General features: G+C 40.5%; 2 protein-coding genes and 1 pseudogene across 4 annotated transcripts; 1 reads left to right on the top strand and 2 right to left on the bottom strand.

The window, feature by feature from the left end:
• Positions 1-38,745: 38,745 nt before the first annotated feature.
• LOC107773235 (premnaspirodiene oxygenase-like) lies at positions 38,746-40,555 on the top strand (annotated as a pseudogene).
• A 30-nt stretch (positions 40,556-40,585) lies between these two features.
• LOC107826657 (plastidal glycolate/glycerate translocator 1, chloroplastic) lies at positions 40,586-49,013 on the bottom strand. The gene is made up of 8 exons (XM_075252570.1): positions 48,600-49,013; positions 48,192-48,507; positions 47,558-47,819; positions 47,353-47,468; positions 42,016-42,125; positions 41,477-41,654; positions 41,242-41,371; positions 40,586-41,136 (listed from the first exon to the last, which is right to left on the bottom strand). Exons 1-8 carry the CDS (start codon positions 48,948-48,950, stop codon positions 40,986-40,988), a joined length of 1,614 nt encoding a protein of 537 aa, XP_075108671.1. The 5' UTR covers positions 48,951-49,013; the 3' UTR covers positions 40,586-40,985.
• Positions 49,014-51,580: 2,567 nt separating this feature from the next.
• On the bottom strand, positions 51,581-58,817 carry LOC107826655 (4-coumarate--CoA ligase-like 6). Of its 3 annotated transcripts, none has more exons than XM_016653658.2 (7): positions 57,499-58,817; positions 56,911-57,100; positions 53,916-54,061; positions 53,596-53,663; positions 52,667-52,769; positions 52,433-52,485; positions 51,581-52,066 (listed from the first exon to the last, which is right to left on the bottom strand). In XM_016653658.2, the coding sequence occupies exons 1-7, from the start codon at positions 58,573-58,575 to the stop codon at positions 52,063-52,065; spliced, it is 1,641 nt and encodes a 546-aa protein (XP_016509144.2). In that variant the 5' UTR covers positions 58,576-58,817; the 3' UTR covers positions 51,581-52,062. The 3 variants fall into 3 exon arrangements, with proteins under 3 accessions (XP_016509144.2, XP_016509145.2, XP_016509143.2); XM_016653659.2 differs by lacking the exon at positions 51,581-52,066 and having other exon boundaries at positions 52,142-52,485; positions 57,499-58,376; positions 58,464-58,817; XM_016653657.2 differs by lacking the exon at positions 51,581-52,066 and having other exon boundaries at positions 52,142-52,485; positions 57,499-58,816.
• Positions 58,818-72,089: the final 13,272 nt, after the last annotated feature.

The following is a 72,089-nucleotide window of genomic DNA, read 5'->3' as shown; positions in this document are numbered from 1 at the left end:
GGGTCGTGCTTGATTTTTGCTTGGAGTATCGGGTTACTTTGGCACAGATACACCCGTAGTTTTGGAGAGTGGTGCTGTTGATGAGGTTCTTTACGGAGAAGACTGGGCTTGAATTCACGCTTAACCACCTCGTTAGGCTATACGACCCTTTCATCACCAAGGCCTGCTAACCCCAAGATTTCATTCGTCCACGCCCTTCGTTGTCGATGACGAAGAAGACGGAGATCGAGAGTGGGACAGTTGGTTTGTCCGGGTCCGATTGGCCGACATTATCCCTGTGGAGCTTTTGCCATTTCTAGAGGGATGGAATTATGCACGTGAGTGGAGCGTCTGGTGCTTTTTCAGATTTTGCCTATAGCGAAAATCAGTTGAGTAATCGTGTTTTTTCCCTTTTCGCAGTAACTTCATGTATGCCGGGCAAAGTTCTTGACCTGCTCGGCTAGGTTTGGAGGCTGGTGACCCATTCGACCTGCGATGAGCATCGGTGGCGAGCTATATTCCGTATCAGATGGGGAGCGAAATACCAAGGTATGCGCGCACGCTGCCTTTGCCTTGGCCTTCGTATATTTGAGGGAACATTTCCCTCCTTTATTTTGTACTGGCTTTGCCATTTGCAGGTATCGGGCGGTTTTTTGGGATGAGGCAGTGCTCTTTCGAAGGGGAGAAGGAGGCATCGACCTTGGAGCTGAGGGACGACGGTGATAAACGGGATTGGCACCCGCAATGTGACGGAGCTTTTAGTGGCACTGAATGGGCCCGCCTCTTTGAGAAGAGGGCATTATCCAAGCCTGTTGTTCCCGGAGTATCTGATTCCCGGACGGCGGTTCCTTCGAGTGAATACGCTTCACCCGAGGTTGGTTCTCCTGGGTCCGAAGAGGCAGGATCAACAGGAGTGTGCTCTGACTTCGAGGATGTCCGCCGGTTTCACTTCATGGTGAGTTTAGGCGCAGTTTTTCTCTATTGTGCATCCTCTTATCTTAATTGAGTTTTCCTTTTGCAGGCCTGTGATGGGCTCAGGTTTGAGCTGCTTGTCAAGGAGCCAGGCTTTGGAATGTTCTGGATGAGGGCGAGTCCCTTAGGCTCCTTAGCGAGGAGAAGGAGGTTGAGTTGCTGCATTGGCGATATGAGGCGTACCGAAGCTCAAATTATGAGAGCTATTTGATGGAGTAGGTAACCTTTTGTAGCACGCACCTCGCTTCATGTGGACATTAAGGTTAACCCCTTTTTGTTATACTAGCTGCAGAAAAAGACGGAGGCCTTGGAGTACCTTAAGGGCGACATCGACCGTGTCAGAAATGCTTACGGTGAGCTAAGGGCTTAGGTGCAAGCTCAAGCTTTAGAGGAGACAGGCGCTTTGACCAAGGTCCCTGCCTTCGAAGCCAAACTCTGCTTGGCTCATGACAATGCCAAAGTTCAAGCGGATATGATCGGGAGACTTGAATCTGATCTCTCAAAGTTCAGGGCTGAGATAATTGATGCCCGGGTTGAAGCAACATTAACCCGAACCAAGGCTGATCAGGATATGGCGATTTGTATGAAGGATGCTGCTGATGCCCAAGCCGAACCGAAGCGAGCCCTCGACCGGGAGAAGAGGATCGAGGAATATGTTCATTGCAGATCCCGAAGAGACCACTCGAGGAGATCGGTGCAAAAGGCTTCGTTCTCTCGGAGTAATTGGCTCGAGCAAGGTCGGACGAGCGTGTTGCGCGGTTCTTTCTTGCTGACGTTGTGGAAAGCAAATCTGGCAAGCTGTAGCCATTTGGAGCGGAGTGTCGATTTTGCCATTTTTCCACGTTGTATTTGATACTTGTGGAGCATGTTTGTAGATGGAGAGTGCACCTTTTTTGCATATGTAAGATAAGAGGAAACTTGAAGTTTTATCTCTTCTGCATCTCTTTCTGTATTGCTTTTGACCAAGCAGGCTGGTTTTGGTGTTTGGCGGGAACCTCATGGGTCCGAAATTGATCAGGCAGGCCCGACGGCTTTTAAGTACGATCCTTGATGTGAGCAGGCGTTGGGGCCTCTACGTTTTGCCCAGCTGTTTAGGCTTAGTCTTCGAGTCAGGCCTTTACTCGAGCTTGCCCGACCTTCAATCTTTTGTGCCCGTGCAGGCAGATAGTGATTGTTCTTATTTTTTGCCCTTGGGCATTTGCCATATCAACTATTTTGGGTCCAGTCTCCGAGTCGCATTGCGATTCGAGCTTTAATTGACCCTCAAGTTCTTTCCTGCTTGCATGGGCAGACGATGATGGCCTTTTGTGCTTTAGGTCAAAGTAACCTTACAGGCGCGTGGCCCGGAGGCTCACTCAGCTGGCGATAGTGGAATTTATGACGTGCCCTTAGGCATATTGTAGTTTAACTATTTTGGGTCCAGACTCCGAGTCGCGTTGCGACTCAAGCTTTAATTGACCCTTAAGTACTTTCAATTTTTAGACTGGTGATAGTGCCTCTTACGCTGTTTTGGTCGTTGAGACCTTTTAATATGTGGCTCGGAAGCTTGCATAGTTAACTATTTTGGATTCGGTCTCCGAATCAGGTTACGATTTGAGCTCATTTTAATCCTCAAGTTGTCAATTGTCAAGCTGGCGACAATGGTTTTTACATTGTTTGGTCGTAGAAACCTTTTAGTGTGCGGCCCGGAGGCTCGTTTGACTGGCGACAATGGCTCTTATGCTGTTTTGCCTGTGAGCTTTTTGTAGGCTTTGTTTTCCGCTCGTTAAGGTCTTTTGAAATAATTTTGCCTGACCCGTCATCGGTTCTGGAAGAACCTCGATTTCAAGTCGTTATTAGCAATATTTGAGCACCTCAGAAGGTTCATAGCTCGTAGGTTGAGTAGGTCGAAGCCTTGTGATTTGGAGCTGACATGGTCGAAGCTCATTTTTGCCTGTTGAGGGAAGCCTGTTTTAACAGGTTCTTTCCGAAGTTTATTCGAAGTAGTGGCATGCGATTTTTGTTTAGCAACGGTCGGGCGTCCCCGAGTCGTATTAATTTGGCTGTATTAGCCATTTTGATCATAGTCATATATGTTTGGCCGGAGTTATTTTTGATCCCGAGTAATAGTTTAGGCGTCTCCACAGAGGGTATGCCCTTTTGGGATTCTTACAAATGTGACGTATAGCTTAAACCTCGAGATTTTCATGCTTGTTGAGGTCTTACAGTTTGTCATGCATGTTAAGGTCTTACAGTTTGTCATGCCTGTTGAGGTCTTATAGTTTTTGTTGTAGTGTAGAATAGATCTGGTTACACCGAGTCTATCTGCTAGGGGTATTATAGTTTCGGGTTTCCCAGTGCATGGCGATTGGCGACAATCTCCGAGTTATTGAGTTTTCTTGGGCTAGAAGGCCGCTGTTTGTGAGCTCGGAGCTACCTTGTTGGGGCTTCATGATCCCGGAGTTCCAAACCTAGGGTCGTGTGGGTGTCAAATTGTTGACACTAAGTCCCGGAGTATTTCGGGATGCATTCGGTGGAAGGGTTCCTACCGAGAATACACTGCGATTTCCTTATTTGGAGAATAAGATGTTGAAAAGATATCCTTTTATTGCTTGGTGTAAACACTCATTGTTTCATTGTCATGAGCTCGGCCCATGCGGGCGCGGCTTCTTGGACCATTCGATCCGGTACATAATACACTATTGAAACTTAGTCTGGCGTTTCCCGATCCTTCCAAGGGGATGGTTCCCTTAAAAGAAGATCATTGCTCGTCATTTGTCTGCAAGAGAATGCCTGTGATCTTATCGGATCCTCCTCTGGAGGTACGTTGCTCCACTAATAATCTTGTTGGCGAGACCCTCTTTGGGGCGGAAGTCCGATTGAGGAAAAAAATGCGGCAGGCCCTGTTAAGGTTTTGGGATCTCCGGGTGGAGTTAGAACCTCCGAATGTCCCGGACAGTTGTCTGCATACAGGTTAGTGAACAAATAACAAAGGAGTGAAGCAGTTCTTTCTCACCGCAGGATGTGTAGGCGACGTTTCGGGATTTGGTACGTTTCTGCCCTCTCGAGGTGTGAGCCCTAATGCAGCCCTCCGTTGTGTTTAATCAGTCTTGGCCGAAGATGTGATTGGTTTACACTTTGATCCTTCCGAGGGTGGAGGCATTGATGCCGACGATGCGCCATATGGTGGGGAATTTCCCCTCGTCGCGTATTGTTCCCCGTAGACAGTTTTGATCCCGTCTTTTGTCGGGAATTTTATCACCTGGTGGAGGGTGGATGGTACTGCTCTCATGCAGTGTATTCATGGCCGCCCAAATAAGGCGTTATACCTCATATATCCCTCGATGGCATGGAATTTGGTGCCTTGGGTTGTGCCGGCCACAGTAACCGGGAGGACGATTTCTCCTTTCGTTGTTTTGCTTGCCATGTTGAATCCATTGAGGACCCGAGTGGTGGGCACGATTTGTTCGAGCAGTCCGAGCTGTTCCATCACCCTCGACCTGATAATATTGGTCGAGCTACCTGGATCCATGAGTACACGCTTTATCTGAAAAGAATTTACAAGAAATGAGATTACCAAGGCATAGTTGTGGGGTTGAGATAGGGCCTCGGTGTCCTCTTCGCTGAACTTGATGGCGTCTTCGGGGATATATCCCCGAGTCCATTTTTCTTTTGTGATGGATATGTTTGTTCTTCTCATTATGGGTTTCTGCGGGGCATCGGCGCCCCCCATGATCATGTGGATGACGTGTTGCGGCTCGTTTGCCTTGTTTTTCTTGGTTGCCTCCCTTTCTCGGAATTGATTTTTGGCCTGATTGCTAAGGAATTCCCGAAGGTGTCCTTTGTTGAGCAGTCAAGCCACTTTTTCTCGTAGTTGATGGCAATCCTTGGTCCTGTAGTTGATGTCTTACACATCGATGCTAAAGTTGTATTCCGATAAGTGGGGCACGTTTGTTGGCACTATGTTTCGATCGAACTTGGTTCTGTTGACTAGTCCTCGAGGGTCCTGTCCTCGATTTATCCTCCGATCATTGCGAGGTAGGTTGCGCCTTGGGGCATTCCTTCTGTCTTTGAGGTACGGCTAGTACCTTTCTTTATTTGGTTTTGATTCTTTTGCCAGGAGTCTGTTTGGGTACACTAAGCCCGAATGGGCTCCCAGCTGGTCATCCTCGGCCCTGATCTTTAACTGGTATCGGTTGTGGACGTCTGACCAGGTCACGGCCGGATATTCAATTAGGTTCTGCTTCAACTGTTTCGAAGCCACCGAGCTTCATTCATTCAGGCCTTGGTTGAAGACCTGCACTGCCTAGTCATCGGAGACTGGCGGTAGCTCCATCCGTTCCATCTGGAAGTAGGACACGAATTCCTGCAGTATCTCGTTCTCTCTTTGCTTGATTTTGAAAACGTTAGACTTTCTCACTGCTACCTTGATGGCTCTAGCATGTGCTTTTACGAAGGAGTCTGCTAGTGTGATGAATGAATCTATGGAGTTGGGAGCCAAGTTGTGATACCACATCATGGCCCCCTTTGAAAGCGGTTCTCCGAATATTTTCAGCAATACGGACTCGATCTCGTCATTCTTTATATCATTGCCTTTTACGGTGCAGGTGTCGGCAGTAACGTGTTTGTTGGGGTCGGTGGTATCGTTGTACTTAGGGAGTTCCAGCATTCTAAACTTTTTTGGAATGGGTTTCGGAGCCGCTTCCTCTGGGAACGGCCGTTGCACGAACTTTCTCGAATCTACACCTTTCAGGACCGGGGGTGCTCCCAGGATCTGATCCACCCTAGAGTTGTAGGTCTCGACCTTTTTATCATTGGCTGCAATCATTTTCTCACCTGTTTCAATCCTTTTGGTGAGGTCTTCGAGCATCTTCACTATGGCAGGGTCGGTCACTGACCCGTTATTGCTTGACCTTTCAGGTACTTGCTCAGCGGGGGGAGTTGTCTCTGGTGCTGCTGTGCTGGGAGTCTTCGGATGGCTTTGCAACTGAGCAATGGCCAGTTGTTGTGCCTGCAACATTTCAAAAATAACATGAAGACTAACTTCCTGTTCTTCTCGGGCCGGGGTTTTTTGAGCTTCCTGTCGGTCGCTGCGCCGTATGCTCCTGTCGGTGTGAGAAGTTTCGTCGACTTGTTGTGGGTCCTGCGAATCCGTGTCCGCTAGAATTGGTCTGGGTGCGTTATCAAGATTTTGTGGTGATGCTCCAGCGGCCGGGGCAGCCACGCCATTTTCCCCATGGTTTTCGAGGTTGTCGTTCTCGACTCTGTTTACCGAGCCAGACATTTTGACCTGAAATCAAAGGATCTTGGATAAGAAAAAGTGTGAAAGATAATGTGTGTTTGTGCAATGAAACCAACAAGAAAATAATCACTTTTATTTTTAGCCCCACGGTGGGCGCCAAACTATTTACTGTGAAAATGGTAACAATAATTAAATTTGTAAATGGGATTCTAAAAATACGTGATCTATTCTCGAGCTAGTTTTTAGAGTAGTTGATGCTAAGAATGTAAAGTTTAACGATGAAATGCAAGCTAAAATGAGGCAGTAATCAAACCGAGAGGCCTGTTACTCGGATGCAGGACTGATCGATGGGGGACCTCGGGGTCAATGTTCGGGTCGAGCTCGAGCTATCGGGGACGATCGCGAATGGGATAACAATTAAGATATGATTAAATAAAGCTCTTTATGGCCAATACCGAGCGATAAGATGAAGAACAAGTAAGAGAACGATGAATATTGAAGTGGCCTCGAGCCAGTGAGAACGAGCAAATTAGAATGAAAAGAGAGAGAGAGAGAGAGAGAGAGAGAGAGAGAGAGAGAGAGATTATTGATATTGTGGAGAAATGGAGCAACATCCGCCTCCTATAAGGTAGTGTGAGTTCCCTTTATATAGGAGGGGAACCCAGCTACTAGTACATGGGCATTAATTATAAAGTATAAGATGGGACGGCTTGACGCGACGCCTCAACATAGGCTCTGGATAGGCCCACCCTATCAGACTTAGCCGTGTGCCTTGGAAGCTTCCCCTCTGTCCTGGCTTCGATCTCCATTTTCCCTGAGTCGGGCCTCGACGGCCCCGAGGGAGGGGATTCGGTCATGGCTCCACGCCCTTGGGGTCTCGAGGCATTCTTCCGAAATGTCTTGATAGCCAGAAATTAAGTCCTCTGATTTTTGCCGCACACATATACAACAAAAGGACTCAATGTGTTGAAGAGAGTATACATGTGATCTTTGATGAATCTTACCTCTCCTGTGAGAAGGACAGACGTGTTGACCAAGATGGAGAACTTTTATCTGTATGTGAAGTTATTGACATGGCAAATGGAAAGGCAGACAAGATGAGTCATGTCAAGGAATCCACTGAAGATGATGCAAATACATCTCCATCCATTGGAGAGGAACCTGGTCCCACGATCACAACAATTGAAGCTGAAAATAGAGTTATTGATGTAGTCCAAGGTACTCCACTTGCTAAAACAGGAAGAGGGCAAGAACCTCAGTCAGGCATACCTGGGTCTTCTACTAATGAGATTCAGGTACCAAATTGGAAACACAAAAGTTCACACCCCCTTGACAACATAATCACTCCTCTCGACTCAGGAATTCAAACCAGGTCAAAAGCTAGAAACTCACTTGCCTTCTCAGCCTTTGTTTCTCAAATAGAGCCCAAAAACATCAAAGATGCTTTGAAAGATGCAGACTGGATCAATCCCATGCAAGAAGAGCTGCATCACTTTGAAAGGAAGAAAGTATGGCACCTGGTTCCTCAACCTGCAGATCAAACTGTTATAGGAACCAGGTGGGTATTCAGGAACAAACTTGATGTGTTTGGAAACACAACAAGAAATAATACAAGGCTAGTAGTTCAAGGCTACAATAAGGAAGAAGGGATTGACTATGATGAAACTTTTGCACCAGTTGCTCGAGTGGAAGCTATCAGAATCCTTATTTCCTTTGCATCACATATGGAATTCACACTGTTCCAAATGGATGTCAAAAGTGCATTTCTGAATGGCTTCCTAAAAGAAGAAGTTTATGTCAATCAACCTCCTGGATTTGAGAGTGACGAGCATTCTGAGCATGTGTTCAAACTGGACAAGGTACTATCTGGCCTAAAGCAGGCTCCCCGAGCTTAGTATGAAAGATTATCAAAGTTCCTTCTAGAAAATGGCTTTACAAGAGGGAAAATTGACAACACACTTTTTCTGAAGAAACGAGGGAGGAACCTGCTCATCGTTCAAGTATATGTTGATGATATCATTTTTGGAGTCACAACTGACTCTCTTTGTGAAGAGTTTGGAAAACTCATGGGAAGTGAGTTCGAGAAGAGTATGATGGGAGAATTAAATTTCTTCTTGGGACTTCAAGTGAAGCAATCTCAAAAGGGAACATTGATAAGTCAACAGAAATACATCAAGGAGCTGCTGAAAAGGTTTGACATGGAGGCATCAAAATTTATTGACACTCCTATTGCCACAGCTACTCGTCTAGACATGGATGAACCCAGTTCCCTTGTAAATCAGACTATGTATAGAGGGATCATAGGGTAACTCTTGTATCTCACTGCAAGCAAACCATCCATTGTGATTAGCGTGGATCTTTGTGCAAGGTTTCAATCTAATCTAAAGGAATCTCATTTGAAGGCTGCTAAGAGAATATTAAGATATCTCAAAGGAACGCAGGACCTGGTTCTCTATTGTCCCTTAGGTGACAGCTTTGATCTTATTGGGTATGTTGATGCTAATTATGCAGGATATCTGGTGGATAGGAAAAGCACGTCTGGAATGGCACATTTCCTGGGTTCTTTTCTAATCTCATGGGGCACAAGGAAGCAAAACTCGGTGGCACTCTCAACTGCAAAAACAGAATATGTAGCAGTTGTTTCTTGTTGTACTCAATTGTTGTGGATCAAATAGTAGTTGGAAGACTTTGGAGTGTTCTTTGACTGTGTACCCCCCTGTGCAACTGTACAAGTGCACTCAATATGGCCAAAAATCTAGTCCAACATAAGAGAACCAAGCACATTGATGTGCGTCACCACTTCCTCAAAGACAATATTGAAAAGGGGCTCATCTGCATGAAATTCTACAGCACAGAAGATCAAATTGCAGACATATTTACCAAGGCCTTGAGCAGAGAACATTTTGAAAGAAATCTCCTAGCACTAGGTTTGATAAAACCCAACTAAGAATCTAGTCCCTTGATGATTGGCTATGAAAGAAATGTTTAGGTAAAATTAACTAAAAAGTGTTTTCTGGCAAAGTCTAACTCATCTCTATACCATTAAAGGTAGTCACGCATGATCATTACAGAGCTAATAGGCAGCTGATGTAGTGCACGCTAGTAAAAATGGCAAAGCTTACAGATGCAGGATTAGTCAGGAACCTGCTTCTCCTAACACAGGTTAGTAGCTTCTGTGTTCTCTCATGTATAATTTTGAACTGTTAAAATAAGTGCCATGTCATCACTGTATCCACTGTATCATTTTCTTTTCTTGGCGTTTTTCGAACCCAAACGTCTCACCCGTTAATAATCGACCTGACTCCCAAAACTGTTGCCCTTTCTTAACTGGTCCCTTATCCATCTTAAACACATCCATCACTGTCACAACTCTTCACATCAAACTTCAAACTCTGCCTTCTTCTTTCTCTCTTCAAACTACCCATCCCTTTTCTTCAACTGATCACTTCTCATTATAGATAAAAATCATGAAAACTCGAGTGTTCCAAGTAACACCCCAAATAAGTCCTCATCGGTTAAAACATCAATGTTAGACTCCTCTCTCCTCACTACTACTAGCTAAAACCCTAGGGCAGAGTCACCCCCACACTCAGTCTCCTCTCCTACCCAATCAAGTTCTGGTTCTAATCGAAGTCGCAAAATCTCAACTCCTAAAAGGTTTGTGGATACGATCTCTCCTCTTGCCTCGCCGGAAAATCTGGGTAAACACGGCACAATTGGCGAAAAGGAAAATCGGGAAATCTCTAGTCTTCCTTTGGATGAAGGGTCAAATGCAAACCAAACTGTTGGTTTTGAAAATGCTTCAGTTCCTAATCTTGAGCCCAAAGGTACAACTCCTTCTTCTTCTGTGTTTTCCATGGAGTTACAAGAGAAAGAAGCAATAGAAAACATGTTATCTATAGCTAATAAAGGGGTTATTATCGAAGGAAGTGAGGATGGGTCTGAGTCTCAAGGGGAAGAGTCTAAGACTTTGGTAGAGGGTAGAGAGATTGTGCTTGTTGAACAATTGGCACATGACAATACTACTGGGGTACCAAATAAGGGACTTGATCCCTCTTTGAAGAATCCAACTCAGGGATCCTCTCAAGAGCCCCAAGTCAGTATTGACCATGCTCCCTCTCCTCATTTTGATGTTGAGCCTTTGTTTGTGGTTGTGCCTGAGATGAGATCTGAAACTGAGAAGAACTTGGGGAAAATGAAGAGGATTCTGATGATATGCCAATTGCTAGCTTGACTAGGCGTAGACTAATGGTTTCTCAAGAGTTTACTCCTAAGCGACCAACTACAAGGTTTCAAAAGAAGGAGGCTCTTGAGTCTGCTCTTAAGAACAGCCAAGCTAAGTTAAGGAGAAGAAAATTGGTGAAAGATGGGAAAGATGTGAGTAAGAAGACAATGCCTGTTGTGAATGTGGATGATGAAGTAGACGAGGAACCTGGTTCCTTGACTAGAAATCTCTTACAGAAGCATGGTCTTCCCAAGCCTAAAAGGGGATCTTCTGTGACTGCTGAAAATCTGAACAAGTCTGATGATGTTGTCTCTAGTGAAATATAGTGAAAGAATCTGGTGATAAGTTGGTGGAAGAGTTTGCTGCCAAGGTGATGGAAGAATTGGGTGAAAAGTCTGTGAAGTCTGATGAAAATGGAAAGAATGTTCACAAGTCTGCTAAAAGAAAAGCTAATACTGATGAGGAACCTGGTTCCTCAAAGAAGGCCAAAAGTGGTGATCCAAGGAGTGCTAGGAAAGAGAAATTGAGGAATCAAAAAGTGCTATAGGGCCGCATATTTGCCCCTGACATTTTGGAGAAGGCTGGAATAAGACAGTTGGTTGAAATTTGTGAGTTTCATCAGTGGACACATTTATTCACAAGTGATGCTCCAAAAGTGTATGAGGAGCAAGTACAAAGTTTCTAGGCCGACTTCTTCAAAGTTGAGGATGATCACATTTGGGTACTGGTGAATGGAGTTGATATGGTATGGATTCTGCTTTGTTGGGGTCTATTATTGGTGTGCTTGCTAAAGGGCTGTCTACTGTTCAGGGAACTTGTTCTTAAAATTTTAGAAACGCTATCCTCAAGGACATAGCAGTTCAACAAGGGGAACGGGTATAGAAGAAGGCCCTCCTTCCAGTGTACCAATTGTTATTTGAGATCGTGAACAAGGTCTTGCTTCCTCGTACTGAGAGAAGATCTATCACTTCTTGTGCAAACTTGTTCCTCATGGAAGCACTGGACAGCTTCACTATCATCAACCTACCTGGGATCATGATAAAGCACATTCAGAAAGTGGCAGAGTTTAAAGATGGTAATCATGGGCTGCCTTATGGGTTCCTTGGCACCAAGGTCATTGAGTACTTCAAGGTTCCTCTGGGACAAACTAAAGTGGGCACTAAGAAGCAAACCTTCTCCAAGGCCACTCTAGAAGAATGTGAGTGCATTGATAGGCCTAGAGGAGTTGGAAGCACTTCTACCATTTCTCAGTTGATCAACGCTCAAAATAGTGCTATTGCTGAGATAAGGCAGTTGAAAGCAATGAATGCTATTCTTGAGAGTCAGTTAAGTTAGCTTCATGAGGCACCTGGTTCCAGTATCTTTCAAAGTGAAGAGGTTGCCCATTTGACCAAGGAGAATGTTGATCTCAAGAAACAGGTGGAGGACCTGAAAGAGAAACTGCTCAATGAGCAAATGTCGGCAAATGCTCGAATGGATCTCGTCCTCCAAACCCTTGCCTCTCCTTCTAAGCCCTCTCATTCCAGTGCTCCCTAGATAGGGTCCCCTCAGTGTCAAGTCTTAAGTGTTGGTTTCTTATGATCAGTATCTGATGATGTTTGTGGTATTTGTTTTTTTTTTGTTCTGAATTGTAGATGGTTGTGAGTAACATTGAATCTCCTCCCTGTTTTAAAAATCTAAATTGTTTAATGGAAGCTTTTCCCTTTTTGTTGTATATGCCTTGTCTTTGTGCTCTATTTTTAGTCATGTTGTGTTCAAACAAGTGGCATGATTTAACTCAAGCTAGACTTTTTTTTGCTAAAAACCTGTTACTAGTCTTTTTATGATGCCAAAAGGGGGAAAAATTTAGGGGAACAGGATGGGAAACCGATTCAGGGGGGAATACAGGAAATGTTGGTTCTTAGGGGGAACTTGAATTATAAGTTTGTCATCATCAAAAAAGGGAAAATTGATATGTTATAGGTGTATCCATGTTATATTTTGATGATCTAACAAACTTACTATCAAGAACCAGATAAGGAACCTATTACAAATTCCCAAAATCTTAAGATCAAAAGGTTCCAGCTTGGGATATGGTTCAACTTTTCAGAGTCAAAGGAACAACAGAGGGAACATATAGCTACTGTTTCCTGAGGAAACTGCACAAGTCAATTGCCCCAGTTGTACAGTTGTTTCCTGCACATGCTACAATGCAGAAACAGTGCAGCAGTCAACTTTATGGGGAGTGTCTTTTACCTATCTTGCTTACATCATTCCAAGTGATGTCACAAATGCATTATTAACATCAAGGAATGCAAAACAAATCACTTGAAAACTTAGAAAGTTTACTCAAGCACACTCACTGTGATTGATCCTCAAGAAAACGATTCTCAAGTGCATCAAGAACAAAGAACAACACTGCTATGGACCAGTTCTACCTATCAAGTTATTGTATATCCTTAGTTGAGTTTGTAACTTTGTAATAGTTCTTTACTTGTAATTCCTACTTAGCTTAGTTAGAAGCATTGTGTAGGAAATCATTTGTATATTATAAACCCTTGTGTTTGTGTCTTGGCTAGAGTTAGTCGAGTTGTAAAGTCTTTTTAATAGAGTTATTACAAAGTGTCTTGTAATAGAGTGTTACAAGTTAGTGAGGGATTAAGAGGTTAGTTCCTAGGTTACATAGTTGTAATCTAAAAGTTGCTCAGTAGTAAAGTTGAAATCCTACAGGGTAGATCATGGTTTTTAATCTTATTGAGCTCGAAATTTTTCATGTAAAATTTCTCTTGTCATTATACTACAGTGTGCATGATTTCTATGGTAACTAATAGAAAACCTGGTTCTCTATATAGTTTGGTGGACCCTTAAATTCTATCATCTCCTAAACTCATTATCGAAAGAAATAGCACAAAGTGGTACCTACTCAAAGAAAACCAAATATTTATTGACAAAGCTTGAAGATAGGTTTGGTTAATGTAATGGGACCCAACTTTATCAATTGCAGAAAGAACTAAGTAATCTAGGACAAGGCTCATCAGATGTGGCTGAATACTACACTAAAGTCAAACGCATACGAGATGAACTTGACACCCTGACCACTTGTGTTCATCGCACTTGCAGTGTTCTTGTGCAGGAAAGTCCAAAACATTGAAGCTCCATAATATGTGAGACTCATTCAGTTCCTTATAAGATGGAATGAAGCCTACTCAAGTGTCAAGAGAAACATCTATCACCACTACCCATTCAGCTAGACATTCTCCTTTTTCATAAAAGATAAAAAAATAAAGGGAAATCTATGTGATATAGTATGCTGCAGAGTCTGCTTTCCTAGCAATAAACAAGTTTGAAGGTCGGAAACAAGAAATTCTGATTTCAAATCGAAAGGAGCTTTATGAAGAAAAAAAACCTACCAAGTGTACAACTACTGCAGGGAAGCAGGACATGTTGCAAAAAGCTACATGATTGTGGGTATTACTGTAAATTTTAAGTTCACAAAATCCAAAAAATATCAGGGAGGAGAACACAACAATGTAGTATACACAGCAATAGAAAATGCAATAGAAACAATCAATGTCCTTGGGGAAAATGACAGTAATAGATCTATCACTCAAGATCAGTTTAATCAACTTTTTACTTTACTTCAACAGGTCAAGATTGAATAACATGAGCAAAATGTTGATGTTGTAGTAAATGCCAAATGTGCTAGTAAAGCATTGCCTAACCTCAATTCTTCTCCTTCTGTTTCTTTAGTTAACTCTCACTCCTACATATTAGATAACAGGAGCCTAGAATATGTGACAGTTGATAGGTCTATTTTTTATGATCTAAGGTCATAATTAAACATATGTATGTTACACTACCAAACTCCTTTAAGGTCAAAGTCACTCATTTAGGAAATTTGAAATATTTTTTCCAAATTTTATTCTGAACAATGTTCTTTATATTCTAAGTTTCAAATTGACCTTCTTTCTGTCTAGAAATTATGCAAATAATTTAGTTGTCTTCTAATCTTTTCTTCTCTTGGTGATGTAATGCATGACCTCTCAGTGAAGAGCCCACTAGTAATTAGTGAAGTCAGGAATAGAATATATGTCATACAATTCAGTCATTTTAGCTCTAGGCCTATGAGTGCATATCAACTTATTTCCTAGTTAGAAATCAATATACACAACCAATTATAGCTAAAGTTTGTAATTTTTGTTTCCAGTTTTCCTAGAGTTTCTAGCGATGTATGTATGACACAACCTTTTGTGGCATATGCCTTTCTAATATGAATAAAATTTCAGTTATTCCATCTTCTTCTATATCACAATTGCATCATTCTTGTGAAGTTAGTAAGTTGGCCTGGCAAACCAAATTGCCTTTTCAAATCAGTTCTATTTCTTCCCCTTGTATTATTGAATTGATCATATAGACACTTGTGGCCCATACAAATAAGCACCCATGATGGTTATAAGTATTTCTTAACCATAGTTGATGACTACAATAGAAGGACTTATACATATCTACTTAGCACCAAAAGCAATGGTTTCAATGTTCTAAAATGTTTCTTAGCCATGGTTCAAAGACAGTTTGATACTAAGGTTAAGATGATAAGGCTCTGATTATGCTTTAGAGCTAGGTTCTAGTACTGTTACTTCTGATTATTCACTTCTCAAGGTATAGTTCACCAAACTATAGGTGTGGCTAACCCTAAACAAAAAAGTATTATGGAGAGGATCACAAGCATCTTCTTGAAACCTGTACGGCCCTGCTATTTTAGTCCCAATTACCTATTTCCTATTGGGGAGATTGTCTCCTTACAACCACTTTTTTCATTAATAGATACCCTTCAAATGTCCTATATTTCAAAACTTCTTATGAAAAACTATTTGGGAGACAACCTGATTACAATGTTTAAAGAACTTTTGGGTGTTTGCGCGTTGCCTCTACTTTGTCCAAAAATAGATCTAAACTTTATCATACGTCTGTCCCTTGCGTTTTTCTTAGTTACTCCTTTGGGAAGAAGGGATATAAGTTACTAAACTTACAATCTATGAAGTGCTTTGTTTCTAGAAATGTAGTTTTTATGAGAATTTTTCCTTTGTACCTCAACAACAACAAGAAAAATACACCTATTTTTCTAGTAACTCAAATCACTCCTAATACAGGTGTTTTTACACCTAATATGTCAACTCATCTTGCTTCACAGTCCCCCTACAAACCTAATTCTTATAAAGGTTTCATATCTTCTGATTCTCGTGATCAAATTGTGAGAGATTCATCACTAGTTTTATCACCTTCTATCTCTTCCTCTCATTCTGCTTCTCCCTCTTGTCTTGTAATTCCTTTTTCACGATGATCTGTTCCATGTATTAGATTTTAACTCAGTCCAATTGGACAAGGATTTGACTTATGAGGAAGAGCCGGTGGCTATTCTAGCCCGGCAGGTCCAGAAGTTGAGGTTTAAGAGTTATCCTTCTATGAGAGTGCAGTGGAGAGGTCAGCCGATCGAGGTAGCTATGTGAGAGTCCAAGTCCGATATGCGGAGTAGATACCCATACTTTTTCACCAGTCCAGGTACTTTTCTATGTCCGTTCGAGGATGAACGTTTCTTTAGAGGTGGAGAATGTGACGATCCGATAGGTCGTTTTGAGTACTATACCTTATTTTGGTATTTCGGGACCTCTATTAGCTTCAATTAATATTTCTCGATTTGCATGCGCAATTCGTGTCTTTTTTCGGAAAGATTTTATGTGAAAATTTGAAGAAAACATGATTTTTGGCTTTAAAAATAACTTGAGTTGACTACAGTTAATATTTTGTGTAAATGATCCCGGATCGGTATTTTGACGATCCCATTGGGTCCGTATCATGATTTTTGACTTGGACATATGCCCGAAATTGAATTCAGAAGTCCCTAACTTGATTTGACTTGTTTTGCCAAAAGCTAGTAATTTGAAGGTTTTAAAATTTTCTAGGTTTGACCGTAGGTTGACTTTGTGGCTACTGGGTTCGGATTTCGATTTCGGGACTTGGTCTAGGTCCATCTTGATATTTGAAACTTGTCTGCAAATTTTGGTGCAAAACAAAGTTGGTTTGGTACGATTTGGACGCTCGGTTGTGATTTTAGAAGTTCTTGAGTTTTCTTTGACATATCATGCATTTTGATGTCTGATTCGTAGTTTTAGTTATTATTTTTTTGTTCAAATCGTGCGAGCTAGTTCGTATGATATTATTACACTTGTGTGCATGTTTGGTTTAAGCCCGAGGGGCTCGGGTGAGTTTCTGATAGGCTACGAACCATTTCGGACTTAAGAAAATGCTGGTTTCAAATGTTTTACGGTGTTTGGTGTGATGTGCTTCGCGATCGCAAAGCTTCTCTAGCGATCACGAAGGGGAACATGGGCTGGGGCAGATTTCGTCTTCGCGAACGGGGGAACTGGTCGCAAACACAAAGAAGTGGAGGGCTTACCCTTTGTGAACGCGACCTTCCTCACACGAATGCAAAGAGTTTTGGGATACTGGGGGAAGGCAGCTAGTTACTCTACGCGAATGCGGGAGTTGGCTTGCAAACACGCTTGCAAGGGGAGCAAGCCTACACGAATGCGAAGGTGATGGGTTTTCAATGTCTTGGCATTATACTTCTTATGTTTTGATGATCTAACAAACTTGTCATGAAGAACGAGATAGAGAACCTGGCCCACAGGGTATACATTTTATGTGACCCGATCAAAGTCTGAAAATCAGCAAATGGATGAACGACCACAAGGAGGAACATAACAGGGACCTGGTGACCTGGTCCCTTAGGGTTCTCCGACACAAGCACAAGTCAGTGATTGTTCGAAATCAATATAAAGTTCTCTGACAGAAGTACAAGTTAAATACATAGCTGGAACGTAGCAGAAGAAAGTGACCATCTAGCAACTGTCACAGAAGAGGAACACAACTAGGACCTGGTCCGCTGGTGTGTCCTGACAGAAGTAGAGAGTTCACTATCTAGCTGGAACGCAACTGCCCAGAAGTGGTTGTGCAGACAATACTACAGTCATTTCTCATTGGGAAGAAGCGTACATCAAGAGTTGACATCATTATCCATTGTGCTAACTTTTGTGATAAAACAACCTGGTGCAAGACACACCATTCTTTGTGCATTCAGTGATATTCTCTCAAGAAATAAGAAATATTCATCCGGTATTGAAGTCACTGGTGTGTCAAGAACAATAAGACAACTCCACTAAGGATCAGTTTCTAAATGAGTTTATGTACATCCGTAGTTGAGTTGTAATCTTGTTATTTGTTCGTCATTGTAATTCCTAGTTTGCTTTCTTAGAAGCGTTGTCTTAGGAACAAACCAAAATTCGTAAACTTCTGAGTTTATGTTGTGACTAGGGATAGTCATAAGTTTAAAACCGTTGTAACTAGGATAGTTATAGAGTGGCTTGTGGCGGTTGCATCACAAGTTAGTTTGATGTCTTTGGAATAGGGTTTTTGCAAAGTGGCTTGTAATATGGAGATTGCAAGTTAGTAGAGTTAAAAGCCTACAAGAGTAGGTCGTGGTTTTTTTATTCCTTTATGTGGGATTTTTCCACGTAGAAAATCTCTTGCCTTCTTTACTTTCAGTCTTTACTGCATTCTAAGCATCATCTCATAGAAGACCAGGTACTCTATAGTTTGGTGAACTCATATAAACTAACAATTGGTATCAGAGCGGGTTTCTCCTATCAGGCAAGCACCTAGGAAAGATCCTCAATGGCTGTTCCACCAAACTTTGAAGAAGGACAATCAACCCATAGACCTCCCAGATTCAATGGTCAATACTATGGCTAGTGGAAGACCCGGATGCATGATTTTATGATGGCAGAAGATTCAGAACTGTGGTACATCATTTGTGATAGTCCACATGTTCCCATGAAGAAGCTTCAAGAAACAGGACCAATGGTGCCCAAAAGGAGAAAAGAGTACAACGACATTGACAGAAAAGCTATAGAAAAGAACTATCGTGCCAAGAAAATCTTGATGTGTGCCATAAGACCTGATGAGTACAACAAAGTATCAACTTGTGATACTGCCAAAGAAATATGGGAAGCTTTACAAACCTCACACAAAGGAACTACTCAGGTCAAACAATCCAAGATCGACATGCTCACCACTGAATATGAGCTCTTCGAGATGAAGGATGATGAATCCATACAAGATATGCACACCAGATTCACCTCCATCATAAATGAGCTTCACTCACTTGGAGATGTCATTCCCAGAAATAAGCTTGTAAGGAAAATCCTCAGTGTTCTACCTGGGTCTTGGGAAAGTAAGGTAAATGCCATCACTGAAGCTAAAGATCTATAGACTCTGACTATGGACGAGTTGATTGGTAATCTGAAGACATACGCGATGAAAAGAAAGAAAGAAAATTAAAGAAGAGAGCCCAAGAAGGAAAAGAACCTAGTGCTTAAGGCTGAAAGTAGTGATTCAAGTGATAAAGATAGTGACATGGCCTATCTTACTAAGAGATTTCAAAAGACGGTTCGAAGAAATGGTGGTATACCAAAGTAGGGCAGTTCAAGTAAAACAAGGAACAACGATCTCTGTCACAGATGAGGAAAGTTAGGGCATTTTATCAAAGACTGTCCACTCGCGAAACAGGAGCAATACAAGCAAAATCCTAACAAAGTAGGAAAAAGGAACTTGGTTCCAGATAAAAGATTCAATCATAAAAGTGTTGTAGACAATATTGTTAAGCAGGCTCTTGCTACTTGGGGAGACTCCTTGAGTGAATCCGAAAAGGAATCAGATGCAGAAAACAGTTCCATGATGGCAGTGGAAACTGAAGCAACGAAGTTTGATTCACTGTTTGCGCTGATGGCTTAGTCAGATGATGATGATGAAGAAGATGAAGATGATGAGATAAACTTCAGGGATGTTCAGAGAAATCTTAAATCCTATTCTTCTAAGAAGCTAAGGTCTTTATCTAATGTCCTAGTTGATGCCTATTATAGCCTTATAAACGATAAGGAGATCCTGACCATAGAACTAGGAGAGGCAGAGCAATCTAAAGATGTTCTAGTGGTCTGTGTAGTAGACTTAAATGAGACCATAGCTAATCTTGAAAAAGAAAAGGAAACCTTGAATGAAAGAATAACTAGTGTGGAAAATGAGAGAGACGATCTGATGGTAGTAGTTGTTCATCTAAAAGAAACAATAGAAGGCCTTAACAATGAGAAGCACACCTTAGAAGAAAAAGTTACATCTACTAAAGAAGAAAGGGATGACCTATTAGTAATATGCACTGATCTAGAGGAAACCATTGAGGGACTCAATAGAGAACATAGGAATGTAAGTCTTGGGAAAGGAAAGGAAGTAGCGAGTGAGACGCACATCATGCTTGAAAAGGAGTTAACTATTGTGAAAACCAGTCTCTGCAGTGAACTCGAGAGAAATCAGCAACTTCAAGCTGAATTGGAGAAAGTAAGAAACGATCTTGAGAAATATCTGAGGTGGACCTAGTCCTCAGATGCTGTCACTACCATGTATCTCAAAAATAGTGGGAACAAGCAGGGCATCGGGTTCCAAAAGGAGAAAACTCCCTACAACCCACACAACAAGTATTTCACTATACCTGATAACTGGCTATGTACCCACTGTGAGAACAATAGGCATTTTAAAGAAAATTGCTAGGCCAGGGCTCAGTCTGCTCAGAAAAATAAAGTGTTTACTGATGAAGTGACTACTAACAAAGGACCAGGTATCACTCGCAAAAAGTGGATGTTGCCTGCATGGAATAGGAAAGCCCTCATTCATCCTTTCTATCATAAGAAGGGACCCAAGCTAGTTTGGGTTCCTAAATCTAACCCTTGATTTGCATGAGCAAGGAACAGTGAGAGGAAGCGGACTGCAATGGACTATGGATCGTGTATGCTTAAAAGCTCGCAGCTGAAAATATCATGAATCTCGTCTCACTGAAAGCCCTGCAGGAAGGGAATATATCCTTAAGAAGGAAGTAAAGGGTACATTCTCAGTGAATGAAAAAGTGGAAAGGCTCTGTTGGCACTCAAGTGGGAATGTTTACTATGTGAATGACCTGAAAAGTACAGTCATCAATCTGATAACTGGCCAAGTGGTCTCGGTGGACAAATGAAACAAGAACATCCACTCCAAATTAATTATGAATCTCCACAAGCTGGTGGAATGAGATGAGTGAAGTTTGAACCTTGGCATGAAGGATTGGTATATGCAAGTTTCTCACCTCCGAATAAATTAACTCAGTAGGACCTGGTCTGTAATCTGCCAAACTCAAGTGTCACCTGAACATGAGTTCACAATACAAATGAGGAGGGGGAAGAAGGGATCACACACAGGTTCTCGACAATCAAGGACTCCACAGCAAAATGGTAGTGCTGAAAGAAAGAATGGAATTGGAAAATGCCGCATGGACAATGCTCATCGACTATGGAATCACCAAGAAATTCTGGGCAAAATCAATAAATACTGCTTTCTACTTGGAGAACAGGTGTTGGATCAGGTCCCTCCTAAATTAAAACCCACTAGGAGCTGCAAAATAGAGGAAAAGGCCATATTCTCGACAACATGAAGGATCAGCTTGGGAAGCTCAATGCAAAAAGGACGAGCGAAGGAATCCTTCTGGGGTACAATCCACAAAACAAGGCCTCAAAGTCTCCAACAAAGGGCACACAAAATGGTAGGAGGTGATCATGGGGTACTCAACTAGACATCGTCTCTTGCCAAGAAAGAAACGGTGATGATCAATATGATGAACCAACTCTGGTCTTTGGGAAATATTAGAGGCTTCAAATAGGGAGGATGATAAAATGAGCAAGATGAAGGAGACTGGCAAAAGACAACGCAACATCATCCTCCACGTCCCACAAAGAACCTGGTACATCACCTACTACCATTGAAGCTGAAGGAAGAGTAGAGATGCAGCTCATGGCACTCCACAAGCAGCAGAAAACAAAATGGGGAAAATCAAATTAACCTCCAAATCTCCCTTTTCAATCAAACTTCTGTCTCAAATTGGAAAACTAAAGGCTCCCATCTACGTGACAAGTCAATCACTCTTTTTTATTTTAGAGTTAGATAAGCGTGTAATTGTTTTCTTTTTCTTCTATATCTCCACTCCAGAATAGAATCCAAAGTGTAAGTTCGTAGGAATCCTACTTGAAGACTGCCCACAAAAGGTTTGAATTACCTTAAAGGAACTCAGGACCTAGTCTTGTGTTACCCCTCAGGTGACAGTGCTTTTAATCCTGTGGGGTATTATGATGTTAACTATGTAGGTTTTTCTATGGAAAGGAAAAGCACTTCTGGAACGGTTCACTTGTCATGATTCATGCCTCATCCTTTGGGAGACAAGGAAGAAAAACTCAATGGCCTTATCAACAACTGAAGAAGAATTTCAAAAACAAGAGGATCAAGCCATTTAATAGTGAGATCATCTTCTGAGGATCAATCAAGGTGAAGATGGGGTCATAAGAATCTAATCAAGAACCTGATTCTCCATTAGTTAGCTATGTAAGACACCGTTAGGTAAAGGAAGCTAAAGTGTTTTCTGACCAAGCCTAACTCACATCAATACCGATGTATGTAAACACACATGATGATCATAGAAGCTAAAGGTACAGTTATGAACTGCAAAGAAAGGAGTTGCTAAAACCTTTTCAAAAAATTGATCTGGCATCAAGTTCTTGTACCTCAGGTTAGTAGTAATGTTCTTATTCTGCATGCCCTCTCAGAATAAAAAAGGGGAATTGTGCTTAACAAAATTAACTCAGCTACCACATCATCCGACTATTCAAAGTCTGCATGTCATGTCTTGTATTTCAATCCTTTCATCCCCTCTGCACGGTAACACTTCCCCACAAACCTACCGCCATTTTCAGAACTATTCAGAACCTATTTCTCTCTCTCCACTCATCATTAGCCCTTCTTCCAATAAAATTTCCCTTCTCTCTCACGGCAAGTCATGAACCTTCATCTCCTTTGTATAGCTAAGATCTTCTCCTCGTCTCTCTCCTTCTCTCTCTCTACTCGTTACCAAGTACTCATCTAATGGCGATCGAACAATCGTCTCATTCTCCCACCATTAACACAGCTTCCACTTCGTTATTATCCTTGAAATCATCCCCAGAGCATCACTATTTCATGCCTTCTACCACCTTACCCACTCCTGGCTCCTCCTTCATTCCTACAGTTTTCCCATTTTTGATAAACCCTGTCTACCATCATTTTGAGAACCCTATGTCTAGTTACTCCTATGATCTCATCAAAGAACACTTAGGAGGTTTTACTCCTCAAGTGTCAGAAGTCCCTAAGGATGATCCTGACCAGTATCTAAACTCCTCCATGTTGGACTTAGTGACTCTCAAGGAGTCACCAGAAAAGGAAGCAGCACATAACATCATGACTATAGTTGCTGAGAGTCTGTTGAATGAAGGAGCATATCTCTCGTCTGAGTACCAGGGGGAAGAAATTCCATTCCTAGGAGATGTAAGAACCACAACACTCCTCGAGTCCTTGGCTCATGAGATATTCTCAGAAAATCCTTATGATGAACCTGATTCTCTTCCATGAAAACTCACTCCTGCACCTTCTGTTCATTCCAAGTTCTTAGATTCTTCCTCCAAATCACCCACTATCAGGTCACAACAGCAAGAGAGTCTTGAATCCTCAATGCAGAAAAGTAAGAGGAGTGTCAAGATAAGGAAAAAGAGGAAAATAAATCCAAGGGATTTCATCATTAATAAGAGTGTGTCAGTAAACCTGATGGACAAAGATACTTCCAGGTAACCTGGTTCCTTAGTACAACAATCTATGAAAGCTTAAAAGTCCATGGAAAGGGCCTCCGATAAAACTATTGAGGAACAGGAAGGGTCATCCGTGAAGTACAGAAGTAAGTCTAAATGGAGTCAAACTGAGCTAGCTGTGTCTGAGGACAATACTATGGGGATAGCAAGCTGGAAAGGAAAGTCTGCCGAAGGATATATCATGCAAAAAGGAAAACTGTTAAAGAACATGGTTCAATAAGGTCCATGACCTGTGATGGTGGTCTTTGGCAGCAGAGATTAAGAACTAAGAAAGTGTTGTGGGGTCGCACATTTGATCCAGCAATTTCGGAGATGGAAGGCATGAGACAAATCCTGGAGATTGTGGAATTTCAACAATGGGAACACTTGTTTGAAAGGAGCATGCCTCTAGTGTACGAAGATGCAGTACAAACTTTCTATGGATCTCTTTTCACTATTGAGGGGGATCACATCTGTACGCTCGTAAATGGAGTAGACATTGTACTCGACGCTTCAACATTGGGAAAGGTTCTCAGAATTCCGTGTGAAGGTATGTCCTCAGTTAAGGGTGTCTGTGGAGTAAACTTTTAGAGAGCTATCATGAAAGAGCAAGCTATTAAACAGGGAGAATAGGTGCATAAGAAGGTATTGCTTCCTGAGTACTAGCTTCTCTTTGAACTGGTCAATAAAGTACTCTTACCCCGCTCTGAGAGGCGCTCTATTGCTACAAAATCGGATATGGTCCTAATCGAAGCGCTTGATGAGTTTGTCCCAATCAATTTGCCAGCAATCATGATAGATCATATGCAGAAGGTGGCAAATTTTAAGGGTGGAAATCATGGGTTACCTTATGGCTTTCTCCTTACTAAGGTGTTCAGATTCTATAAGGTCCCCTTGGGGAATCCCAGAGTTGGCATACACAAGCAGACCTTCTCTAAGACCATTTTAAAAGAATGTGAATGCATAGAAAGAGTTGGTGGAAGCATCTCGACCATTTCTCAGTTGATCAACGCTCAAAATATAGCTTTTGAGGAAATAAGAAGGTTGAGGGCTCGAAATGCCATATTGGAAACTCAGCTCAATCAAGCAGCTAAAGGACCTAATTCTATCAATGAGGAAGTTGCACGACTGACAAAGGAAAATGATAGACTTCGGGCTCAATTACTTGAAGAACAACTATCTGCAAATGCTAGACTGGACCTGGTTCTCAAAACCATTGTTGTCTCTTCCTCCAAGCCTTCTTCCTTTAGCGTCCCCTAGGATCCTCTTACTGTCCAACTATTTTTGCTCTAAAATCATGTGGCTACTGTTTTACTTTTGTTTGCTTGTTTTTGTGATGGCATGTTGAACGTAACCATTACTGCTCCTTACTTGCTCAGTCCAATGTAAACATTAATAAAATAGCTCCCCTTTCTTTGCCTGTACAATATTGTGTTCCTCTGGCTTCTCTTTTCTGTCATGTTGTGTGCACATATGTGGCATGAGCTAGCTGTGTTAGACTTCTTTATGCTTATTACATGTTTGTGCTCTTCTTTATGCTACTTACCTATTCTTTTTAATGATGCCAGAAGGGGGAAATAAGAAGTGTGAGAAGAAATGTGTAGTGAGTGAGAGGTAATATGCGTGAGTAAGGGGTAATATGCTTTGTGTGTGTAGGTAAGGGAAAATCACAAAGGAGGGAGATCTGAGATTAAGGGGGAACTTAATGTAGTTCTGGGTTATATCTGTTCTAAACAAATACTGTCCATGCTTAAGTTTGTCATCATCAAAAAGGAGGAAATTGATGGGTTTTCAATGTCTTGGCATTATGCTTCTTATGTTTTGATGATCTAACAAACTTGTCATGAAGAACCAGATAGAGAACCTAGCCCACAGGGTATACATTTCATGTGACCTGGTCGAAGTTTGAAAATCAGCAAATGCATGAATGACCACAAGGAGGAACACAACAGGGACCTGGTGACCTGGTCCCTTAGGGTTCTCTGACACAAGCACAAGTCAGTGACTGTACGAAATCAATATAAAGTTCTCTGACAGAAGTACAAGTCAAATACATAGCTGGAACGTAGCAGAAGAAAGTGACCATCTAGCAACTGTCACAGAAAAGGAACACAACTAGGACCTGGTCTATTGGTGTGTCCTGACAGAAGTACAAAGTTGACTATCCAGCTGGAATGCAACTGCCCAGAAGTGGCTGTGCAGACAGTACAACAGTCACTTCTCATTGGGAAGAAGCGTACACCAAGAGTTGACATCACTATCCATTGTGCTAACTTTTGTGATAAAACAACCTGGTGCAAGACACACCATTCTTTGTGCATTCAGTGATACTCTCTCAAGAAACAAAAAGTATTCATCCGGTATTAAAGTCACTGGTGTGTCAAGAACAAGAAGACAACTCCACTAAGGATCAGTTTCTGAATGAGTTTATGTATATCCGTAGTTGAGTTGTAATCTTTTTATTTGTTCGTCATTGTAATTCCTAGTTTGCTTTCTTAGAAGTGTTATCTTAGGAGCAAACCAAAATTCGTAAACTTTTAAGTTTATGTTGTGACTAGGGATAGTCATAAGTTTAAAGCCTTTGTAACTAGGATAGTTATAGAGTGGCTTGTGGTGGTTGCATCACAAGTTAGTTTGAAGTCTTTGCAATAGGGTTTTTGCAAAGTGGCTTGTAAAGATTGCAAGTTAGTAGAGTTAAAAGCCTACAAGAGTAGGTCGTGGTTTTTTTATCCCCTTGTGTGGGATTTCTCCACGTAGAAAATCTCTTATCTTCTTTACTTTCAGTCTTTACTGCATTCTAAGCATCATCTCATAGAGGACCAGGTACTCTATAGTTTGGTGGACTCATATAAACTAATAGAAGGGTAGCTCCCGAACGCGAGGCCTTTTGGTTGGCGTGCTTCGCGATCGCATCAGGTGTTTTGCAAACGTGAAGAACACCTGATGTCGAGTGATTTAAAATTTCCAAAGTCAGGATTTTCTTCATTTTTCACCGATATCAAGTTTTAGCTCGGCCTAGAGGCGATTTTGAAGAGGTTTTTCATCCCAACTTTATCGGTTAGTAGATTTTAACTTGTTTCATTATGTTTTCATAAACACCCATTGATTTTAACCTTTAATTTATGATCTTTCATGGTAGAAATTAGGGATTTAGGTAGAAATTGAGATTTAGACCTCAAATTGAGGTCGGATTTTGAAACTAATTATATAACCAGACTCGGGGATGAATGGGTAATTGGGTTTTGATCCGAATGTTGGATTTTGACCAAGTTGGCAAAGGGTTGACATTTGTTGACTTTTTTCAAAATCATTAAAGATTGAATCTTTTTTCACTCGTGAGTAGTTTCTAAAGTCTATTTTGAATTATTTGAATTATATTTAGCTAGATTTGATTAGTTTAGAGGTTAATTCTAGAGGAAAAGCCGCAGTTGTGCCTTGATTTGGTTGCGGAGCGATGCAGGTGTTGTGGTTAACCTTTACTTGAGGGAGTAGGACTTGTTGGTCTGTTTGCTACGTGGATTATGTGTGGGGATGGCATATATGTGAGGTGACAAGTATATATGCGTTTTCATTGGGTTAAAGCATGCATGTGGAAATTGTTTCTTTGTTATATATTGTGTCATTGACTATGTTCTTCATGGTTAGGTTATAATATTAATTTTTAATTATTCGCCTCATATTTATTGTTTATTTTGAATATGTTGGAAATTTTGGAAGTTGACTTTGTTATCTTGGCACTATAATTGAAATGAAATTGCTTTCTGCCTTTCATTTTTTATTCAGATTTGGATTGTTGCTTGGTGAGGAAGAGTGAAAAGCACAAAGGGTGTTGCCGTGCCTTATTTGCATTCATTATCATATATTGAGAGGTTGTGAGGATTTAAAGCATAAAGGGTGATGTCTTACCAGAGAGTAAAAGCACGAAGGGTAATGCCGTACCAAAGAGTAAAAGCACGAAGGGTGATGCCGTTCCATTTTATTTATGATATTACATGGTGAGGACGAGAGTAAAAGCACGAAGGGTGATGCCATACCATCTTTATTTCATTGCCTTATTTGATTCCCTGATTGGTGTTTTACTTGGTTACATTGTTGCTTATTTCGAAAGATGTTATGCGGTGACCTCGTTCTTGCCGCTCTTATGATTTTTCCCTTTTGCATGTCCCCTCCTAGTTAATATATATCTATACAGGATTTTACGTATGTGTCTTGTTATAGCCTTGTCACTACCTTGTCGAGGTTAGGTGATAGTTTATGCGAGTCCACCAAACTATAAAGAGACCAGGTCCTCTTATGAGTTCCCTCTGAGAATGCTAATGAAACAGTAAGTAAATAAAACAAGGATTTTATGTGGAAAAATCCCTACTCAAGGGGATAAAAAACCATGACTTACACTGGTAAGATTTCAACTTCACTACTGAGCAATCTTTAGATTACAACCTATTGTAACCTAGGAATTAAACTCTTAATCCCTCACTAACTTGTAATACACCTATTACAAGCCACTTTGCAATACACCTATTACAAAGACTTCAACTCATGACTAACTCTAGTCACGACACAAACACTAAGGGTTTATGATTTTACAAGAGGGTTCCTAAGCAACGCTTCTAGCTAAGCAGATTAGGAATTACAATGAAGAACAATTACAAAGTTATAACTAAACTAAGGACAACAAAATACTAGATCTAGGAACTGCTCCGTAGTAGTGTTAAACTTTGTTCTTGATGCACTTGAGAATTGAATGCTGGAATATCATATGGCTTTGCTTGGAGTGAATTCTCAAGTGTTCAAGTGATGTTTTGTTGTAATACTATTGTTAATACAACTTCGATGACATCACTTGAATGATGTAATCACTTGGTTGGTCAAAGAACAAGTGACTGCGGGAACAGTGCAGTGCAGGTAGAAACAGTGCAGGCAGTCACGTCACTTTCCAGTTGCACACAATTGACTTCGTACTGCTGTCAGGGAACCACAAGGGCATCAGGTCCTTGTTTCGATTCTCTATCTTCTGAAGCTGCAGCAGTTCACATTTAGTTGGAGTCCGTTGATTAGCAATGTATACCAAGTGTGTTAGGTTCCCTATCCGGTTCTTGATAGTAAGTTTGTTAGATCATCAAAAGATAAGGCTAAGACATTGAAAACCCATCAATTTCCCCCTTCTTGATGATGACAAACTTAGACATTGATAACACATTTTTAGAGCAGAAATAACCAGATGAAGCAATAGGAACTTTACAAGTTCCCCCCTCCCCAACTTTATGCTTCCCCCTTAATACACACAACATGATAGAAAAGAGAAATAGAGAACATAAGCATTTAGATAGAAAAAAAGGATAGTTTTTATATATAAAACATATGCCTTTGCTTATAAAGCAAAGGAAAAGACTGGACTGTTAAAATCGGGAGCAGTACTGATACATCCCATCAACATCAAAAGAAAAGAAACAAAAACAACTACCAACAGTCCCTACTATTGGTGTGCCTTCCTTTACAATTGCATTCCTGAAGTTTGCACCAAACACATCCTTTATAGAAGACACACCAACAGTAGGGACTTTAAGAATATCCCCAAGCAGAGCCACATCAAATACAATATCCACCCCATTCACTAAGGCACAAATGTGGTCTGTATCAACGGGAAAAAGTTCAGCATAGAAGCTTCGAACCTCATCCTCATACATTTTGGGTGCATATATTTGAAACAGATGCTCCCATCGCCGAAATTCAACCATCTCAATTACTTGTCACATACTAGCCATATCAGAGATTGTTGGGTCAAAAGTGTGACCCAACAAAACCTTTTGGTGCCTCAAACATTCTAAAGCAGAACTAGTTTCACTTCTCATCCTCTTTGCAGAAACTGGTTCCTTCGCAGGTTCCAACTTTCTCTTGCCAGACTTCACAACACTTGATTTGACTTTTCCACTTGACTTGACCAAAACATCCTCTTCAGAAACTGATGGGTCACACACAACATCTTTTAATTTTCCACTCTTCACAACAGCTTTCAACTTTGAACTGGGAGTTGTAACAGTTTCAACTGAAGTAGATTGCTTCTTCTTCTGAGACCTTTGCACTAAGGAACTAGGTTCCTCTATTTCTTCCTCATCAACTTCCACCACAGAGACATCCTTATCACACATTACTTCACCAATTTTCACCAACCTCTTCTTTTTCTTCTTACTACTCTTTTTGCTCTTTTGAAGGGCGGAGTCATAAACTGCCTTTGCATACAACCTAGTAGTAGGTCGCTTAGTAGAAGACTCAGGAGTGATTACTGCCCTTCGCTTGACTATAAATGCTTCAAGAGCAATGTTGTCTTGATCTTCCTTATCACTAGACCTCATCTCAGGAACCAGAATCTCCAAGGGCTGTGGAAAGGGAGCTGGAGAAGAACTAACCTGGGAGAAGGGTCCTTGACCTGTTTCCTCTGGATAGGGGTCAGGTCCTTCACAAGGAGTCCCAGTAGTTTTTGCTGGTGTAGAGCTTTTAACCAGCACCATGGCTCCTTCGCCCACTAACTCCTGTGTCTCATTCCTCTGAGACTTGGGTACACCAGAGACTACCTCAAGCACTATTCCATCTACAGATACAACAAAAATGGTTGCGACAGTTTCCTCTTCTAGAGACTCCATGGACACCACAAAATTTGAAGCAACAATGCGGAAGGTTGATCAACCCTAGCCCCTGAAACTTCTACAAACTTTGGAGCTTTACCCTGTTCTCCACTTTTTCCTTGGTCAGTGAGAATCTCAGACGATAGAGACGAAGGATCATCGATTTTTGGGTTTTTGAGTTCTCATTATTTGGAGGGAGAGGGAGGTATGAGATAGTCTTATTAGAACTGGAGAGTGAAGGGAGATCTGGGTTGGAGAGGGTGATAGGGAATTTATCAGGGACGGAGGACTCAAGGGTTTTCTCTGGGTAAGTGACGATTGAAGAAGGGATTTTGGAGTGATTGTCAGCTATTGAAGAGATAGAGTTGAGAATTGTTGGAGAAGTTCTGATGGGGGAATATGATCGGTAAAGAGAAGAGAGGGTTTTAATGAGAGAAGATAATTATGAGGAGAGAGATAGGAACCGATTCTGAAATGGCGGTAGTGCTTGGGGAGTTGCAAAGTTTCAGAGAAGATAGAAAGAATTTGAAACGAAAAGACGTGATAGCAGAGTTTGAAAAGGTGGATGACATGGCATTTGATATTTGTACTTTTCAAGATGTGTATTAAAAATGCACAGGACTACTAACCTTTGGTACAAGAACCAGGTTCTTGACATGTCTTTCAAAATTTTCAATCCTCTTTCACCACCCATGCAATACATCTACAGCTTCTATAATCATCATGCGTGTTTACGTGCAACGGTATTGAAGTGAGATAGACTTGGCCAGAAAATACTTTAGCTAATTTTACCTCAAGGTGATTTTCATAGCTAACTGATGGGAATCAGGTTCTCAATTAGGCTTCAATAGCCCCAGTTTTACCCTATTTCTTTCAAAATGCTCCCTACTCAATGCTTTGAAGAAGATATCTGCAATTTGGTCTTCTGTACTGCAAAACGTCATACAGATAAACCCTTTCTCCACATTGCCTCACAGGAAATGATGTCTCACATCAATGTGCTTGGTTCTTTTGTATTGAATTGGATTCTTGGCCATGTTGAGAGCACTGGTGTTATCACATAGAAGAGGCACACAGTCAGTGTATACACCAAAATCTTTCAATTGTTGCCTGATCCATAGGAGCTGAGCACAGCAAGAAGCTGCAGCCACATATTCTGCTTTAGCTATTGAAAGAGCCACTGAGTTTTGTTTCCTTGTGCCCCATAGATGAGACATGATCCTAGAAAGTGAGCCATTCCAGAAGTACTTTTCATGTCCACAAGATAACCTACATAGTCAGCATCAGCATACCCAATAAGATTAAAATTGTCACTTGAGGGGTAGTACAAGACATTCTTGTGTTCCCTTAAGATATCTCAAAATTCTTTTGGTAGCCTTCAGATGAGATTCCTTGGGATTTGATTGAGACCTTGCACATAGCCCCACACTAAAGACAATATCAGGTCTGCTGGCAGTGAGGTAGAGTAGAGACCCAATAATGCCTCTATACATAGTCTGATTCATAGAAGATCCAGACTCATCCATGTCTAGTCGAGTAGCTGTTGCAATGGGAGTGTCTATCACTTTTGATGCTTCCATATCAAACCTCTTCAGGAGCTTCTTGATGTATTTCTGCTGGCAGATGCATGTACCCTCTGTGAACTGCTTCACTTGAAGACCCAAGAAGAAGTTCAGCTCACTCATCATACTCATTTCAAACTCACTTCCCATGAGTTTTGCAAATTCATCACATAGTGAATCAGCTGTTGCCCCAAAAATGATATCATCAACATATACCTAAACAATGAGCAGGTTCCTCCCCGTTTCTTCAGGAACAAGGTGTTGTCAATTTTCCCTCTTGTGAAACCATTTTCTAAGAGGAATTTTGACAGCTTTTCATACCACGCTCGAGGAGCCTACTTCAACCCATACAATGCCTTGTCTAGTTTGAACACATATTCAGGGTGCCCATGACATTCAAAACCTGGAGGTTGCTTTACATAGACTTCTTCCTTAAGAAATCCATTCAGAAATGCAATTTTGATATCCATTTGGAACAGAGTGAATTCCATATGTGATGCAAAAGAGATTAGGATTCTAATAGCTTTCATGCGAGCAACCGGAGCAAACGTCTCATCATAATCAATTTCTTCCTCCTGATTGTAACCTTGAACCACTAACCTAGCCTTGTTCCTTGTAGTGTTTCCATGTTCATCAAGCTTATTTCTGAATACCCACATGGTTCATATGATGGTTCAATCTGAGGGGTCGAGGTACCAAATGCCATACATTGTTCCTTTCGAACCGATGCAAATCATCTTGCATGGTTGTATCCAGTTTGCATCCTTCAAGGCCTCCTTGATGTTTTTGGGTTCTATTTTGGAAAGAAAGGCTGAGACGACAAGTAAACTTCTGGCTTTTGATCGGGGTTAAACACCTGAATCTAGAGGGGTAATTATGTTGTCAAGAGGATGGGAGATTTTGTGTTTCCAGTTGGGCACTTGAATTTCATTTGCAGAGGAACTGGGTAAGTCTAACTGGTTCCCTTGCATTCTTCTCTCAGCTACCTGTGGAGTACTTTGAACTGCATCAACCACTCTTTCTTCAGCTTTAGTGGTTGTAATTGTGGTACCTGGTTCCTCTCCAACTGGTGAGGAGGATACTGCATTATCTTCACTTGGTTCCTTCACCTGACTCATCATGTCTGCCTTTCCGTTTGTCATCTCAATGACTTCACCTGGAACTAGCAGAGGCTCTCCATCTTGATCATCCTTATTGCTTTTCTCATGGGAGGGATAAGACTCATCAAAAATTATATAAACACTTTCCTCAACACACTGAGTCCACTTGTTGTATATCTTGTAGGCTTTGCTTTGAGAAGAGTAACCCAAGATGATTCCTTCATCACTTTTAGCATCAAATTTTCCAAGATGATCCTTTCCATTGTTAAGAACATAGCATTTGCACCCCAAATGTTCTTAGGTGAGTCAGCTTGGGCTTCCTTCCATTCAGCAACTCATAGGGGGTTTTGTTCAGAAGAGATCTGATCATGCACATGTTCACCAAGTAGCAAGCAGTGTTAACAGCTTCAGCCTAGAAGTTCTTGGCAATCCCACTATCGATCAACATTGTTCTTTCCATTTCCTCAAGGGTTCTGTTCTTCCTTTCCACAACTCCATTATGCTGGGGAGTTTTTGGTGTTGAGAAGTTGTAAGTAATGCCATATTCATTACAGAACTCATCAAATTTGGCATTGTCGAATTATGTTCCATGATATTATCTAATACATGCTCCTTTAGACTCCATCTTCACTTGGATTTTCTTCACAAAGGCCACGAATACCTCAAAGGTTTAATCTTTTGTTCTAAGAAATAAAGTCGAAGTGAATCTGGAGTAGTCATCCACTATCACAAAAATGTATCTTTTTCCTCCCCTGCTTTGCACTCTCATAGGGCCACACAGATCTATACAAAAAAGATCAAATGGCTTAGAGGTGCTGACATCTTTCTTAGACTTAAATGAGGACTTCACATGCTTCCCTCTAGCATAGGCATCACAGACTTTCTGTTCTTTGAACTTTAACATGGGCAGACCACGAACCAGGTCCTTCTAAATCAGCTTATTCAGTAGAGAAAAGCTTGCATGCCCCAATCTTCTGTGCCACAGTTCAGCGTCATCATCAACTGCTTTCAAGCAACTCAGATCACCACTTTGTAGAGACTCGAAATCAGCAACATAGATATTCTTGTATCTTTTGGCCACCAGTACTACTTTACCAGTTACTAGACTTGTAACTGTGCATATCTTGGATAAGAATTCCACCTTGTTTCCCTTATCACATATCTAGGAGACACTCGGGAGACTGTACTTGAGGCCATTGACATGGTACACATTCTCAATTGAGTGAGTGAGTAACTTTCCAATTCTTCAACACCAAGAATGTACCCCTTTTTCCCATTTCCAAAGGATACACTCCCTCCTTGCAGGGCTTTTAGTGAAAGAAAGTCCATCATGTTTCTAGTCATGTGCTTTGAGCATCCATTGTCCATGTACTATTGTTGACTGCTTCCTTTCATTGTTCCCTGCATAAGGAGATCACTGGTTAGATTTAGGAACCCAAGCAAGTTTAGATCTCTTGTAGTAAGCAATAGGATGAATAAGTGATCTTAGAGGTCTAAGCAGGTAATATGCGTTTTTTATGAGTGGCACCTGGTCCCTTTTTAGCAGTTACTTTCTCAGCAAAAGCTTTGTTTTTCTACAGAGACTTAACTCTGGCTTGGCAATTTTCCTTGAAGTGCTCATTGTTCCCACAATTGGTACATAGCCAATTATTGGGTACAGTAACATATTTGATATGAGGGTTGTAAGGAGTTCTCTCCCTTTGAAACCCTATTCCCTGCCTGTTACCACCATTATTAACATACATAGCAGTGACAGCCTCCGAGGAAGGGACTTCTCAAGATCATTTTTTACTCTTTCCAGTTCAGCTTGGAGCTGCCTAGTTTTCTCAAGTTCAATACACAAACTAGTTTTCACAGCTTTTAATTCATTCTCAAGCTTAATGTGTGCCTCACTAGCTACTTCTTTCCCTTTTTCTGACTTTCCAGGCCTACACTCAGCTCCAGGTTCCTATATTGTTTCCCTTAAGTCTGCAATCACTATTAAGAGGTCATCCCTCTCCTGCTCAATAACAGTAATTTTATCCACTAAGGCATCCTTTTCTTTACTTAATTTCTCAATGGTTTCTTTCAAGTCAACTACTACTACCACCAGATCATCTCTTTCATGTTCTACACTAGTAATTTTATCAATTAAAGCCTTCTTTTCATTTTCCAGATTATCTATAGTTTCCTTTAGATCAACCACACAAACTACCAAGTCATCTCTAGTTTGCTCAGCGTCTCCTAATTCTATGGTCAAGGCATCCTTATCATCTATAAGACTATGATAGGCATCAATCAATACATTTTCTAATGACATGAGTTTTTTAGGAGAGTAGGATTTTAGATTTCTCTGAACATCCCTGAAATTTACCTCATCATCTTCATCATCGTCTGATTGTGTCATCAAAGCAAATATTGAGTCATATTCATTTGCTCCACTTTCAACTGCCATCATAGAGCTATCACCTGTATCAGTTTCTTCATCAAACTCACTGAAGGAATCTCCCCATGCTGCAAGAGCTTGCTTCACGACATTATCAGCGACATTCTTTCTTTTGAAGTGCTTGTCAGGAACCGGGTTCCTCTTGGCTGCTTTATCAGGATTGTATTTGAAGTGTTCTTGCTTTAGGAGAGGACAGTCTTTGACAAAGTGCCCTGGCTTTCCACATTTATGATAGAGGTCATAATTCTGAAATCTTTTGGTTAGGTAAGCCATGTCACAGTCTTCCTCACTTGAGTCATTTCCTTCAGCTTTGAGTACCAGGTTCTTCTCCTTCTTTAGTTCTCTTCTTTTACTGTCTATCTTCTTCTTCATTTTGTAGGTATTCAAATTTCTAACTAGCTCGTCTATGGTCAGCTCATGCAAGTCCTTTGCTTCAGTAATAACATTTACTTTACTCTCCCATGAACTAGGCAGGATACTAAGAATTTTCCTCACGAGCTTGTTCCTGGGAATGATTTCACCAAGTGAGTGTAACTCATTTATGATAGAAGTTAATCTTGTGTGCATGTCTTGGATAGATTCATCGTCTTTCATCCAAAAGAGCTCATACTCAGTAGTAAGCATATCAATCTTAGATTGCTTTACTTGAGTGATTCCCTCATGTGCTGTTTGCAAAGCTTCCCATATCTCCTTGGCGGATTGACAAGTCTTGTTGTATTCATCAGGTCCTATCCCACATACCAAAATTTTCTTGGCACGAAAATTTTTCTCCACAACTTTCCTATCTGCATCGGTGTATTCTTTCCTGGTCTTTGGCATCATCAATGGAAGATCTCCGACATTCTTTGTTGGGACAAAAGGACAATCACATATAACATCTCACAACTCAGAGTCTTCAGCCATGATGAAATCGTACATTCTTGTCTTCCACCACCCACAATATTGCCCATTGAACCTGGGTGGTTCGTACGTAGATTGACCTTCTTCAAAATTTTGTGGAGCAGCCATACAGATCCTTCCTAGTTGTTAGCCTGATAGGAGGAACCCGCTCTAATACCAATTGATAGTTTATGTGAGTCCACCAAATTATAGAGAGACCATGTCCTCTTATGATTTCCCTGTGAGAATGTTAATGAAACAGTAAGTAAATAAGACAGGGAGTTTTACGTGGAAAAATCTCTGCTAAAGGGGATAAAAAACCACGACCTACACTGGTAGGATTTCAACTTCACAACTGAGAAGTCTTTAGATTACAACCTATTGTAACCTAGGAATTAAACTCTTAATCCCTCACTAACTTGTAATACACCTATTACAAACCACTTTGCAATACACCTATTATAAAGACTTCAACTCATGACTAACTCCAGTCACAACACAAACACTAAGGGTTTATGATTTTACAAGAGGGCACCTAAGCAATGCTTCTAGATAAGCAAATTAGGAATTACAATGAAGAACAATTACAAAGTTACAACTCAACTAAGGACAACAAAATACTGGATCTAGGAACTGGTCCGTAGTAGTGTTAAACTTTGTTCTTGATGCACTTGAGAATTGAATGCTGGAATATCAGATGGCTTGAATGCTTGGAGTGAATTCTCAAGTGTTCAAGTGATGTTTTGTTGTAATACTCTTGTTAATACAACGTGTACGACATCACTTAAATGATGTAATCACATGGTTGGTCAAAGGACAAGTGACTGCGGGAACAATGCAGTGCAGGCAGAAACAGTGCAGGTAGTCACGTCACTTTTTAGCTGTACACAATTGACTTCGTTCAAGGAATCACAAAGGTATCAGGTCCTTGTTTTGGTTCTCTATCTCCTGAAGCTGTAGCAGTTCACATTTAGCTGGAGTCCATTGATTAGCAATGTATACCAAGCGTGTCGGGTTCCCTATCTGGTTCTTGACCGTAAGTTTGTTAGATCGTCAAAACATAAGGCTAAGACATTGAAAACTCATCATTAGGCTCGACACTTATAGAGTACATTGGGCCGGTTGTACTCATGCTACACATCTGCACTTTTTGTGCAGATAGAAGTGTAGATACTGGTGTTGGTCCCAATGGCATTTAGTGGTGTTTTGCTCGGATCCAGCGATATTCAGAGACTTGAGGTTTAGCTACACAGCGTCCGCAGCCCTGAAGTCCTCTTCTTTCTCCATTTTACTGTTTACCTAGTCTCAAACAGTTGTACTTTGTTTCAAACTATATATGTAGTACTCTAGTTGCTCGTATTTTCGTGACTCCGGATTCCGGGCGATGTTTGAATATCGTCATATGTATTTATTTATTCCACTTCAGTTCATCTTCATTTATGTTTTATTTTGATTTGGTAAAATTGATTAAATAATCTAGCTAACGTAGGCTTACCTAACAAGTGAAATGTTAGGCATCATCATGATCCCGAGGGTGAGATTCCGGGTCGTGACATTTACAACGCCTAATACAGGTTTGCTGCAGATTGTGAAGTGCCGCTGGTGGAGATGAACCCTAACTAAGAGGAATTTTTTTTTGGTGCATTTTGCAGTGAGATTTGAATTGCCACTGGTTAGCTGATGTTTAAAATGTGAGAAAAGGTTAAATTTTGGAAACTTCATAATGCTAGGCTGAAGTTTCACATAAAGAGCAATTTGGAACTCCAGCACAGTAATTTCAATATACATCAATATAGGTACACACAAAAACAAGCATATTGTACGGTCGAGATCGTACGCTTTCGTTCTACAGGCTCGAGGGATCGCCTTAGGCATAAATTCAAGTAAGCTCGAGTTTGAGGTCGACAGGATAGACTCGAGCTCGAGGACGAAATGCTATGCCCGAAGATAGGAGTGTGAGGAATGTTGAAGCCAAGTGTGCTCGACCCCGAAATTGTACCGTTATGGATTTATAACATAATAATCTAGATTCCTGCCACATCCCCTATATCATGGCGTAAATCTCGTAATAGGATTGCACGATTCCGTACTAGGCGGTTAGACAGCTGTATCAAGAATATTCCTTACTGTAAATAGAAATATTCCTTATTTAGGGTTCCTCTATCATTATATAAAGGGAACCTCAATCATTTATAAGATCATCTAATCATTGAGAAAAAGAATATACTCTCTACTTTTTGTCTACTGTTCATCCGAATTGTCCTTCACAATTATTGTTCTTACCTTATTGCTCTTGATCCATCTCGAGGTCACTGAGCTCGAGATTACTACTGCTGAGTAATATTGGTTTGATTCACTTGTTTCTTTCATTTCTACTTCATGTTTCTTAATTATTAATTGGTGTTGAACTGAATCACATATCTTTAAAACGACAAATCAAGTTTAATTGTTCCTCGTATTTTCGAGGTAAACACATATTCTCAAATTCATTTATTTAGGTAACTGTTTTGTGATTGTGACACCAAATCCGTGCGATAATCTCCTCATTTGTTTATTCTAATCGCCAAAATATATTGATAAAAGATATGGGTAATAATGACGGTTAATTTATAAATCTCTTTGTTGCATAATGTGGGATTACCAACTACCATCTCTTTTCATTATTTCTCTGTTCATACTGAAACCAACATTTTCATCAAATGAAATTAAGCCATTATAAATCAGTTGCTATTAAAAAAAAAAAAAAAGCAGTCCGGTGCACTAAGCTTCCGCTATGCGCGAGGTTCGGGGAAGGGCCAGACCACAAGGGTCTATTGTACGCAATTTTACCCTGCATTTCTGCAAGAGGCTGTTTCCACGGCTTGAACCCGTGACCTCATGCTCACATGACAGCAACTTTACCAGTTACGCAAGGCTCCCTTCAACTTTATCAGTTGCTGATTGCTATCTAACTAAGAAAATCCATTAAAACTTTCCTTCTCTTCCTTTCTGTGATAATATGGAGATTCATTTCAACTTAATTTCATTCTTGCTTTTCTTTTTCCTCTTTATTTTCGTTAGGATATGAAAAAAAAAATGATAATTAGGGGTAACAAAAGATTGCCACCAGGTCCATGGAAATTGCCCCTTATTGGAAGCTTGTATCACTTAATTGGAGCACTTCCACATCATGCTGTTAGAAATTAAACCAGAAAATTTGGTCCCCTGATGTACTTGCAGCTAGGGGAAGTTCATGCAGTTGTAGTATCATTGTCTCGCTTGGAAAAACAAGTTCTAAAAGTTCATGATCTTTCCTTTGCATCTAGGCCTAAGCTTATGCCATCTGATATAGTATTTTACAATCAAAAGGACATTGTATTTGCAGAATATGGGGATTACTGGAAACATATGCGTAAAATGTGCATGTCAGAGCTCCTCGGTTCAAAGATGGTTAAGTCATTTAGTTTAATTCAACAGGACGAGGTTCATAATCTTGTTACAGCAATTCGTTCCAGGCCAAATACTGTGATTAACATGACTGGAAAGGCTCTTCAGCTTACCTGCTCCGTGATTTGTAGATCAGCTTTTGGAAAAGTATGGGAAGATCGAGATGATGATTTGCTAATGATGATGAGGGAAGTATTACTCTTGTTAGTTGGGTTTGATGTGGCAGATTTCTTTCCTCCTTGGATATGACTTCACAAAATTTGTGGAATGAGAAATAGATTGATGAATATGCATCAAAAGATTGATGTAATATTGGAGAAAATTATTGATGAACATAAAGCGAATCTAGCAAATGGGAAAAAGGGCAACAGTGAGTTTGGGGGTGAAGATCTGATTGATGTTTTACTCAGAGTTATGGAGAGTGATGATCTTCATTTTCCAATGACAAATGACAACCTCAAAGCAGTCATTCTTGTAAGTTTTGTTCCATCTCATGAAGATGGTTTTCTCTTCTCTCTCTCTCTCTCTCTCTCTCTCTCTCTCGTGAAACCAAAGAGTATGTTTCCTTTTCTTTTGGTAGTGAGGACAATTTGTTGGTACTTTAGATATACCCATCTCGTGTGTCAAGGTCTTTCTTTTGTTTCTTAAACTCCATATATGGCATAATATTACATAAAACGGGATGTATATTTCTTAACTTAATACATATCCAAAGTGCTGGTTTGAGTTAGTCCCATCATTTGGTAAATTAATAGTTAAACTTCAATGATGTAGGACATGTTCTTAGGGGGAACTGAAACCTCATCAACAACAATTCAATGGGCATTGTCTGAACTGATGAAGAACCCAAATATTATGGCCAAATCCCAGGCAGAAGTGCGATGGGTTTGTAGAGGAAAGAAAGATTTGGATGACAATGATCTCGACGAGTTGCAGTATCCAAAGTTAGTGATTAACGAAACACTACGGTTACACCCTGCATCTCCTCTTTTAGGACTTAGGGAATGCTGGGAGAAGCAGAAATTGATGGATACACTATTCCTTTTAAACCCAAAGTGATAGTTAATGGATGGGCCATTGTGAGAGAACCCGAAAGTTGGGATGACCCTGAAAATTTTGTGCCAGAAAGATTTGAAAACAGTTCTGTGGATTTCAATGGAAATCATTACCAATTTATTCCATTTGGTGCAGGAAGCAGGATTTGTCCAGGAATGCATTTCGGTTTAGCTAATGTTGTGTATCCCTTAGCACAGTTGCTTTACCACTTTGATTGGAGACTTCCTTGTGGACTAGAACTTTCTGAACGAAGAGAGCATCAGACTTCTAGAGGGTTTGTTAACCATTGCTGGGAAGCTACTATTTCTTTTTCAGATTACCCTTAGTCCAGACGAACAATGCATTATCCCGTGAAATTTACAACAATCCCACTTCATTCCAGAATACAATTACGAAGCGTAATATCACAAATACATATGAGTTTCAGATGTGCTTACTTTCATGATAGAAGCAGCAATTCATGTCCATTTACCAGAGAAACCCATACAACGAAAAAATACAAAGGTGGGATGGATATTTACCTCTATACAGATCCTAAGTAAACCCAAAACTAGATAGACAGGAGAGTTCCCAATCATTGAGTTGATCCAGAAACAATGAAAACTTAAACTTTATAAACACCATCATGCATCTTCCCTGTCAAGAAACAGCACGTCATTGATTGCCTTCTGAACATCAACTCGGGTGATTTTGCTGGCACCTTCCAACAGAATGATCGAATTGGTATGAAGAAAGATGGATGTGAGGACTGCCAGCTCAGCCGACGATTGCCAGTAGGCTCTGTCTTACTGCTGGAACGGAGCACACAAGGGAACCAAATATACCAGTGAGGGCATATGCAATAGCACAGAATGGAAGCGCTTCAGGTTCCTTTGCTGACAAAGCTGCTGTTCCAAGCCCATGAGCACTTAAAAGCAGGAGAAAATAGTCATTTTAGAGCAATATTATATGGCTTGGATCTTCTTCTAATTTTTAATGCATGGTTTTTCTCAAACATAAAAATGGTTCCTACCTTGACGCAGTTGCAATTCCTCGAGCAATCGGATCATTGAAGCCAAGTTTATCCAGCACTGCCTGAACAAAATTTGCTCCCACCAAACCAGTTAGTACAACAACAGCTGCTGTGAGAGATGTATTCACACCTGAATATTACACACGTAAGAACATTTCAGCATCTTTTTCACTCTTTTTTTCCAGATAATCCATGATTAGTCAAGTTTTCATAGAAAAGACGAAATATCCCTGACCTTCAAAGAAAGAAACAATGCTGAGAGCTAATGCGACAGTTATGCATCGTGGTAGGATTGATACAGTTAAATTTGGCTCCAACCCAACCAGCCGTCCAATGAAAGCGGTAGAATATAGCGAAAATAGCGTTGCTATAATGACAGAGCTGAAAATCTCAGCAGCATGCCGTTTAACAAGCTGGGAGTAGAAAATGGTTAATTAGCATAAGCAAAGACAGGGACAGGTGAGAGCGTGAATCCTCTAAAGGACCACCTGTCATACATACACTGGCTGCAACAAGTCAAGAAGGTGAGGGGTGAAAGGAAAAGGTTATGCTTGTAAGAAAAGTGCAGGACAAGCAAAACAACTCCAAAATATATCAACCGCTTGGTTTTGGAATTTCATTCTTCTTTTATCATTCATGTCATTAGTAACTTGCTGTTATTTCTTGTTTTGTCCTATGCTTGTGCAATGTACACCCTCCCTCACCAGTAAACGATAACATTCCTTTAAATTTCGATCCTATTAGCAGCCTTAGTTGCAGCTCATATTTAATTACCTTTCTCTGCTTGAACATTGAGAAGGCAAAGGAGATGATAACTGATCCCAAAAATCCCATGAGAATGTCACCAGCTCCAGGATTAGATGCTGCCTTTGTAAGATAATCCCCTGAATAAATTAGCAAGGCGAAAGTTACAACTTTGATTAGCTGAATGGAGCAAATAATGTAGTTTGCGAAGTCCGATATCTTGATCAAAAGCCTAAGGCCAATGATGAAACTCCAATCACAGAACTGTTATGGGCATTCCTACTAAGTCAAGTATTTATCTCCGACCTACAAAGTGTAAAATTCCTTACTATAGTGATATCAGTTGCTCCTCTCGGGGTCGTGGTTTTTTCCCTTATTCAGAAGGGTTTTCCATGTAAAAATCTTGGTGTCATTGTTACTCTTTTATTCTTGTTAATTACCGTATCTCGGTGCTACATTATTATTCCGCTTTATTACCGTGAATATTATTTTGGTAAGGGGTTTATTCCCAACAACTGGTATCAGAGCACAGGTTCTGCTCGTTCACTGAAATACTATTCACTGTCGGTAGTACTATACTTGGTGAAAAATAAAAATGTCCGGAGTAAAGTACGAGGTAGCAAAATTCAACGGAGATAACGGTTTCTCAACATGGCAAAGAAGGATGAGAGATCTGCTCATCCAACAAGGATTACACAAGGTTCTAGATGTTGATTCCAAAAAGCCTGATACCATGAAAGCTGAGGATTGGGCTGACTTGGATGAAAGAGCTGCTAGTGCAATTAGGTTGCACTTATCAGATGATGTGGTAAATAACATCATTGATGAAGACACTGCACGTGGAATTTGGACAAGGTTGGAAAGCCTATACATGTCCAAAACGCTGACAAATAAATTGTACCTGAAGAAGCAGTTATACGCCCTACACATGAGTGAAGGTACGAATTTTTTGTCACATTTAAATGTGTTTAACGGACTAATCACACAGCTTGCCAACCTCGGAGTGAAAATCGAGGAAGAAGATAAAGTCATCTTGCTATTGAACTCGTTGCCATCTCCGTATGATAATTTGGCAACAACCATCCTGCACGGTAAGACTACTATTGAGTTGAAAGATGTCACATCGGCTCTTCTACTCAATGAGAAGATGAGAAAGAAGCCTGAAAATCAAGGACAGGCTCTCATCACAGAAGGTAGAGGTAGGAGTTATCAAAGGAGTTCGAACAACTATGGTAGATCCGGAGCTCGTGGGAAGTCAAAGAACCGATCCAAATCAAGAGTCAGAAATTGCTACAACTGTAATCAACCAGGTCACTTCAAAAGAGATTGCCCAAATCCAAGGAAGGGCAAAGGTGAAACCAGTGGCCAGAAGAATGACGACAACACAGCCGCCATGGTGCAAAATAATGATAATGTTGTCCTCTTTATAAATGAGAAAGAGGAATGCATGCACCTGTCAGGTCCAGAGTCGGAATGGGTGGTTGACACAGCGGCATCTCACCATGCCACACCGGTAAGAGATCTTTTTTGCAGATATGTAGCAGGTGATTTCGGCACAGTGAAAATGGGTAACACAAGTTACTCAAAGATTGCGGAGATTGGTGACATTTGTATCAAGACAAATGTCGGATGCACATTGGTTCTAAAGGATGTGCGGCATGTACCTGATTTGCGGATGAACTTGATCTCGGGAATTGCTTTAGACCGAGATGGATACGAGAGTTATTTTGCAAATCAAAAGTGGAGACTCACTAAGGGATCATTGGTGATTGCAAAGGGAGTTGCTCGTGGCACGTTGTACAGGACAAATGCAGAAATATGCCAAGGTGAATTGAACGCGGCACAAGATGAGATTTCTGTAGATTTATGGCACAAAAGAATGGGTCATATGAGCGAGAAGGGATTGCAGATTCTTGCCAAGAAATCACTCATTTCTTATGCCAAAGGTACAACTGTAAAACCTTGTGACTACTGTTTATTTGGTAAGCAGCATAGAGTCTCATTTCAGACATCGTCTGAAAGAAAATTGAATATACTTGATTTAGTATATTCTGATGTTTGCGGCCCAATGGAAATTGAATCAATGGGCGGTAACAAATATTTTGTTACTTTTATTGATGATGCTTCACGAAAATTATGGGTTTATATTTTGAAAACCAAAGATCAGGTGTTTCAAGTTTTCCAGAAATTTCATGCTCTAGTAGAAAGGGAGACGGATCGAAAGCTAAAGCGCCTCCGAAGTGACAATGGAGGTGAGTACACTTCAAGGGAATTTGAAGAGTATTGTTCAAGTCATGGGATCAGACATGAAAAGACAGTTCCTGGAACCCCACAGCACAATGGCGTAGCCGAGAGGATGAACCGCACCATTGTGGAGAAGGTGAGAAGCATGCTCAGAATGGCTAAACTGCCTAAGTCATTCTGGGGTGAAGCAGTTCAGACAGCCTATTACCTGATCAATAGGAGTCCATCAGTTCTGTTGGCGTTTGAAATCCCAGAGAGAGTTTGGACCAACAAGGAGGTGTCCTACTCGCATCTGAAGGTGTTCGGTTGTAGAGCTTTTGCACATGTACCAAAAGAGCAAAGAACAAAGCTGGATGATAAATCTGTTCCCTGCATATTTATAGGATATGGAGATGAAGAGTTCGGGTACAGACTGTGGGATCCTGTAAAGAAGAAGGTCATCAGAAGCAGAGATGTAGTCTTCCGAGAAAGTGAAGTTGGAACTGCTGCTGATATGTTAGAAAAGGCGAAAAATGGTATAATTCCTAACTTTGTTACTATTCCTTCTACTTCTAACAATCCCACAAGTGCAGAAAGTACAACCGACGAGGTTGCCGAGCAGGTGGAGCAACCTGGTGAGGTTATTGAGCAGGGGGAGCAACTTGATGAAGGTGTCGAGGAAGTGGAGCACCCCACTCAGGGAGAAGAACAACCTCAACCTCTGAGGAGATCAGAGAGGCCAAGGGTAGAGTCATGCAGGTACCCTTCCACAGAGTATGTCCTCATCAATGATGAGGGGGAGCCAGAAAATCTTAAGGAGGTGCTGTACCATCCAGAAAAGAACCAGTGGATGAAAGCTATGCAAGAAGAGATAGAATCTCTACAGAAAAATGGCACATACAAGCTGGTTGAACTTCCAAAGGGTAAAAGACCACTCAAATGCAAATGGGTCTTTAAACTCAAGAAAGATGGAAATGGCAAGCTGGTCAGATACAAAGCTCGATTGGTGGTTAAAGGCTTCGAACAAAAGAAAGGTATTGATTTTGACGAAATTTTCTCACCTGTTGTCAAAATGACTTCTATTCGAACAATTTTGAGCTTAGCAGCTAGCCTAGATCTTGAAGTGGAGCAGTTGGATGTGAAAACTGCATTTCTTCATGAAGATTTGGAAGAGGAGATTTATATGGAGCAGCCAGAAGGATTTGAAGTAGCTGGAAAGAAACACATGGTGTGCAAATTGAATAAGAGTCTTTATGGATTGAAGCAGGCACCAAGGCAGTGGTACATGAAGTTTGACTCATTCATGAAAAGTCAAACATACCTAAAGACCTATTCTGATCAATGTGTATACTTCAAAAGATTTTCTGAGAATAACTTTATTATATTGTTGTTGTATGTGGATGACATGTTAATTGTAGGAAAAGACAAGGGGTTGATAGCAAAGTTGAAAGGAGATTTGTCCAAGTCATTTGATATGAAGGACTTGGGCCCAGCACAACAAATTCTAGGGATGAAGATAGTTCGAGAGAGAACAAGTAGAAAGTTGTGGCTATCTCAGGAGAAGTACATTGAACGTGTACTAGAACGCTTCAACATGAAGAATGCTAAGCCAGTCAGCACACCTCTTGCTGGTCATCTAAAGTTGAGTAAGAAGATGTGTCCTACAACAGTGGAGGAGAAAGGGAACATGGCTAAAGTTCCTTATTCTTCAGCAGTCGGAAGCTTGATGTATGCAATGGTATGTACTAGACCTGATATTGCTCACGCAGTTGGTGTTGTCAGCAGGTTTCTTGAAAATCCTGGAAAGGAACATTGGGAAGCAGTCAAGTGGATACTCAGGTACCTGAGAGGTACCACGGGAGATTGTTTGTGCTTTGGAGGATCTGATCCAATCTTGAAGGGCTATACAGATGCTGATATGGCAGGTGACATTGACAACAGAAAATCTACTACTGGATATTTGTTTACATTTTCAGGGGGAGCTATATCATGGCAGTCTAAGTTGCAGAAGTGTGTTGCACTTTCAACAACTGAAGCAGAGTACATTGCCGCTACAGAAACTGGCAAGGAGATGGTATGGCTCAAACGGTTCCTTCAAGAGCTTGGATTGCATCAGAAGGAGTATGTCGTCTATTGTGACAGTCAAAGTGCAATAGACCTTAGCAAGAACTCTATGTACCATGCAAGGACCAAACACATTGATGTGAGATATCATTGGATTCGAGAAATGGTAGATGATGAATCTCTAAAAGTCTTGAAGATTTCTACAAATGAGAATCCCGCAGATATGCTGACCAAGGTGGTACCAAGGAACAAGTTCGAGCTATGCAAAGAACTTGTCGGCATGCACTCAAACTAGAAGATAGTGCTACCTCCTCTGGATGAATGAGACTGGAGGGGGAGATTGATGATGTCCATCTCATTGAAGAAGTATTAGGCATGTGCCTAATAAGAGTTTTCTTTGGTTTGGTAGCCAACCTTGTTGACTTGGTTTGGTTGGTAGCCAACCTTGTTGAATTAGTTTTGTTTGGTAGCCAACCTTGTTGAATTTTTTTGGTTTGGTAGCCAACTTTGTTGAATTGTGAAAAGTGTGTGTAAATTGTCAAATATTGTAGGTTTTAGAGGTGAAGCTTTGGCTATAAAAGGAGAGCTTCAACTCTCATTTCTTCACACCAACAAAGAGAGAAAGAAAGAGTGAGGTTTCACTGACAAGGTATAAGAAAATAGTCTGTGAAGAAAATAGAGAGTAAGCGATATTGTAGTGAGGTGGGAATATCAAAAGAGGGTTATTTCTTTTGAGTGTTGTAGTGGTCTTTGGAGTATTTATCTCCGACCTACAAAGTGTAAAATTCCTTACTATAGTGATATCAGTTGCTCCTCTCGGGGTCGTGGTTTTTTCCCTTATTCAGAAGGGTTTTCCACGTAAAAATCTTGGTGTCATTGTTACTCTTTTATTCTTGTTAATTACTGTATCTCGGTGCTACATTATTATTCCGCTTTATTACCGTGAATATTATTTTGGTAAGGGGTTTATTCCCAACAAAAATGATAATCTAAGTTGATATAGTTAGTAGTTAACTTATCTGATACAAATGTAAGCATAAGAAAATGAGTAAAATTATAACATAGAAGTAAGATCTTCACCAAGAACTGGATCAACTCCAGACCGAGAAAGACATCCAAAAGCAATTGCTGCAAGATCTGCTGAGACTGCACAGCAGATAATTGGATGAAAAACCTTCTTTACAGCCAATGGAAGCCTGCGGATATAAACCTTTTGAATGCACACACCAGATAAAATAAACTGAAAATTGTATCTATTCATGCCGAGATGCATGCTGAATCATACCCTGACCCAACTAGGTAGCCTAATACTGTAGATGAAAGTAGAAAGGGTAGGCATGTTCTAGCACTTGTTCCCAGCGCTGTTGGATAGAGAAGTGCACCAACAAATGACGCCAAAAAGATCCCACTCCAAGTCCACACCTCCAAAGAAGAAAAGGGAGATGGCTTTGACATGGGCTCAGCTGGTATCATCTCGGTCTTTACCATTTTCCTGACAGCTATAGCTGTGAAACCTGCAACACAAAGTGAAGCCAACCAGCCTCCAACTGCAGAATTCCAAAATTAGTTACACAATGTGGCAGAGGGAGAGAAGAACAAGAAAGAAGCTGCATCCTTTTTATCACTATATATTCTTTACTAAGAATAACTTATCAATTTAGTACAAACATGTTCAACTCTAAACATGCTCCCTTGAGTTGAATGTCCAAACACTTTGTTTATTTCATAGGAAGATCTTCAGCTATGAGTAACTTAAAAACATTTTCTTGTACACGCCAGCTTAAAGTGTGACTATTATTTGCCTAAGCAAGAGCCTCTAGAAGTTAAATAGGCATTAAACCAGTTAGTTGATTTTAACAGCTGATTCTGCTAAAGAAGCAAAAACATTGCCTTTATTCAATAGAATGAAGATATTGTACCTAGAATGAAACATATCTTGGCCCCAGAAGCAGCAGGAATATCCTTGACAGCAAGAGGGAGAACAACCAAAGAAGGTACATAAAACAAAGGAAGCCATCTCTGGATAAACAAAAGTGCAGGCTCAAAGAAGTTCATCAATCCTGCTGCAGCCTTAGGAACAATAGAGTCAAGAGCCATTAAAACAGTAAATGTGCAAAACATTCCAAATAAAGCACTTGGGAACTTAATAGCAGCAGTCACAAATGCTTTCTTTAACAACTTATCCATAGCCAGTATGATCCCAAGTGAAACTACTAAATGCAATACTCCAACCACCTACAGCAATACAAACACCCAAAAAACATCAAAACTCAAGCTATCCAATCAAATTTACATTATATCACAGAGAAAAAGTGTCGATTTTTTGCCTTGTTTGATAATCCTGTGGAGGTAATACTACTGTCTGATCCCATGGACCTGACTAGAAATCTTCTACTAGAGTTAGTTCTCTTAACACCCATTTCATTTCTCTTGGTAGGGATGAATTGGACTCCATTAGAGCTCAAATGGGGCTGCTGAGAAAGGACTCTATGTGGGGTTTGTAAGGATTTCAACTTTATTTGAGAGAGAGTTCCTGTTCTTGGGTAAGGGAGATTGGGAAGAAATGAAGGTAAAGTCTTTGGAACAGCTGATGCTGTTGCCATGGTGATTCTTGGGAAGTAGAGAATGTAGTTGGAACCATTTTTTGAACTGATTTGGTTAGAAATTTGTGTGGACATGGAAGGAAGTTACTTAATAAGAAGATGATTCTTATTCCCTCCATCACACATACAAGAGTGACTCTTTTTTGCCTCTTACCAAAGTAGAAACAGTTTTGTTCGTTGCCTTTTTGTCTCTAGTGAAATTATTGGGGACTCAATTTCTCGAAAAATATTAAACGGAAGAAGAGAAAATGTAATATATTTATATAAAGGGAAATAGCAATTCCATGCTTTTTTCTTTGTCGAAACTCGAAATCTAATATTTTTGTTTCTTTGCAATTTCCAGTTAACAATATTTGTCTAGTCTTCATTTAACTTGTTCCTTCATCATCAGTTTTACTTTTTTCATTCCCCTTTGGAATTCATAAAATATGTGACCAACTTATCTTTGAACTTTTCACCTTCTCGTATGAATAATTTTCCCAAAAGAGAGAGGCTAAAATAAGAATAAATCATAAAAAATAGACCGACACATTTTATTCTCGTCTAAATTGATTTTTCTTATTCTTTTTTCCTCATTTGACTAATAGCCTGTTTGACCAAATTTCTTTTGAGGCAAAAACACTTTTTTTTGTCGAAAGTGCTTTTTTTTTAAAATTAGGGTGTTTGACCAAACTTTTGAAAGGAAAAAAAGTGTTTTTGGGGAGAAGCAGAAATAGTTTTGGAAAAGCAGAAAAAAGTAGCTTCTCTCCAAAAACACTTTTTTGAAAAGCACTTTTGAGAAAAATACACTTAGAAGCAGTTTTTTAAAGCTTGGTCAAACACTAATTGCTGCTCAAAAATGTTTTTCAAATTAATTAGCCAAACACAAACTGCTTTTCACCAAAAGTACTTTTGAGAAAAACACTTTAGAAAAAAAGCACTTCTCAAAATAAGTTGATTTTTACAGCTTGGCCAAACAGGCTATAAGTTACTCAGGATAACTATAGTGTTAACAACTACAACAATGGTGCTATGGATGAAAATTTGAACAAGGAAAAACTAATAGTAGCAAGGAGTGTTGCCCCGTGTTCCTTCATAACTCAATAAAAGGACATTACGATGAACTAAGCTCCTGATATATGCATAGTTCAAGAAAGGGTCAAATCAGATTAGTTCCATTATACGCAATAAAGGTGTTTTGAGTCATCCGATAGAATTTAGTTGTATTAGTAGCTTTTGGTTATGTGTTTTTATGTTTAGGGCCAAAGTTCTTGTTTGGAGGTAGGTGGCGTTTCGGTAGAGTAGATTAGGATGATTAAGGACATGTACGATGAAGCTAAGACTCGAGTGAGAACTGTGGGAGGAGACTCGGATTATTTACCAGTGGTGATAGGGGTTGCATCAGGGATCAACTCTTAGCCCAAGAGAGATAGTTTCAAATATCTTGGGTCTATAATACAGAGTAACAGGGAGATTGATAAGGATGTCGCACATCGTATTGGAGCGGGGTGGTTGAAATAGAGGCTCGCTTCTAGTGTTTTGTGTGATAGGAATGTGCCATCTAGACTTAAGGGCAAGTTCTACAAAGCGGTAGTTAGACCAGCCATGTTGTATGGAGTTGAGTATTGGCCAGTCAAGAAATCTCATGCCCAGAAGATGAAAGTAGCAGAAATGAGGATGTTGAGATAGATGTGTATGCATACCAGGAAAAATATGATTAAGAATGAATATATTAGGGACAAGATGGATGTGGCTCCTATGGAAGATAAGTTATGGACATGGAAGCTCAGATGGTTCGGACATGTGAAGAGGAGAGACTCTGATGCCCCGGTTAGGAGGTGCAAGAGGTTGCCCATAGCAGGTCAGAGGAGGGATAAAAGGAGGCCTAAGAAGAACTGATGTGAGGTGATTAGGCAGGACATGGCTCTGCTTCGGCTTACCGAGGACATGACCTCCAATAGGAAGGTGTGGAGGTCGAGAATAAGGGTGGTGAGTTGACAGACAGTCTAGAGTTCCGCCTTGTCTTACCAATAGTATTAGTAGTAGTCTTGTATTTTCCTATTCCTAATCCCTTCTTTTTACACGGTGTGTCATTATTATTAGTAGGATTGGCACTATTTTTGTAGTTTTGTATCCCTAGACTTTTGTTATTACTTATTGTACTATTTGCTTCCATTGCCTTATTACCTTGTTGTTGCTATTGTTTGCCAATTGCTTTATTTTCATTGTTTTTGAGTCGATGATCTTTCGGAAACAGCCTCTCCACCTTCATAAAGTAGGAGTAAGGTCTGCGTACACACTATCCCACCCAGACTCCACTTATAGAATTTCACTGAGTTTGTTGTTCTTGTGAAGGCTTACCAAATATGTGGGCAACCAGACTTCTGTTTTTGCTTTGTTATTGTGGTGCTCCTGTTCTAATCTTGGTACCAAACTTCAGACTAACACGATGTGGCAAAAGTGACATCTAAACCCAATTAGAAGAAAGTGATATATACCCTCAATGTTTTGTTTAAAATGTCACTTTTCCAACTAAGGAGTCAAAACATTATTACCTCACACAATTCCAATTTCCGTATATGTCACAGTCCAGAATAACGACAACAATAACCCAATAAAATCTCACTAGTGGGGTATGGGGAAAGTAGTGAGTACACAGATCTTACTCCTACCCCGAAGGGATAAAGAGGCTGTTTTCGAAAGACCCTCGGCTCAAGAGAACAAAAGACAAATGTAGACAATATTAATATCACCACAGAAATCATAAGAAAGTCATAAGAAAATAGGAACAACATAAAATACGGAAGAAAGATGCAAAGCAAAACCGATAGCTAGTAAATAAGTCATGCACTGAAAAATAGTAAGACACAACATTGCCACTAGCTATCTTAGACAAAAACCCTACCAGACTAGTCTCACAGCGGTATTAGTAAGGCAAGACTCAACTACCTCCTAACCTACAACCTTAATGCTTGACCTCCACAACTTCCTATCAAGTGTCATGTCCTCGGAAATCTGAAGCCTCACCATATCATGTCTAATCACCTCTCCCCAATACTTCTTGGGCCGCCCTCTACCTCTTCTCGTTCCCTCCACAACTCCTTACCGGAGCATCTTGGCTTCTCCTCTGAACATGCCCGAACCATCTGAGTCTCGCTTCCGCATCTTGTCATCTCACAGTCCAGAACACATGACAAGAATTGTAATTTCATCTGAGAGGTAAAGAAATCATTTGCTCTCCATTTCAGACAAAAAAAATCAGGATATCAATATACTGGAAGAAGGGATTATTTGAGACATTTTTGATAGCTATAAGTGGCAACTAGAGCTGCTGAAATCAAAAGATTGATCAAGATTTGTACATAATATATGAATGGCAACTGTTGTTTCTCCAATATCTACTTGCATCTACAAGAAAACACAAAAATATCCTCATCTATTATGGGTTTCTTTTGGATTTCACCCGTGCGCCAACTTTGTTAGGCAACTGTAGAGCTGGACAGTTTATAAAGAGGCCCTACAATTTGGAAGTTAATAAGTTCCTTAACTCCTTTCTAAGAATCTTTCCGGCTGCAGACCTGGGTATTGAAGCTTTGAAGTAAACCCTTCTAATCTTCTTGTATGGTGCAACCTATTATAAATATAAGACGTTATGTTAGAAATGGAGGCGCCTACATACATAGAATTGACGGTGCATCATATACATGTATTCTTGAAAATAATAAAAAACAGCCATATCATACAGCAGGGAGACAATCACTTTCTGCCAGATGAAGGGACTAACACAAAATTACATATGGAGAAGCTGATACCTGCTTACAAACAAAGTCGATCACATCTGTTTGGGAAAGTGCACACCCATCTCTCTTGACAACAAATGCCACTGGAATTTCTCCAGCTTCCTCATCTCTGGCTCTGAAGAATCGAATAACAATAAAGTGGATGAGCTCCAGCAACCCGGCCATGCTAAAGTGGCACAAAAAATGATAGTATGCAATCCTTCAAAGATCAGCATGGGAAGATTTGGTGATAGAGAACCAAGGAGGAGTATTTTAACTGACTTTGGCCCCCCATCATCCTCAAATGTTAGAGTAAAGGAATCTCGAGGACCAATAAAAATTTTTACTGTGCACGTGTTGCGGCTACTTAATACAACACATTCAAAGCCAATTAAAAGAATTAAAAATCCAAGCATCTGGTCATGTTCAGAATTCTATTCCAGACTCATTTTAATTATATCTCCATAAAGGAAATAAGTGAAGAAAATTCTCCTTTTGCTATGGTTAGACTCATAATTCAATATCTTTCAGGAATGTATTGACACTATTCATTCCACGTACAAAGTGATGAGAGCATAACATACTACATCAGTCTAGACACCAAAAAGATGTGCAGGACTTCCAGATATACTATGAGCCAAATTGACGTTAGCAGCAAGGAATCAAATTTCTTCTGTAACTCAAGCAAGAGTATCTATTGCTAATGCAATTTAACGATTCCCGTCGTCCCCCCCCCCCCCCCCTTTTTTTTTGTGCTTCTACCAGGCATCAGATGCTGAATATCCATTTTTCCAAGTAAGTCACCTTTATTCTGATATTTTCATATGTGACATTCCCTTCTAAGGAATGAAGTTCAGTGCCATGAAAATCGCATCTATGGAGGATGAAGCATGAATTTGTGTTAAAATTACATGTATTCTTAACAGGTATGCATCAATATCTGAAGCACTGGTCAAGCTTACCCTGTTACTGCAGCATCAACGATATCTGGATGTGAGACCAATACAGCTTCTAAATCAGCAGGAGCTATCTGCAGAATTATACACAGCAAGAGAATCCATCCATCAATCTCAACAAAATTTTAAAAGAATAATTGAATAAATATTACAACCCTTAGTTCTCATAGTGAATTCTCTGATGCTTATGAAGCACATAGAAGAATTTGATCAATCAGTTAAAATTCAAATCTGTAATTTTGAATACAAAATATCAGAAGCAGCCTAAATGTGTTAGACAACATAAAATGGGCAAGAAATCCAATAAAAGAAATCGAAAAATCTACCTGAAATCCCTTATATTTGATAATCTCTTTCAGTCGGTCAATGACATAAAGATATCCTTCTTCATCAAAATAAGCAATATCACCAGTGTGGAGCCAACCATTTCCATCAATTGTAGACTTAGTAGCTTCTGAGTTATTCAAGTACCCTGGAAATTGAAGTGCCAAATATAAAATTCTTTCACTTGTTCAGAGAGCACAAATATCAGAAGCCAAAAAGACATACGGTTGGAACAAACTTTTTGTCGGACTTTCTTAAGCAAGACACAGTGTCCCCTCAAGTCATTGAACAAATAAATGATGTGCACATCGGACACCCAAGCATCAAGGATTAGGCCATATGGACCCTTAATGCTAAAGGGTCCTTCACTTGCTCCTCAGCATACCAGCTCTTGAGAACGAAAAGAGTAACTAGTCCTTTAGTAGCTAAGATCTGGAACAAATATCTGCCATTCAAAATCTCCTTCAACACTTGGAGAATTTTGAAAAACAGTTTACCATTAAATGAAGTGCTACAAAAAATTGGCATTAACACTATCTCTGATTGTTGTTGTTGCAGGACTCCAGTGGAGGAAACTACAAGTCACCTATTCGCTACTAGTGAGACAGCAAAAGGCTATGGATAACAATTGCTACACCTCTGGGATTCCAACCACAAGGTAGCACAATTTTCAGCATCATAAACCAATGGTGGAGCATGCAAGCTAAGAATTCCATCCTACAAATTACCCCAATCATTGTATGCTGGGAATTATGAAAGGCAAGATGTGGAAAGAAATATGGAAACAAATCAATATCAACTTTCAGGATATGCCAACAAGTGTTGTTTCAGGCAAGGCAAAGGTCTCTTTGGGAAAAAAGTACAGTCAAATGGACTGGGAATGGCCATGGAGCAAAGTATGTCAAGTTGTAGAAGCCTACAGGCCAAAAATTTCAAAGTTTGATGGTTAATAATGGCAAAGCAGGTGTTGGTGGTGTTGTTAGGAAGACAAATGGACAAATGGTAATGGCCTACGCCGCACCTATCCAATTCTTAACTAACAACTACTCAGAGGTTCAAGAGGCACTAAAAGGAATCCTTTGGTGCTGCAATCAAAACTGCACTAACCTCACCCTTGAAATGGATTCACCGTAGATTGTCAGTATGATACTAGTGAAATTCAACCCTCCATGGAATCTACACAATGACATCTCCCAAATTCAAAACAAGGTTGTAAACATTGAAATTTTAAGGGATCAAGCCAAATCCTAAATTAAAGATACTACAAGACTCTTGAATCCTAGGAGTCTATTAGGGTTTCTTGGAGGTTACTCTACCCTAAACACTAACTCACACCTATATAAAGGGATACATATTCCCTTGAAGAGGGGTCTCAAAATCCCATAAACTCTTGGGATATTCACAAAGAGATCAAAATATTGCCGGATACTTCTTGACAATCAAATAGTTCAAGAAGCTGGAGATCAAATACATCCCCAGGTGGTCTGCATCATCCTACATTCGAGAAATACGCGGCTTCAGCCGTCGAATCACGGAGATAATCAGGAGAGAAGAATCAAGGGAGAAACAGAATTGTACTCACAATTGATTAGTAAAAACATTTCTCTTATTTTGTGATTGCAGTTTATTTTTCATATGTTGAAAATTTGTTGCAAACAAATTGGCACGCCCAGTGGGACCAGTTCTGCCCTTCATCTCTTCCTCCTTTCCTCCTGTGAATCAAAAACTCCAAGTTTCAAAACCATTTGTTATGATGGTCGAGTACTTCAAGTCTCGTCTTAAAGTTTCGGCAAGCCTACACCCCGACAAACCTTGAAGTAGGGGGTATTTGTAGACATCGAAATTTTAAGGGATCAAGCCAAATCCTAAATTAAAGATACTACAAGACTCTTGAAATCATAGGAGTCTATTAGGGTTTCTTGGAGGTTACTCTACCCTAACACTAACTCACACCTATATAAAGGGATACATATTCCCTTGAAGAGGTGTCTCAAAATCCCATAAACTCTTGGGATATTCACAAAGAGATCAAAATATGGCCAGATACTTCTTGACAATCAAACAGTTCAAGAAGCTGGAGATCAAATACATCCCCAGGAGGTCTGCATCATCCTACATTCAAGAAATATGCGGCTTCAGCCGTCGAATCACGGAGATAATCAGGAGAGAAGAATCAAGGGAGAAACAGAATTGTACTCACAATTGATTAGTAAAAATATTTTTCTCTTATTTTGTGATTGCAGTTTATTTTTCATATGTTGAAAATTTGTTGCAAACAAAGGTATCTCAATATGGCATCTCTGTAAACCACTGCTTCAGGGAAGGAAACGAGATGGCAGACTCGCTATCCAAATATGCGACTTCAATTTCTGATACCCAATTATTCTTCAATGAAACTAATTTGCCTAATGAAGTCAGGGGCGCCCTTCGAATGGACAGAATGCAAATTTCAGCCTTTAGGATAAGGGCAAAAAAACATTCTGGTTGGTTCTTCGAACCACCATAAGCACCATCGGAAGAGCTACAATGTACTCGAATCCTCATTCCTCCGGTAGCTCTTCCCTCTCCTTTTTGTAAGTGCTCGCACAACCCAAAGCCTAGGTCTTAGTCAACTACTGTTACATGTATTTGGCTCTTTATTTCGGAGGTTTTGGTGTTATGTCCCCCTCCTTTGTATCTTTTGCTCATCAAATAAACAAGGTAGGGGTCCAGCCAAACCCCCCACCACCTCAGGAGATGAAAACATGGGTGGATGGATTAGTTGAAAAAAAAAGTTCAAAAATATTTAATACATATCAGAGATAATGATGGTTATATGAGTTAAACGTTTCACAGTTTTTCACCTAACAAAAATAAAAAATCTAAAGATGCTGCATATTTACTAGAAAATCCATTACAAAATTTAGCGGCTAAGACAATTCTCTGGGTTTAGTAGCATAAAGAGCATTTCAGTAGCTTCAAATAAATAGCAACAACAGCTTTGATAAAGCTAATTACCTTTCATGACACCAGGGCCACAAAGCCAGAGCTCGCCCATGCAGTTGGGAGGTAACGGTGAACCTGTGATCCAATCCACTACTTTAGCTTGCATGTTTGGAGCTAGAAGCCCTACCGAAGAATAATTATGAAGCTTTTCAGTATTGTAACCACGTGTTCCAATAGCAGTTGACTCAGTCATGCCATATCCCTGGACAACAAATTATGACATATATTTCTGAAAATTGAAAGGAAAAATACAACGGATAATTTTGCAAACACTTCCATCTTTCTGGATAAGTAATGCACTTTCCAAGATTGCAATATTCTAACACATTTTAAATTGGCTCAGGGGACAGTGGAATCAGAAGAAGAAACAAATATTTTTTCTCGAAGGGTTCAACTGAGATAAAGCGCTTCGATTAGACCAATATCTAGAGCTAACATCATACAACCCAGAATGGAAGTTATGCAGATCAAAGGGCATAAATAAAGAATGTCTTCTGCTTAGAAATACCTAGCAACTTGTCTATTTCCAAAATAGTAGCTATCCTGTCATATATGGTTTAAGCTGCATCCAGTTGACTGTCAATGATTTAGGACACAGACCTGAATGAGATCAACATCTGGGAGAGTGCGAACAAATTCTTCAATAGATTTTGTGTTTAAGGGAGCTGCGCCACATGAAACCTGTTTCAAGCTCTTCATACTGCTTGAAGCACCATCCTTTGCTCTTCTAGTCAACGCCATAAATAATGGTGGGACTGTGGGGAAGTGAGTGACGCCGTATCTTTCAATAGCTTTCACCATCTCATTAGCATCAAATTTTCTCATCACAACAACGGTAGACCCCAATGACAACAATCCCATCACAAAGAGAGAGAGTCCGTACACATGAAACATCGGTATAACAGCCAAATACACATTCTCAGTACTCAAATATTCATATTGTGAAGCTTCAAACCTCACAAAAAGTTGTACCATGGCTATAAAGTTCGCATGAGTCAAGACAACACCTTTGCCTGTACCAGTAGTACCTGACGAGTACAGAATTGCTGCTGTATCTTGCTGACTTATTTTAGGACTTGAATCCCAATTGGGATCACATGAAATCAGCTCATAAAAACCAGAACTTTGACTACTATTTGAATTAGAAACCAAACTTTCTGGCACCCCTATTACAGGAATGCCTAATGCAGCACATTTATCAACTCTATCATCAGTAGTAAATGCCAGAGTAACACCACAATCAAGGGCTTGTTTTTTAATCTCTAACAAACTACTGAAGGGATTCATAGTGGTTACAATTGCACCAAGACTCAAAACACCCAACAAAATAACAGGGAAATAAATGGAATTTGGGAGGAGAATTAACACAACATCACCTTGTGAGACACCCCTTTGGCGAAGACTACTAGCCATGGACTTAACCATTGAGAAAAGCTCTGAATAGGGAATTGAAATGCCAGAAGTGGAGTCAATAAGAGCTGAGAATCCAGCATGCTTGTGTGAGAAAATGAAGGAAACAACATCAAGAAAAGGGTCTTCTGGCAGTTTAATAAAAGGGTGCTTACTGTTGTATACTCCTGTTTCAGCACAGTACCAAAAGGGGGTTTTAGAAGGGTTTTTCACAACTTCACCCTCTGTGGCATGGGAGTTCAAATGGGGTTTCAAGAATGTTGCCATTGATCACAAGAAAGGGCTAACTACTGTTGTATTCAAGAAAATTCGCTGTATTTATACTAAAAAAATCTAAGCTTTGTCATCTTATTTGCACAAATAGTAGGAAATTAAATTCACAGTCACCTGAAGACCATTAGGGAACAACTGATGGAGCCAAAGAGTCGGATACTCTTTTGTCAGATTGTCTGGGTATTTTTTGGGAATAAAAAGAATGATCGTCTTGGTGTGTTGCAAGCCACAAATACTTTGCTTACCCTTTAAACAACATTTGAATTGAAGCCACAAATAATGCTATAAGTTATGTTTGGATTAATTATGCTAGGATTGTTATTTATTTATTGTTTGGTATGTTGTATTAAGAATGATAATTGTATAATTTCTAAGAAGAAGGTATAAGTTATACCGGTGCTAATTACCCCACCTTCTATAAGGTATAAGTTATACCGATGTTAAAATTAACACCGGAATAACTTATACCTAGTTTGCAAACCAAACAGAGTATTAAGGTGGTATAAAAATTTTATACCACCCTTATACCTTATACCAAATGACCCCTTAAAGTACCACTTGCATCCTGAGCTGGATGTAACTTGTTTGCTGGGTTGATCCAACCAACTACTTTTTATGCAAAACATAATACACACACATATATATATATATATATATATATATATATATATATGCAATATGTTAAATAGTACAGTTTTAAAAAAGTGACACTCATCATTCATCAAGGTTAAAGCATGGATCGGTCTTTCTGTGATTAAAAGTTAGCCACGTTGTACCCAACTGGTCGTTTTGAACATTTGCACTTTTCTCGGTAGTTTGAGGGCGTGAGTAGCTCCGTATGATGTATTATGACTTGTGTGCATCATCGGTTTTTGATTTTCAGGATATTCGGAATTGATTTGGAAGAATGATTCTCAACTAGGAAGCTTTAAGTTGAAAGAGTTGACCAAGTTTGACTTTTGTGAATTTGACTTCGGAACGGAGTTTTGATGATTTCGTTAGGTCCGGATGGTGATTTTGGATTAGAGCGTATGCCCGGATTTGCATTTGGATGTTTCTAGAAGGTTTCGACACAAATTAGCGAAAATTAGAAATTTGAAGGTTTGGTAAGTTCATAAGTTTGACCAGAAGTTGGCTTTGAGGATATCGGATTCGGATTGTGGTTCCGGGAATTGGAATAGTTTCGTTATGTTATTTGGGACTTGTGTGCAAAATTTGAGTTTATTCTGGGTTGATTTGATGTGTTTCGGCGCGAGTTTTGGAAGTTGGAAAGTTCAAAGTTTATTTATGTCTGAATTGTGGTGTGATTCGTCGTTTCAATGTTGTTATGCGTGATTCAAGGCCTCGAGTAGGTCCATATTATGTTATGGGGCTTGTTGGGATGTTCGGACGTGGTCCCGAGGGGCTCAGGCGTGTTTCAGATTGATTTCGGGCTATTTTTCTTCATATTTTCATTGCTGGTGTGTTATGGTGTCTGGTGTCACATTTATTCATCGCGATCGCGGATTGAGGGATGTGATAGCGTAAGGAGAAAATTTGGAGCTGAGTATTCCTTCTTCGCGTTCGCGAGTAGAGCTACGCGTTCGCCTAGTTTTCTGGAGATTGGGCATCGCGTTCGCATGATTCAGCCCGCGTTCGCGTAGTGGTGAGTTGAGAAGCTGGGAGCAGAAGTTTCTTCTTCGCGTTCGCATTGTTCTTGTCGTGATCACGTAGTGCAGGTTCATGTGTTCATCGCATTCGCAGGTGATGCTCCACGATCGCGTAGAGTATTTTTGCCCGGTGATTATAAGTACTCTATTTCGGGGGTTTCGATCATTTTTGCATTTTTGGAGCTATGGAGCTCAGATTGAGGCGATTCTTGAAGCAATTTTCATCACAAGGATTGGGGTAGGTATTCTATACTTGGTTTTGATCTTATTTCATGAATCTATTTCATTTTTGGCAGTTGGTTGATGTATTTTAAAGAGGAAATTGGGGGTTTTAGCCTAAAGTTTCATAAAGTGAATTTTTGAGTTTTGAACATCGATTCGGAGTCGGATTTGAGTGAAACTAGTATGGTTAGACTCATAATAGAATGGGTTGTCGGATTTTGTGAGTTTTATCGGGTTCTGAGGTGCGGCCCCGAGTTTAGACTTTATGGTCGATTTTGAGCTTTTGATTAAAGATTTGACCTTTATCGATTGATTTGTTTTCTTTGGCATTATTTGATGTACTTGAGTTGCTTTTGGATAGTTTTGAGTCGTTCGGAGGTCGGTACGCGCGTAATGGCATTTTGGAGCGTCGCTTGGCTTGCTCGGTATTGGAATTTGCTTGTTCGAGGTAAGTAACACTTCTAAATTGAGGTGATGCACATGCTAGGTGACGGACGTATGGGCGTGCAAAGTATAAGTTATGATCCCGTTATTTCTGTGGTACTGTATAGTTACCTGATCTTATCTGTAACCATGAAATCTCTACTACTAAAGTAACTGAGCTGTCAATTAGGCTAGAGATCATGTTTAGGCTATATGATGGTACTATTGGAACCCATAGTGATCGTTTCTTGCTGTTGACTTATTGATTTCATTGAAATTTCGCACTTAATCATATTCATTCATTAGTATCATATCTCAGTCTCTGTTTTTTTTTGTTGATACATCATATCATCATTTTTGGGCTAGTTTCATGACAATGTGAGCCTGTGAGAGAGAGACTAGAGAGATTGATGACTGAGTGAGGCCAAGGGCCTGATTATGAGTGACATTTATGGGATCGGGTTGCACTCTGCAATAGGTTTTACTAATTTATGATAGCGCTTGGGCTAAAGGAGCCCCTCCGAAGTCTATACACACCCCTAGTGAGCGCAGTTAATTATATATATATATATATATATATATATATATATATATATATATATATTGGGTTGCACGCCGCAACGAGCCTTATGGCTATATATATGTGGATGGGGTTGCATGCTGCAACAAGCCTTATGGTTATATATATGTGGATAGGGTTGCACGCCGCGATGAGCCTTATGGCTATATATATGTGGATCGGGTTGCACGCCGCAATGGGCCTTATTGCTATATGTGGATCGGGCAGCACACCGCAGCAGGTATTGTACAGTACTGATTGATTGAGTGTGCTAAGTATTGAGCATGGCGATAGAGAATGCGAGACAGTGAGATTGAGTACTCTGAGAGTGTGAGTACATGAGTTCATCACTGAGATACATTGCATTTGACATGTGTACTTGAGATACATGTTTAGAGATGCATTTTCTTCTGCTACCCGGTTTTGGTGACATTCATGATTTTACCTATATCTTGACATGTAGGCGTAGAGGTGTACTTTCCTCATGCTATCTGGAAATGAAACATTCTATTTATTGTTGAAAGGATTTTTGGAAAAATCACAGTTTTCAAGCTCACTCATATTTTCTTGGCAATTTCGGTAAAAGATTTGGGTTTTTCACTGAGATACTTGAAAAGCATGCCTATTTTCTGGAACTGCGAACGAGCTGAGCATTCTATTTCTGAGATACTTCTTTTATTACTTGCACTATGTTGTCATGAACTGTTGTTGGCTATTGGTGTTGGACCCGCCCTTTGTTCCAGCTTGCCACTACTTTTAACCTAAGGTTAGGTTTGTTACTTATTGAGTATATGAGATCGGTTGTACTCATACTACACTTCTTTACCTTGCATGCAGATGTTGGATGCTGATATTGCTGTGATCGATGGGAGCTGGAATTGAAGACGTACATGCATTCCGGTTGTAGCTACCTCTTGTTCATGGTAGCCTTAGATTCATAAAAATCGGTTTATGTACATTTCAAACAGATGATGTATTTATTTGATACCAGCTTTGTAAATTCTAATCTTAGAAGCTCATGATTTGTATTACCAGTCTTTGGGAAGTGTATGAGATTCAGATATTTGCTTTTACTTATTTGACTTATTAAACATTCATTGGAATTGGATAATTGTTAATTGGCTTACCTAGCGGGTTGGGTTAGGTGCCATCACGACTAGTTGGATTTTGGGTCGTGACAAGTTGGTATCAGAGCTTTAGGGTCATAGGTTCTACAAGTCATGAGCAAGTGTCTAGTAGAGTCTTGCGGATCGGTATGATGACGTCCATACCTATCTTCGAGAGGCTACAGGACATTTAGGATGTACTTCCTATCTTTCTTTCTTTATCGTGCGACATTGATTCAGCTTGAAGCGTAGCTCTTTAAATTCCTTCCATGTATTCCTATGCGCATGTGAGCGCTCAGTATCAGATGTGCATTGATGGCTTGTGATTCCATGGATGAGGTGCGACATGTGATGCCTATGTGCCGATGATGGGCCAGTTTGGAGGACGTGCGGCCGAGTTGTGGTTGTAGCTTTAGCACGAGGATTTGGTTATGTGAGCACGTGCTTTTGGACGTATAAGTCTGGTGGTGTCCCTATTAGTGGAATTTGTGGCTCGATGAGTGATTGGATGGCCATATGATGAGTATGATGTGACTGCGGGATGTGGTCGAATGGTTCGAAAGTGTTGAGAAGAGTTTGCTTGAGATGTTAAAGGGACCATTGGGTGTTTGATATTTCTCTTGATTTGACGTATAGTCTCGAGTTATGGGTATGTTGAAGGATCTTTCATGTTGTTTAATTGTGGAGTGAAGTAAATTTTCATGTCGTGTTATGAGTTCAGACTCAGGAAGATTAAGTGATTGTGTTGTAGTTGTAGATGTGAAAGGGTATAAAGAGATGCCAGTTTGACGCTAAGCATGTGGGTTATAACCTGTGAGGTAATCTACGGATGTGTGATTTTTATGATATTGTGTGGAGGCTTTATTTTCTATCAGTGGGTTATATTTGTGCAATTTGAGTTTGGATTGGTTGTAATAGTTGACCTGACCGTCACGAGTATGAATGCGAGATTTGTAGATGATTTGAGGTATTAGATAGTTTGTGTTACATGAGCTTATGAAGGTTTAGTTGAATCTCATTGCGATATTATGACGGTAATTGGGCATGGTTATTGTAAGTTATCAGATGTTTTATTCCATGGCTTTGAGCCAAGTGTGGGAGTCTGTTATCGACGATTTGATTGCACAGTTATGTGTTGTATTGATTTTGATTTGAGGTATACTTGTGAATCAATTATAACTTGCAGAGGTTGAGGTCGAGGATGACTCGAGTAAGGGAATTTCTGGATACGGGTTGTATTACACTCTATTCGTATATGGAAATCATGGAATGATTAAGTTTTTATTCGTAAAGGATGTGGTGCGCATGGAGTAGGATTCACTCGGTTATCTTAAAGGTGTAGATTACTTCTTAGGGTGTTGGTGTGCTAATGGGGCATAGGTCGTTTGATCCGTTTGGTCGGTCTAAATGAGAATTGAGTAGAGTGGAAGACTCTCGCGAAATTTTTAATGGGTTTAAGATTTATATGTAGCAATTGAGAATTTTCTGGACTTGTATATGGCTAGTATCTGAGATTTACATTAGATGGTGTCGGGACTCGCAGTATTTCTATAGCACTATGGATTATACACTTCAGTATCAAGGAGGTGAATGAAACCGTTTTAGGTTCATATAAGGTCTCTTTAGAGTAGGTGTATTGGTTGTAGTGCTTTGGGGGTACTTTAGAAGGAATTCAGTGGCTTATGGGCCTCAGGGCTGTGCGATTTTACACTAGGATCTTGTGGGGTGAGTTTTGGTTAAGGATCGTGGTGTTCTAACAAGGAGAAGTGTCAACTTGAGGGTAATTCAGAAGGAACTCGGAGAAATAGGACAGCTTGGTAGTAGGTTGGATCAGTACGATATGGATATGATCAGTTCTTTAGGTGCATATGATGCGGTGAGTTTCTACGGGTGTTTTATGGCAACACCCTTGGGTTTGGTGATCTTTGTGGCTCGATTGAGTTAGAGATATTCAGTTATGATGATTTGGTTATGTGAAAAAGGGATTTCAAGGTGTTCTCAAGGGTTTTGACCATGGTTCGAGGTGTATATTTCCCACCGGTGTGTGGAACATGTCGTGTATTGTGATTTTCTACTGGATGAGATCAAAAGGAAGGTTTCTGACTGATCGAGTATGCATTTTGCTTGGGACTCAGAGTTGATTATGAGATTCTTGTACTCTTCACATTCTGGCATGATTGATGCGGTCAGTTGTGTGGGGTTAAGATTTGCATGTGCAAGGTCACGGCTCAGTTTTGAAGGGAAGGTCATGAATACTTAGGCAACACAGAAGGTTTCAAATGACTGGGTGAATGAAAGTACTATTTGGTATTACTTGAGGAGAGTGTACATTCAGAAGGGCGCACTGAGTTTTCACTTACAGATGCTTCATTGGTATTGCAGTACTCGCCTGGTTAATCGAGTGGTGATATTCGAATTTCTGCTACTTGGCACTGGAGAATTATAGAAGTATTACTCATGGGATGATCGTGTATGAGAGGTGCGTTAGACATTCGGGCGGTGGAGTTGGGATTAGATATGGTGATTCGTGTGTTCTATGGATTTGGAGACTGGGAGCTCTCAGGAGCAGATTCTTTTGTGGTTGTAGACTGTGAAGTTGTGGCCAAAGCTAGCCAGATGATAGTATGTGTTATGATTCAGTCATTGTGGACTTTTGGAGGGTTATTTACCTATTGTTGGTGGGCAGGTTGATTTGGGGTCCATTGGTAAACCTAATAAGGATGTATATTTTGCATCGGGTCGGATTGGTTGACTCCATACTGCCATTGTGAGGAATGTGCCATTCGGTTAGTGTTGAGCTTATTCGTGTTCCAATTTGTTCGCGTAGTGGTGATTTCGCGTTCGCATGATTCAGCCGGCATTCGCGTACTGGCGAGTTGAGAGGCTGAGGGCAGAAGTTTTTTCTTTGCGTTCGCACTATTCTTGTCGCGATCGCGTAGTGAAGGTTCATGTGTTCATCGCGTATGCATGTGATGCTCCGCGATCGCGTAGAGTATTTTTTCCCAGTGATTATACAGTACTCTATGTCGGGAGTTTCGGCCATTTTTGCATTTTTGGAGCTATGGAGCTTAGATTGAGGCGATTCTTGAAGCAATTTTCATCACAAGGATTGGGGTAAGTATTCTCTATTTGGTTTTGATCTTATTTCATGAATCTATCTTTATTTTTGGCGATTGGTTGATGAATTTTAAAGAGAAAATTGGCCTAAAGTTTCATAAAGTGAATTTTTTGAGTTTTGAACATCGATTCGGAGTCAGATTTAAGTGAAATTAGTATGGTTGGACTCGTAATGGAATGGGTTGTTGGATTTTGTGAGTTTCATAGGGTTTTGAGATGCGGGCCTATGTTTGAATTTTTGGCCGATTTTGGGCTTTTGATTAAAGATTCGACCTTTATCGATTGGGTTTGTTTCCTTTGGCATTATTTGATGTACTTGAGTTTTTTTTTACTAGTTTTGAGCCGTTCGAAGGTGCACGTGATGGCATTTTGGAGCGTCGCTTGGCTTGCTTGGTATTGAATTTGCTTGTTCGTGTAACGACCTAGCCGGTCGTTTTGAGAATTTAAGTTCCGTTCGGTAGCATAAGGTCTTGAGCAGCTTCATAATAGGTGTATCGACTTGCGTGCGTTGTTGATTTCAGTTACCGTATGATTCAGAATCGAATTGGAAGAAGGATTCTAGTTTTGGAAGCTTAAACAGTGAGAATTTGACCGAAATTGGACTTTTGAGTAAACGGTTCCGGAACGGGTTTTGGATGATCTCAACAACTTCGTATGGTAATTTTGGACTTAGGCATGCATCCGGACTTGGATTTGGAGGTCCGTAGAGTAATTTGGAGCATTTCGGCAAAAATTGAAAAAGTTAAAGTTTGGAGGATGGAGAAGTTTGACCAACAATTGACTTTTGTGATGGTCGGAATGCGATTCCGAGAGTTGGAACATCTCCGTCTTGTCATTTGGGACTTTTCTACAAAATTTGGCGTCATTCCGGGTTGGTTTGGTTGGTTTCGGCACACGTTTTCGAAGTTGGGAGATTTGGAAGTTCATAGTTTGATTCATGGCACGATTTGCATTTTTGGCATATTTTGATGTGATTTGAGACCTCGAGCGAGTCCGTGTTAGGTTATAGAACTTGTTTGTGTGTTTAGACAGGGCCATAGAGGCCTCGGGTGTGTTCCAGGTGGGCTATGGGTCATTTTCCCTTATTTTTGAATTGATGTTTATGTCTTCTGGTATTCTTCTTCGTGATCGCGAAGAGCCGCTCGAGTTTGCAAAGTGTTACTGCTGACCACCTCGTAATTCTTCTTCGCATTCGCAAAGGTCTATCCTTCCCCCTCTTCGCATTCGCAGCCCCTCCTTCGCGTTCGCGTATTAGAAATTAGGAGCTGGGGGCTGGTGGCTATTTCTTCTTCGTGTTCGCGTCATCCTTCCAACGTTCGCGAAAGCTTCTGTTTCTTACGCTTAGCGTTCGCGTCCCTTCTCTCGCGCTGGTGAAGGGTCTTCTTGACAGCCTCAGTCATTTCTTCTTCGCGAACGTGACCCTATCTCCGCGTTCGTGATGCATAGTCATCCGGGCATAATATAAGATTTCCAAATCGAGGGTTAGACCATTTTTATCATATTTTGACTTGTAGAGCTCGGTTTTGAGTGATTCCTTGTGGGGTTTTCAAGCAAATCGATTTGGTAAGTGCTCTTCAAGCAAATCGATTTTGTGGGGTTTTCAAGCAAATCGATTTTGAGTGATTCCTTGTTTTTCTCATTTAATTTGTGTTTTGAATTGAGGAAAATGGTGGTTTTTTAAGAAAGTTTTCAAAATAAAAAATCATGATTTGAAGGGCGAAATTGTTTCGGAATTTGATAATTTTTGTATGGTTGAACTCGTATCGGAATGGATATTCGATTTTTGTAAAATTTGTCGGGTTCCGAGGTGTGGGCCCGAGGGTCGACTTTTGGATTGATTTTTGGATTTTGTTAAAGATTGATACTTTATGATCCGGAATAGTTTCTTATGAGTTCTATTTGTGCTTTGAAGTTATTTTGGTTAGATTTGAGCTGTCTGGAGGTCTTTTCACCCGAGAAGTTCATTTTAGAGTATCAGTTTGTCTTTTTTAAGGTTTCTAACCTTGTGTGGGGGAACTGCCCCTTATGATTTGAGTCTTCTATGTTGATTGTAGTCCATGTATGCGAGGTGACGAGTGCGTGCTCAGACTTATTTTGTGAAAAAATTGGGCTTTTAGGGTTCTTAGGTCCTTATATTCACTAGGTATGAAGTTGTTCTTGATATGACTGAGTTCCTATTTATTAGTTTCACCTCTACATGCTTAAATTAGAATTAATTGCTTTAGGATTCACTCTTATTGCCTAATTGACTCTTACTTGACTTAACTGAAGATTTTACCTCCTCGTTGTCATGATATCTTTTCATAATTGCTTATCTTTATTTGAAATTATCATCAGCTCATCCAATAAATTGTTTAACTTAAATGAGGTTATGATTATCTTTCCGCTGCTTATCCTTAATTAAATTGTTGATTATCCTCGTAATTGCTCAACCTTAAAAGAAGTTAAGATATCCGATATTTTAGTTAACTTGTCTTTATTTAGAACTATGTGACTCGTGTTAGCTTCCTTATTGTTGAATTGTATATTGTAGGATCGTTGCTACATATTAGTTTTCCCTTGTTGAAATGTTCTCTTTACGCCTAGCATTGTTTATTGTGGTTATTCCTTGTAAACTGGTTCTACTGTTTCTTTGTGATCTAAAGTTCTTGAGTTGATTTACTTGTCGTACTTTGTATCATTGTCATTGTTGTTGTGGTGGTACACGAGGTTTCTGCCGTGCGGTTGTTGTTTTGGGGTTGCACGAGGTTTCTACCGTGCTGTTGTTACTATTGATATTTGCACATGTGGTGTGACAAGGCGGGATATATATATATGTGGATTGCGCATGTGGCGAGACAAGGTGGAAATATTATTATGCACGTGGGGCGAGACAAGGCGGGCATTTACTTTACTATTGCACATGTGGCGAGACAAGGTGGGGTATGTCAGAGATTGATTGTGGTGATTTGTGATGGCCTGGGGGCATTCTTATTGTTGATACATGTGTAGTGGTGCACTTACCTGGGTGATCTTTATCTTGTGAAAGTTATGAGAAAACATTCTATGTGTTGTCCGTTCTTTTCCTTATGCTTAGTTGCTGATATGGTCTATGTTAGGACACTTGCACAAGCATACACGTAGTTAAGCATCACTATCGTATAAGGGGTTTTTCTTGATATTCTTGAGTATTGATGCACACCCTTCTTACCTGCCTTCTATGTGAAAATGGCTCTATTGGCACGTGAGTCGTCAGTGCGGCTATGAGGTGTTATGAGGGCACATGATGCCGAGTGTTAGGGTTCAGGTATTGAGACTTGTTAGTTGTGGTTTGTCCGAGGTTCGGTACCTCGTGGAGTTCGTTTGACTAAAAGCGGTTGTAATTGATGAGTTATTACTTGTCCTTGCTGTAAATGTGGTTTCGGATTTAGGTTGTGTTACATTCAGTCTTCTGTGTCACTTTTATTATACTTGTTGTTTCCTTCCTTATTGAAATTATTGTATTGTTAGCCGTATTACGTAGTCTTTATGTAGATACCTTATTCTGTTGTTCCTATACTTGTTCAGTTTATTAGACTAGTGAGTGTCTTGACTGTTCCTCGTCACTACTCCACTGAGGTTAGTCATGATACTTATTGGGTACCGCTGTGGTGTGCTCATTCTACACTTTTGTACATTTTTGTACAGATCCAAATATTTGATCACTAGTAGCAGTGTGGACCGTTACTGAGGAGACTCAAGGTAAAACCTGTTGCTGTGTTTGCAGGCTTCGGAGCCACCTTCCTATTTTGTATTCACACCGTTTCTACTTATTTTCAAACAGTTGTATTTAGAAGTTGTAGCAAACTCTGCAGAGCTTATGACTTGTACCACCATTTTTGGGAAATTGTAAATTTTGTAGAGGTTTTTATTTCAAGACTGTTAAATTTTATTTATTAATGTTGTTATTCAGTACGAGTTGGGCTTACCTAGTCCCTAAGACTGGGTGCCATCACGATACCCAAACGGAGGGAAAGTTGGGTCGTGACAAGTTGGTGTCAGAGCTCTAGGTTCATAGGTGCTACGAGTCATAAGCGATTTTGGTAGAGTCTTGCGGATCGGTACAGAGAAGTCTGTACTTATCTTCTAGAGGCTACGAAACAATTAGGATAATCTCACTTCTTTCATTCCTATCATGCGAGTTTATTGATCTCGAAGTTTGAACTTTTATCGTTCCATTCTCTCACAGATTATGAGGACACAAGCTGTAGTTACCGATGACGCTGCTCCCGGAGCAGGGGTCGCTAGAGGCAGAGGCTGGCGAGGAGTACGTGTCGTAGCTAGAGCACCTACCAGAGCACCTGTTGAGGAGCTGCCAGTAGCTCTAGTTGGGGGTAGGTACCGGAGGTGCTTGCTATTACCTCCGGACTTTAGGAGACCTTAGCACAGTTATTGAGCATGTTTGGTACATTGGCTTAGGCGGGGTTGATTCCGGTTGCACCAGCTACTTTACAGACTTGGAGAGGAGCCCAAACTCCTGCCGCCCACACTCAAGAGCAACGAGTTCACGTTGGTCAGGTTCCAGGTGTCATGGTGACATAACCTGTGTTCCCAGTTCAGTCTGTGGATAGGGAAGTAGCATTTGAGGAAGAGCAGCTTAGACTTGCAAGGTTTAAGAAATATGATCCTCCTACATTTAGTGGTTTGGCTTTAGAGAGTGCACAAGGTTTTCTAATTTTCCGCACTATGGGAATTATGGAGACGAGGGGGATTACTTTTACTACGTTCCAGCTTAAGGGAGCGACTTATTAGTGGTGGCGGGCATATGAGTTGGGTAGCCCGGCCAATGCAGTTTCATTTTCATAGGTTCAGTTTTCGGAAATGTTCTTGAGAGAGCTTGTACCTCAGTCCTTTCGGGATGCATGGCGCGCGGAGTCTGAGTAGCTGCATCAGGGAACTATGTCAGTATCAGAGTATACAGTCAGATTCAGTGATTTGACCAGACATGCACCTACCTTGGTCGCTACAGTTAGAGAGCGAGTCCGTAGAGTCATTAAGGGGCTCAAGCATGATATTCGGTTTAGCATGGCTCGGGAGTTGGAGTCAGATGTTCCGTTTTAGTAGGCGGTAGGGATCACTCCCCGGTTAGAGGGCATGTGGGACTGGGAGCAAGAGGACAGGCGAGGCCAAGAGAGAGAGAGAGTAAGCAAGTCCAGTAGAGAGAGGGTAGACGAGATCAGGAGAGAGAGTACAAGGAGGCGAGGAGGCCTCGTAGGCCATAGAAATCTACCGGTCCTTATTTTGGAGGCATGGCGTGACATGGTAGAGGTTTTATGGGTTAGCCAGTTCAGTTTGCACTTCAGGCTTCACACATTGATTCAGGTGTTCATGGATCTCATAGTACCTATAACGCACAGTTCCCACAACCACGTCAGCAGAGAGGTTGCTTTGAGTGTGGAGATACCAGCCACATGGTAAGAGATTGTCCCAAACTTCTGGCAGATGTGTCACAGCGGGGTATTCAGGCGAGTAGAGGACGCCCAAGAGAGGGAGGCCTGGCCCATTGATATGTTTCATATGGTAGGCTTAAAGCCGTTGCGCCAGATGATGTCATACATGTAGGCTTTCGGTTTGTTATAGAGGAGCACCAACCGTATTTCGTTACAGCTCTACTTATCAAGGTGAGTTCCCCTATTTGTTGCTCCACCTATGGGTGAGTTCATGGCTTAGTATTCTGTGTACGTGTTTGCCCCTGTTGGGAGATTCTATGGGTGGTAGACCGTGTCTATCATTTGGTTTTATTCATTATTGAGGGTTACGAGACTAGTAGTGAATTCCTGTTGTCCATTACGGTAGGCTTGATGTGAGTTCCTGAGTATGTTAGTTACGAGCTGTGATTTTATGCTCCACCGGTATGGGAGCCAGTACTTGTTGTGATTTTGTGACGGAATTGATCTAGTGAAAGGTTCCAGTTGGTTTGATGTATATCCTACTTGTAATTCGGAGTTGAGGATGGGACCCTCATGATTTCATTTCATTTGATGTGTTCGAACCGAGCTATGTATCGCAGTGGAAGTTATATCAGGATGAGATCCTTGTGATTTGTTCATATACTTTAATTCTTTCCTTGTTATATTGTTTTATAGGTTAGTACTAATAGAGAGTTGTGCCTGTCGAGCTTGTTTGATAGTTCCCTTATGTGTTTCTCTTTTCATATTCAGTCATTTACGTTCTATGCTTCTTGAGTTTTAGCTTGCGGGGTGTGTGCCCGGTGGTGTTAGTTGTGACTTGTTGATTCGGGTGTTTAGTTATGAGGTTTTCGTAGTTCTTGTATCATCGTTAGTGTTGTGGAGGTTTGAAACAGAGTTCTATCGGATATGAGGATAATTGCCGGTGCTGGATTTGATTTCGGGTAGCTATTGTGATAAGAAATATTATTGTGGGCCTATGTGTGATGTGCCATGTTATGTGGTT

The sequence above is a fragment of the Nicotiana tabacum genome, chromosome 1 (genome assembly GCF_000715075.1).
Source record: "Nicotiana tabacum cultivar K326 chromosome 1, ASM71507v2, whole genome shotgun sequence".
In the NCBI taxonomy this organism is placed as follows: Eukaryota; Viridiplantae; Streptophyta; class Magnoliopsida; order Solanales; family Solanaceae; genus Nicotiana; species Nicotiana tabacum.
This window is presented reverse-complemented; position numbering and strand designations above follow the sequence as displayed.

Bases quoted from the DNA above. Each gene is read 5' to 3' on its own strand.
- LOC107826657 (XM_075252570.1), bottom strand. From the start codon at position 48,950: ATGTCCACACAAATTTCTAACCAAATCAGTTCAAAAAATGGTTCCAAC. The intron at 47,469-47,557 runs GTATGATTCAGC...TTATATCCGCAG, and splicing joins GGCTACCTAGTTGGGTCAGG to GCTTCCATTGGCTGTAAAGA. The intron at 42,126-47,352 runs GTGAAGATCTTA...TAATTTATTCAG, and splicing joins TGGAGTTGATCCAGTTCTTG to GGGATTATCTTACAAAGGCA.
- LOC107826655 (XM_016653657.2), bottom strand. From the start codon at position 58,575: ATGGCAACATTCTTGAAACCCCATTTGAACTCCCATGCCACAGAGGGT. The intron at 53,664-53,915 runs GTAGATTTTTCG...ATAATTCTGCAG, and splicing joins TCAAATATAAGGGATTTCAG to ATAGCTCCTGCTGATTTAGA. The intron at 52,770-53,595 runs GTAAGCTTGACC...TCGATTCTTCAG, and splicing joins GTTGATGCTGCAGTAACAGG to AGCCAGAGATGAGGAAGCTG.